Source organism: Pelophylax lessonae, assembly GCF_965119305.1.
Source record: "Pelophylax lessonae genome assembly, chromosome: 3".
Classification (NCBI taxonomy): domain Eukaryota; kingdom Metazoa; phylum Chordata; class Amphibia; order Anura; family Ranidae; genus Pelophylax; species Pelophylax lessonae.
In genome coordinates, this window is record NC_138770.1 from 46779796 (window position 1) to 46845532 (window position 65737).

At 43.6% G+C, this 65737-nt stretch overlaps 1 protein-coding gene across 1 annotated transcript; it reads right to left on the reverse strand.

The window, feature by feature from the left end:
* Positions 1–19053: 19053 nt before the first annotated feature.
* On the reverse strand, positions 19054–52747 carry LOC309550067 (extracellular calcium-sensing receptor-like; the record flags this gene model as incomplete). Its single annotated transcript, XM_082250533.1, has 6 exons — positions 19054–19967; positions 33893–34016; positions 36602–36826; positions 42708–43541; positions 45000–45291; positions 52731–52747. 6 exons carry the CDS (start codon positions 52745–52747, stop codon positions 19054–19056), a joined length of 2406 nt encoding a protein of 801 aa, XP_082106659.1.
* Between the last annotated feature and the right edge of the window lie 12990 nt (positions 52748–65737).

A 65737-nucleotide genomic window follows, 5' to 3' on the forward strand; every position in this document is an offset into this window, starting at 1 on the left:
GACAACTTTGCAAATCTTTCTTTTGTGAGCTGCTAAGCTGCTGATCTGGTTGTGTGTGAACAGCCTGACAACTCCTAACACATCCATTTTAGGTAGGCTTTGCTTAAATCAGGGTGTACACCGATGTAGCTTATTCCTATGTCTATGTAATCTTACAGTTTATGTTGTTAAGACAAAATACTTTACCAATAAGCCACCCTTCGGGCATTTGTCCACTTTCAAACACCTCGTACAGAGTACTTGTTCTTAACATACTGGAATCATGGCACGACCCTGGGTGACCAGTGTTGACACTCATGATGCGCTGTTTGGCGTCACACACTAATTGGACGTTCACGGAGTGGTACTGCTTGCGGTTCCGGTATTCACTTTCGTGGCTCCTTGGGGGCCTAATGGCTATGTGGGTGCCATCGATTGCCCCTAGGATTTGCGGCATGTGTGCCCGCCGGTAGAAACCCAACTTGACTTCATTCCACTCATTTTCATTCTGTGGCCAGTGGATAAAATTGGGCACTATATCCACTATGGCATTAATGACCAACATGAACACCCTTGAAACTGTGGGCTGGCTAATGCCCATGATACTTCCCGAAGTGGCTTGGAAGCTGCCACGCCCTAAAATATACAAAGTGGCCAGCAATCTGGCCATGCCGGGCACCGCATGGCCGCGCTGTGTGTCCGGGTCAATTTTCTCTGCTATGAGCTGGTAGAGGTGTAGAATAGTTCCTCGCTCGAGCCGGAACTTCCTCCTGACATCAGAATCCCGCAGCTTGTCCAAATAGATCCTTGGAGCAAAAATGCGTGGCTGGCGAGGTAAGGGCACACGGACTGGAGGTGCTGCTGCTGGAGGTGCTGCTGCTGCTGCTGCAGCTTCCCCACCTTCTGCTGCCTCCTGTGCCAGGGCCTCCTCAAACAAGGCACCGATAAATGCCAGCATTGCACCATCTAATGCGTCTGGGATATCGTCCTCCATTTTGAACGCGCAAATTCGCGAATGCGCAGATATATATAGAAACGGCCGCTAATTATCACACCTGTGAGCCAGCTATAAAAGGAGCACATGGCCAATATGGCTGCTGGATGTTATAGATCGATGTTTCTTATGTGCTAGCAAGACCCTGTGACCTACAACCTACATTATCTGGAGGTAAGACAATTGTATCTCTCTCTCCCAAAAAAAAGGAAGGAGAGAATTTGTACTTATCTTGGGTGTGCTTAAGTTGTCTATGGTGAATCCCCTCCAACCCACAATAGCAATATATATAGAAACGGCCGCTAATTATCACACCTGTGAGCCAGCTATAAAAGGAGCACATGGCCAATATGGCTGCTGGATGTTATAGATCGATGTTTCTTATGTGCTAGCAAGACCCTGTGACCCACAACCTACATTATCTGGAGGTAAGACAATTGTATCTCTCTCTCCCAAAAAAAAAGGAAGGAGAGAATTTGTACTTATCTTGGGTGTGCTTAAGTTGTCTATGGTGAATCCCCTCCAACCCACAATAGCTTGGGAACCCCTCAAGTGTCTTTTAATCATTGGCAGTTGGCCCCATGTGCATGTGGTTTGGACATGTGTTTTCTCATGTTTGTTAAAGGTGTGCAGTCTAGATTTGGCATCTAAACCTGCCCCCTTACCTTCCCAGCTTCCAAAGACACCATTTTTGCTTTCCTGATAACTGTAATTTATTATGTGCACGTATGTAGGTCATGCGATTTCTCATGTATGTTTAATGTTTGCAGCCTCCTTTTGCCTATAAAGGATTACACCACCCCCCTTCCACCAAGTCTGTTTGTGCCATTAGGTAAGTGTTTGGAGGGCCTTGTGTGATTTGTACCCATATGCGTTTTCTTATGTGTTTTTTTTTTCCATTTCTTTGCAGCCTCTTCTGCTCTTTGCCACCACCACCACCACCACCACTGTGTTTGTGCCATTAGGTAAGTGTTTGGAGGGCCTCGTGTGATTTGTACCCATATGCGTTTTCTTATTTTTTGTTTTACATTTCTTTGCAACCTCTTCTGCTTTTTTTGCCACCACCACCACCACCACCACTGTGTTTGTGCCATTAGGTAAGTGTTTGGAGGGCCTCGTGTGATTTGTACCCATATGCGTTTTCTTATGTGTTTTTTTTTTCCATTTCTTTGCAGCCTCTTCTGCTCTTTGCCACCACCACCACCACCACCACTGTGTTTGTGCCATTAGGTAAGTGTTTGGAGGGCCTCGTGTGATTTGTACCCATATGCGTTTTCTTATGTGTTTTTTTTTTCCATTTCTTTGCAGCCTCTTCTGCTCTTTGCCACCACCACCACCACCACTGTGTTTGTGCCATTAGGTAAGTGTTTGGAGGGCCTCGTGTGATTTGTACCCATATGCGTTTTCTTATGTGTTTTTTTTTTTCCATTTCTTTGCAGCCTCTTCTGCTCTTTGCCACCACCACCACCACCACCACCACTGTGTTTGTGCCATTAGGTAAGTGTTTGGAGGGCCTCGTGTGATTTGTACCCATATGCGTTTTCTTATGTGTTTTTTTTTTCCATTTCTTTGCAGCCTCTTCTGCTCTTTGCCACCACCACCACCACCACCACCACTGTGTTTGTGCCATTAGGTAAGTGTTTGGAGGGCCTCGTGTGATTTGTACCCATATGCGTTTTCTTATTTTTTGTTTTACATTTCTTTGCAACCTCTTCTGCTTTTTTTGCCACCACCACCACCACCACCACCGTGTTTGTGCCATTAGGTAAGTGTTTGGAGGGCCTCGTGTGATTTGTACCCATATGCGTTTTCTTATGTGTTTTTTTTTTCCTTTTCTTTGCAGCCTCTTCTGCTCTTTGCCCACTACTACCACCACCACCACCACCAAGTCTGTTTGTGCCATTAGGTAAGTGTGTTCTGTAACTGTTCACTAATTATACTGTATATGAAGAGCAATCTGCAAATCCTGTTTTTTCTGTTTTCTCTTTTGTCATTTCAGATTTAGGAGTTTGGGGCTCTTTGCTGCTGCTGGACAGCCAGATTCTCTGCCCACCTCGTGCTCCCATGGCCCCACCCACTGGAAGGATGAGAAGGGGCAGGGTGGCCAGGGTGGCCAGGGTGGCCAGGGTGGCCAGGGGGGGCAGGGGGGGCAGGGGGGGCAGGGTGGGCAGATCGTCTGGCTCTGGTGTGAGGGAGGCTCCAGCTGTATCCATGAGGGAGTCCACCATCCCCATCCCGGAGGAGGAAGCCGGGGGAGGTGGTAACACACCAAGTGGACAAGCTGGCTCTTCTGACAGTAGTCCTGGAGCGGGTCCGTCCACCAGAGTCAGCTTGTCCACATTATCCCGGCTTCCCCGTTTCAACCACAATCAGTGCTGTGCCCTGGTCCACGCCTATATGGCCAGATATCAGGCGATACATGGGACCAGGGCCGCGTCTTACTCAGTAACAGAGAAGAACAGATTGTGGGATGAAATCCGGGATGCTGTAAATGCACTGGGTGAAGCACCTCGCCACCGTGACAGTGTGCGGAAGAAGGTCAACGACATCTGTGGGTCCGTTCGGAAGAAGTTAATTGCATGGGCTGCGGAGGGTCTTTATGACCGACAAGGTCGGCTGGATGAACGTGCACGAAGTTCTCTCTGGGATTATCAATTACCTTTCTTGAACATCATAGGACCTGATACCATCTTTACCAGAGAGGACTTAGATTCGGATGCTTTGCACCGAGGTAGGATATTATCTTGGATGTCAATTGTGTGAGTTGTTTGGAAAAGATTAACTACTATCCTATGTGTGACATTAATAGAATGTGATACTTGCCCTTCCAATTGTCCTTTTTTTGTTTTCCCCAACCTGCAATTTGTTCATCTGTAGCACGGATCTCAGCCCCTCCACAGCCCATGCAGCTTGGCGAACCAGACGGACTCACAGGTGTTGACATCAGTGCTGACCCTCCTCCTGGTAGGTCCAATATCATACTGTGCCAAACAATGTAGATGTTTTTTTTTTTCCAAGATAGCTCATATTGCTATGTCCTTTACAGAAGATCCGCAGCAGGGAACACACCCAGTGCAGCTAGGCCTGGAGGAAGGTGTTGGTATGTCTAGTCAAATAATGTTTTTTGGAATCTTATTAACCCCATTAACACACATGTTTTTTCTTATGAAAGAGTGTTGCCTTTTAGATGTTTACCCTGCAAAACACAGTTGACAGCATTAATGGGTGCCGTCATTAGTAGGCAGACCAAGCCTTCTTAACCTTTGGGAGGGTTTAGCAAGTGTCCTATGAGCCCAGGAAAGCACTTTTGAATGTTTGGCCTCAATGCTTCATTCATGAAGCTAGGAGGGCAATCTGGCCATAATCATTACTGACTAAGGTTATGTACTAAACATGTTTTTTTTTTTTTGTTTTTAAAAGAACATCAGGCCCCTCTTGACGTTGCAGCTGGAGTTGGATCAGGAGCTGGCGACGATTCTGCATCCAGTGCTGTGGTATGTGATATAAGGGAACAAGGTGCACATGTAACATTTCAATGGTAGCATTGATTTTGGACTAGATGTGGCTTACATTGTGTGTGTTAAATTAGTGCTATGACATTCTGACGATGCACCAGCACAACAAGAGTTCTATCTTGAACATCAGGGAATTATGTTATAATTTGGTGTGCCACTAATGTTCCAAAAACATCCAGGATCTTTAAAGTTCGGCCCGTCTTTGATTTTCCAGGTCCAAATTCATGGGTATCGTTTGTTTGGGTTGTCCTCTAGCCGATTGATGGCAAGATTTTAGACAACATACGTAGATGTATAAAGTCATTGGTGTAGTAACAGATTTACCAAAAGCATAAACAACCTACCACACCAGGGTTAATTGGGAACACCTTCATGTTGAATCTTTTTTGCCTTTGTCATATTAGTCCTACCAATATAATATGTACCCATTATCAGAAGTGTTGCTAGCTTGGATAATCTTACAATGAACAAGTACTCATTAGAAGCACATCAAACTTTTCAACGTTCTGCTTGGGGTGTTAAGTTGTCAAACTAATCTGAAATATTTAGTCATGATGTTTGATAATGATTTGGTCTATTTCTTCTGCTTTCAGGTAGCCTTAGATGCAGAGGGATTGTCACCTACCCAACTTCGTCCATCTATGCTGGATGTAGCCGAGAGGCTGCTTGATGAGTATCAGGTCCAAAATGAGTTAAGGAGGCGTACTCAGCAATCTACTGAGGCAGTACGTCTGCTCGGGCTCATACAGGAATCTGTAGCAACAATGGTACAGGTTCACCAGGATATGTTACAGGTTCAACAGGATATGCGTAACAGCTTGGTAAGTTTAGCAGACCAGCATCAACGGGATCGGCAAAGTGTTGACACTCAGGTGCTGGCCACACGCCAATGCCTGTTTGGATCTGAAGATGCCCCATTGGCAGAGCCCTCCCAAACATCTCACTCACCTGCCACTGCAGGTTGTGGTAGTGGGAGGGTAATGCCAGTGTTGGCCACTTGTCAGGCAGCTGGGGATGGGACAATTCCTCCTGTAGCCACTCCTAGCACTTCACACTCCGTTCGGACTCCCACACCCCTCAATGAGCAATCCTCCTGCACAACCTCAATGCGCACTGGTTCCACAGTACCCCTTCCACCTGACTACATTCCCTCCACACCTTTATCACTTCACTCCTCCCCAGGCCGTTCTTCTTTTTTGTCACCAATGCGACATGTCGTTTGCCCCCGCACCGTGGACCACAACAACCAATCAACCACCACTCCCCACACATCTTCACAACCCTTGCACCACCAGCAGCATCAAATAGCCTTGGAGCAGCAACGATCCCATCTCATGGTAATGGCACACGTTACCCAAATTCTTAGGCTGAGCACAGAGCAGATGGGACTATTGGCACAAGATCTTCAGTCTGGGACATTTCCAGGGTTCAACACCCTGCATCAGCAGCAGCCTCAGACACAAGATCTGATCCTAATGGGCCACTTTACCAGAACTCTAAGGCTAACCCCAGAGCAGATGGGACTATTGGCCCACCATTTGATGGCAGGAACCTTTCCATTGCTCACCACACTGCTTCAGTCACCACCACCACCACCAACTTAATTTCTTTTTATTTTATTTTTTTGGTTTAGTTTTGTTAATGATTGTTACATTGGCCAATTTGTGGGGCCATTTTTTTTTTAAATTTGAGGGTGGCACAATATGATTTATTATAGTGCTTTTTTTGGGGATGAAATAAAATTTTATGCAAAATGATTAGTTTGTGTTTGCTCTTTGGTTTTTTAGGAGTGTTGGTGGCCAAGTAATGGCCCTGGTTAATGTAGGCATTTATACACACGTGCTTCTCGATCTCCAAACATATGATTTCATGTAAATTTAGATAACTCAATGTTCACATAACGACCCAAGAAAAGGTCTCCCTTCAAATGTAGCTTCAAAACAAGTCTCAAGGCTAACATAAACCAAAGCCAACATACTAACAATTACAGACCACACCACTCAACTAAACAAATACAACACAAAAGACATTCGATGTGTACACCAAAAAGAAAACTTGGGTAATAAAATAAATGTTTTAATAACACATGTGGGTGTCTACCAACTGTAGCGTACAAAAAATATATTACAATATATAATAGAATGAACTAAATTGCCAATGTAACATTTGTGTTGCAAAGAGCAACATACTTAAATTTAATTTAGATAAACATTTTAAACATTTTTTATGTTTTGACATCATTTTTTTGAAGGTTTTCACAAAAACAATTCTTTTTTGTAAACATTTGTGGTTTTGTCGGTTGCCATAAAAACAACAAGGCTTTTTTGTAAACATTTGTGGTTTTGTCGTTTGCCATAAAAACAACAAGGCTTTTTTGTAAACATTTGTGGTTTTGTCGTTTGCCATAAAAACAACAAGGCTTTTTTGTAAACATTTGTGGTTTTGTCGGTTGCCATAAAAACAACAAGGCTTTTTTGTAAACATTTGTGGTTTTGTCGGTTGCCATAAAAACAACAAGGCTTTTTTGTAAACATTTGTGGTTTTGTCGTTTGCCATAAAAACAACAAGGCTTTTTTGTAAACATTTGTGGTTTTGTCGGTTGCCATAAAAACAACAAGGCTTTTTTGTAAACATTTGTGGTTTTGTCGGTTGCCATAAAAACAACAAGGCTTTTTTGTAAACATTTGTGGTTTTGTCGTTTGCCATAAAAACAACAAGGCTTTTTTGTAAACATTTGTGGTTTTGTCGGTTGCCATAAAAACAACAAGGCTTTTTTGTAAACATTTGTGGTTTTGTCGGTTGCCATAAAAACAACAAGGCTTTTTTGTAAACATTTGTGGTTTTGTCGGTTGCCATAAAAACAACAAGGCTTTTTTGTAAACATTTGTGGTTTTGTCGGTTGCCATAAAAACAACAAGGCTTTTTTGTAAACATTTGTGGTTTTGTCGTTTGCCATAAAAACAACAAGGCTTTTTTGTAAACATTTGTGGTTTTGTCGGTTGCCATAAAAACAACAAGGCTTTTTTGTAAACATTTGTGGTTTTGTCGGTTGCCATAAAAACAACAAGGCTTTTTTGTAAACATTTGTGGTTTTGTCGGTTGCCATAAAAACAACAAGGCTTTTTTGTAAACATTTGTGTTTTTTTTGTTTGCCAAAAACAAGGCTTTTTTAATTTTTATATTTTTTTGGTCCCAAAAACGAGGGTTTTTTTATTTTTTTTTTTTTTTGGTCCCAAAAAAAAGGGTTTTTAATTTTTTTATTTTTTTGTTTCCCAAAAACGAGGGTTTTTTTATTTTTTTTATTTTTTTTGGTCCCAAAAACGAGGGTTTTTTTATTATTTTTTTTTTTTGGTCCCAAAAAAAAGGGTTTTTTTATTATTTTTTTTTTTTGTTTCCCAAAAACGAGGGTTTTTTTATTTTTTTTTTTTTTTTGGTCCCAAAAACGAGGTTTTTTTTATTTTTTTATTTTTTTTGGTCCCAAAAACGAGGGTTTTTTTATTTTTTTATTTTTTTTGGTCCCAAAAAAAAGGGTTTTTTTATTTTTTTTTTTGTTTCCCAAAAAAAAGGGTTTTTTTATTTTTTTATTTTTTTTGGTCCCAAAAAAAAGGGTTTTTAATTTTTTTATTTTTTTGTTATATTTTTTTTTAGAATGTCGAAATGTGACAGTTAAAAAACATTGTAAAATTAACCAAACAAATTAACAAATAAAAACTATAATCTTTTTAAGGGTGACACATTTCTGACAAATGGCTCCTGAGGGGCTGGATCGGCCCCATAAGTGTCTTCCAAAAATAATATTCGGTCTATGCACCATGTTACGTATTCCAAAAGGACCTCATAGGTGAGGTGGGTGTGTCCTGGGTAGAAAAAGGCATGACAATTAGTTTTATGCAAAATGATCCAAACAACGATTGTAATTAATGTGCCTCAACAAATATGCTTAGGAGTCTATTGGTTGGCTTTTATCAACACTCTGAAGCAAATATGCTAAATTGCTGGTGTAAACCTTAAACTCAAACTTTCACAGCAAATTGTTCAAAAGGTTACATAAGATGGCTTGGAATGTTAGTAGCAGTTCCACCAAAGCTAAGTAAAAGGCTTTTCTTCATGTCAACACAAGCAATCATTTAGAAGAATGTAAGGTGTTTTGGGTTCAATTGGTCAACACGATACATGTGCACACATTTATCTCTATCACCATTGGAGTTTGTGTAGCGTTCTCTCTCCCTCTTACTGTCTATAGATTGAACCTGACACATAGTAGAGACTTACCCTTTGGAATTCGGAGGGCCAGTTGTGGACGGAGCAGATGTGTCTGCTCCCCTGATCTCCTTTCCGCCATCCCAGCTGTGTTAAGAGAGAAGAAAAAGTTTATCAACAAATGGACTCACGCTAACTGTAGGTTAGGCAGTCATGAAAACGCTCTAACACCCACTCATTACCCCTCCACATTTCCCTGAAAGTTTTATTTAGACTTTGATATGGTGGTGATGCAGATTTGTACAGTGCAAGCGTCATTCTACTGGGTGAAGCTTGTAGCGTTAAGGATACGTACTCCCTGCTTTTGTGCTGATTGTGTTTTTCGGATGTTTTTGGTGCCTCAGCCCTGCCTGTTCTAAGTGTTGGAAACATATCATTTTGGGAGGGCTGTGGAAAACTAATCAGGTTAGACTTACACTCTCTAGGTTTTTGGGGACAAGATAAATAACAATCCTCCTTTTTACATGGCCCCTGTACACACCTCTAGGCACCTCCCTCCTGTTGGTTGACCCCACAGCAGGCAGCTTGCTATGGAGGCACATGAGATGAAGCCAAGCACCCTGTGCCTGTTCAGGCACTAGGCTGTGAGCCAGCCTTGCCCCCCTCCCTTCCGATGGTCTCAATGATTAGGAGTGACAGCATCAGGAGGCAATATTGGCATGCTGTCACCTCAGTTAAGGAGGAGGGGGAGTCTGTTCCAGACAAGTATTAGTGCAAAAATGTGGACAGTAAAAAATGGTCCCAGTAAGTCTTAGGGGGAATATGCACACCTATCACTTGGAATACTAATGCATAGAATGCATTCACATAAAGAACCTGCTGCCTTTAGAGGAACTTGAAGCCTGAGCGGGGACATACACAGTTAGCATTTCTCCACTTACTAAGTAGACACATTACTGGAAAAGCACACAACTTACCATCATCAGTTTTTTTTTGGGCCCCCGAAGTTGATGGCGTGGCTGGCTCGGGAGAAACTGCACAAAAAGAACACAAATTGTGAACTGGAATGTGGTACATTACCGAGGAAGAGTATTTATGAAAGATTGACAAACACACATTTTCAGTGTTGACTAAATCAGGACATGATTAAATTACAATGTCCACAAAAAATTTACAAGTACAAAGCACACCATTTCCAATGTAGAGAAACTAACACCAATTTAGAATAGGGTGGCTTGAGATAACTTACAAAAGATAACATGTCCTGTAAAGCTGCCCAAAACCACCTTTCAAACATTAAGGTTAAGCAAGAGTGTTTCATGACCAACCTTCCTGTCACATATAGCAAAACTACACTTGCTTAGACTCCAACTTAGATTATCCTAGATACACATCATCCTAGCACACACAATTCATGTGAGAATCTAATTTTAGGTACTTACAGACTAGTTCAGGGGAGCCTGGAGTGGGGGAGGATGAGGGAGACCCTACATGGGGGGATGGTGTCCCTTCATGGGGGGATGGCGTCGTATCTCCTAGAAACACAAAGACACAAATACAATCCTTGAACCAAAGCTATTTGATAAAGGCACACAGAAAGTAGTTGGGAAACATTGAAGGTAGTAGTTACTTTGGACTGGGTAAGCAGCAGCCCCTCTTCCCCAGTCCTCCACAACTAACATCCTCAATGTCAGCTGCTACATAACCCCAATGGCAAAATATAGATATTACAGCCCTTAGATTTCCCAGGACACATTGAACACACAAACACATGTAGAATACTTACTTCCCATTTGAGGAGAGCCCAGGTCCTCATCCGGTTCAGACGAATTGGCCTCTTCTTGGGCAACAATGTGTTCCTGGCCCGGATCCAGGCGACTTGGCCCTGCCTGAGGCTCCTCTCTTGCTGAAGTTACATCAACCACAAAAGAAAACAAAACAAACAATCATTCCTCCAAGTTCGACCTAATACACAACACACCAGCACATCCACATTACTTACAGGGGGCCTGAGAAGGCTGAGCCTCCACATCCTGATCACTGGTTTCTAAAATAAAAGAAAAACATTATATATTATTTATGGACACAAATAGGCAGTAACCTCTCATCATGCTAGCACCATACTCAATGCCCCTACAATTCAGAACATAGAAGTGCACTTACACCAATGAGATGCATTGACCATGTTTTAAAACAGGAGGGCACCATGCAAATTAAGCGGGCGCCTAAGGCCTCGCACCTACAGGGGCCTTGCGGCCAGTGGCGGAGCACCAACATTTCAAAGGGCGCAGTCAGGGAAATCTCCCAAGTAAAAGATTGCTTTCAATCCTCGGATCAAAAAGTTGCAGCAGTGTGCTGCAGTCCCTTCACTGCGTCTGCCAGGTGTCTGTTGTCCGCTGACACTTACTCCTCCTTCTCTGCCTGGGGATTGGCCGTCTGATCATGTTATCCTAAGATGTGGAGGAATCGGTAGGTGTGTACCTGCACCAGTAGGAAGTGACTGGCCGGTCAACTCACTCTGCTATCATCATTTGTTGCTCTGGGAGGAGAGCTCCGCCCTGGACCCGGAACATACAGGTAACCAGGCCCAGACTTGATATTTTGCAGGCTGGTCATAGATTTGTTGTGTCCACTATGCAAAGGGGTTGAGTTGCCCAAGGGAAGTTGGAAGAGTCTGAAAATGGTTGGTGGAGGAGGAGGAGAAGAAGGCCCTGGGTGGCTGGGGGACAAGGAGAGGGCCCCTGGGTGTTTTCTAGAGGAGGAAAGATCCACAATGACGCCAGAGTCAATTGCCAAGGAAGAGAGTGGAGCTGAGCAAGTCCTGCCTATCTGACCTGAAAGCCAAACATGGTGTAGATGGAGCCCTTTGCCCTACACAATGACAGCACCGGAGGTGGAAGGTGAGTGGTAGCGGGTCTTTGACATTATAGAGCATATGGACTCTGTCCATTATTGGTAGTTTTGTTTGGAGTTGTCCTTTAGATGTTTAACTGTGTTGTTTTTGACCCGAGCTGTGAGGGACTGAGGTATGACAGCCCACTATGCTGAGACTTATAGTGCCCTAGAATGTTGAGGACTGAGGAATCCTTAGTCCCTAACAGAGGGCACTACAAGTCTTAGCATAGCAGGCAGTATTTCCTCATTCCCCTACAGAGAGGATTACAAGTCCAAGCAGGTAGCCTTCTGCAGTGGGACTTGTTGTGCCCTTGACTGTGGTGTACTGAGGAAGGGAAGTGTAAGAGGGTCTCTGTAAGCTCAGATGTATGGGGGAGCTTTGGGGAACACAGAGTTCCCTTTTACACCAGAGTCCCCAGCTTCCCCCCTCAAATAATGGTTCCCAAACTCTCCTTATATCAGAGTCTTCACACTTCCCTCTTACAGTGTAGTAAGTCTGGAGACTCCGATGTAAAGGGGGCTCTGTAAAATGTGATTAGAGATTAGAAATTTCTAACATTTTTATTTTCTACTTACGATCCACAATTTTCAGCTGCTCAAATGGCTCGCTGTCTCTGAAGGAATATTGGAGTGTGGCCGTCCTCCTCCTCCCCTTCTTCACCAAAAGCACAAGAGGGTGCCGGCCGTCCGCTTTGGCTAGAAGCAGAAGAAAAAAAAGAAACATAAAAAATACGAATGTACATAGTAGTAGTAAAGGTTGTGAAGAGACGCTTGATGGAGGTAGGAAAGGTAGGAGCGAGAGGGAGGGGGGGGGGGGGGTGTTGGTATTAGTGTTGTTGCATAGCTAAACACATGTCCACCTACCCAAAAAATTGTAACCTATCTGGTCACATGTAATGTATATTTTTACTTACCGGAGATTTGCTCCACAGCCTTTAGCAGGAGCCTGGGTGAGCGCCTTTTGGCATCACTCCAGGCCCGCTGCAGATCCACTATATCAGGCAGGAACTGAAATCTCCGCTGCAGCCTCATCCGGAGACGACACATCATCTTGTGCTTTTGGTGAAGATGCGTATAAACTTTATCATACCCCCAGAGGAGGAGGAGCTGTGGAAAGAGCAGTGTATGTTTGAGTCCAAGTATGTCCAAAATAGTACAGTCTTCAAATAACATGCTAGGTCGTCTTTGAGATATTGTAGAACAAAGAATTCCATTTCTGGTGATACATATACATCGATGTCCAAATCTACCTCCATGACATAGGTTGCCCCACACTGGTGATTTCCTCTACATGATATAGCCATTTTCTCAATTGGCCTTTCATGACACACCCAGGGCCGCCATCAGGGGGGGACAGGCAGTCACTGTATTTACAACCTTATTGCTGTCCATTTAGCAGGGTGCAAGTAACTTTACACACATGTAGCATAGGTATCAACTTTTGTCACCATGTTAAAAGGACAGCAGTATGGGTAGCATTACAGTGACTGTTATTAGTCCAGGCTCACTAAACTAGCCAATGCTTGGAAAAGCAAGCCATGCAGATTGCTTTTCAGGTCCCTTTTAACACGAGCTGTCTGATTGGGTGTGGCTGTTAATTTTTAACGCAGACCTGATAAGCCCCTCAATTCTCCTTTATGGAGTGTTATATGTAAATGGGATTGCTTCATTTGAGATGCAGATTTAAACTGTGTATGGCCAGGCTGAAGGTACCCAAGTTGATTGGTCGATCACCTGGAGGACAACGTACAACCAGTCTGTCAGATTTTACACACACTTATCGCTAGCATCTCTTGTAGCCACTAGCAATAATCACTGTGTTTTCCTGGCAGGGGCAGCACCAGGAGAACACAATGGCTCCGCAGGAGGGTTTCCCCTGTCTGTGTTGATGGTGGAATCAAGGCAAAATGTTTTTCCTGCAAGCCACGGGACAAACAAAGATATTTTTTTAATTAATCCATGATTTTGCCAAAATGGAAAAAAAAAGATGTTTGCTTTGTATATTCTTAAGTTTGCTACATAACTAGAACATGTAACAGTGTTATATCATTGCAGGAGATTTCCCTTCACTTCCTGTCTTGGTGTCACCAGGACAGGAAGTGAGGGAATCTCCCGTGGGGATATAGCCAGCAATTCTTTCCTTTTATATATACTATGGACATTATAAGGCAACAATTGCAAGCTATTTCCCCACAGTGATATTCCCCTCACTTCCTGTCTTGGTGACACTAAGACAGGAAGTGAGGGAAAATCTCATGCAATGATATCACCCTACTAGAAATTGTAGTTCCGTCTAAAAAGTATACATAAAGTAAGCACTTGGTTTCCAAAGTGGCAAAATTATGGAGGAGTTAAAACCCCATAGTGTGATCGGGGAATCTGACGGTGTGTTCCTACACTCCTCAATGTGTCTGTTCATTAAGCTGTGCTGAATTATCCTTGATTCACAATTCCTGCAAGAGTTGCACATGGTATGTGGGAGATGCAAATTTAAGGTGGCATAATTATCCACACAATCACACATAATCCTTTTTAAAGGTCCCCAGCAGAATTTGATGGCATAGTGGTTCACAGCAGTGCCATCAGATTCCAGTTAGATCTGTAAATTAACAAAGCAATGTGATCTGGGGGTGTATTTAACTTGCAATGGACACCCCCATTCATTATCATATGGCAGTGTGAGATGGGTGTGTTGGGAATGTGATCCATTGAGACAAGTGATTATACACTCATGTGTTTCTTTTAGAGGTGATTTGTTCAAGGCAATCCTTTGAAGACATGACCATTCCAGATTTTTGTGATCACTGATTCCATCTCAGGTGAACCAATTAGCTGCTGTGTGCAGATCCAGCTTATGATGGTAAGAGTGTCAGACAAGACAAACGGTGCCGAGCTTGCAGTGTGTATGGATGTATGTAAGGCAATAATTTTTGGCATTATGCATTTAGGGAATATAATGTTTCTAATCTTGCATATATGAAAAGGGTCAATACATTTGTCTTTATCGAGACAGATTCCAAAGCGTCAGAGCAATCTGTCACAGATAATTGTGTTTCATTTTGTGTAAAAGTTGAAACGAATCAAATCTATCTATATACAGGCATAGCCCACTTTAAGTACACAATGGGACCAGGGCATGTATGTAAACTGAAAATGTACTTAAAGTGAAGCAATCCCTTTTTTCTTTTCTCGATGCATGAAAATACACCAGCTCCATTGTAAATTTTGGCCACATTGACATAGCCTTACTCCCAAACCATGTGGGAGCATGTTAAGGGGAGCCAGGACTATGACATGATAGATTACCTAGGCAAGCTGGCCAGCCACAAAATGGATATGGTGTAGTCCTGGGTACCTGGGTACCCTGTCGTTGCTCCCTAAGTTTGTTATCCCTGTCACTTATGGTTTGTGAGCAGTGTCATGGCAAGCTGAACAAGCTGTGTCCTTACTCACGATTGTATATAAAGTGAGTGTACTTAAAGCAGGGTATGCCTATCTATATCTATATAGAAAGTTCAGAGATGTGAACCTGTTCCCTATTATATACACTAATATATGGTATATAACATATTCTATAATGTATCTAATGTATATATATTGTATATAATATATACATAGTATATATATTGTCTAATATATATATTTTGTATAATATATATTTTTTATATACACATACATATATATATATATATATATATATATATATATATATATATATATACATATACATATACATACATATATATATATATATATATATATATATATATATATATATATATATATATATATATATATATATATATAGGGAACAGGTTCACATCTAGGAAGTTTCTATAACAGGAAGCTTCTAGATCACGTCTAATAGGCAGAAAGTGCATGCGCAGATCAGCAGACCAAAAGTTTCTTGCACACCCGCTAGATAAGCGACCCACCCAGCCACCATCCCCCATCCCCCATCCCGCACCCTGCACATTCACACCCCCTCCTTACCTTACACACAAATGCCACTATTTCAGCAGTAAACAGTGCAGGAGCCATGATGCACACTTACGACAGGGCCTGGACAATTTCCGGAAACGTTTGCACGCACCAAAAGTTTCGTTTCCGGTTTCATGTATAAATGTGAGAACGCGGTTTTGTATATTCGCGAATTCGCGAATAGTGAACATACACAACCATTAAGCAGATTTAACTTAGAAAAAGAAATACAAATACATACATTTGTGGACACCAGAAAACTTTATTTAGACACATGAAGACATTTTAAAAAAAAATTGGAAACATGCTGTTTATTACATTTGTATTTTTCAAACCAAAACAACCTTTGTACAACATTTAGACCATATACATCGACAAAGAGCCCATAATCAACAGATGCATGTGCAGATTGACAGAATTATGTTAACAGCAATAAATACTTACAGAGAGTCAACACACAACACAGCCAAATCTCACCTCCATAAATAACAAAGGGCCAAAAATGTTACCCATAAAGCATGTGACACACAAATATATTGGACCTCTTCGTAGGTCAAATCTTTCCTGATGTCTGAGTGAGCTATATATAATCCAAGCAAACACACACCCAGAATGGTAACGCCCAGTCCAAAAATTAACTGTGTGTGTTTTGGAGCATGCTCAGTTGCCAAAACAAGGGAAATAGAAATGAGGAATAGAAATGTATGTAGGTGTGTATAGTATATGTGAATTGAAAAAATTCTCTATTCAAGTTTGCTAGTCATTATTTAGAATGTTTAGATACAGGAATACATACATATATATACAATTACGTGAGAGAGAGAGAAATATATATTTAGGTAAACAATTGAAACACACCTTTTGGGATTTGGGAAGTGAGATTGTGACAATTGACCAGATATGTAAGCCAACAATCTGACTCATCACTCATGAACATCCCTAAATTTGGCGTGGCAATTATATCAGGCGTTCTTATGTGCATTTTGGCTGGTGTTTTCACAGGCGTTTTGACATGCATTTTTTGGGCAGGCATTGTTATATGAAATCACCTACAAAAGCCCCAAAAACAGACCACAAACACGTACATGTGAACGTAGCCCGTTTGGGGGCGTTTGAGGGGGATTTGTCCAGCTCAAGGATCAGCTCCCAAAACAGGCAAAAAATCCAATCCTATTCAGTTCAATGGCCCCTGTTCCCATGTGAGCATTTTGACAGCATGAGGAAAACACCCAACGCTCACTGAGAAATAGCACAATGATTAGGGAGTCTGCCTTCCTGCTGTAGGTTTGTAAGTTCGAATCCGGAAGGTGCCCTCTGTATGGGCAACACTTGGATATCTCCAATCCTCCAAATGTTGACATCATTAATTTTGTTCATGTTTGAAAAAGGCATGTGTATCAGCAAACTTTTAATCTAAAGACATGAACAAAATACAAAAGATGCCACATAAAGTCAATATGTAGCAATATTGTGAGCTAAAGCTCTATTTGTTTGTTGGGCATACTTTGCTAATTAGCCAAGTATAAGGGATATATATATATATACCTTCAGTTAAATGTGTAGTAAAATGGTAACACTTGGCCATACCCATATGGAAGAAAAGGTAGTATTTGCAATATATTTCTAAAAACATTCTTTGGAAACACATAAAATATTGTCAAAATTGTGACATTTCCTTGATATGTGTGAAATGCTAATAATCTTTCTTTGAAATATGTTTTACATCTATTTTTTTTCTATCTGACGACCAATTCCCCAATGTAATATTTTGTGGGTTTTTTCAGAGAATGTGGAGGTTCTATATAAACACTGTAGATTTGACTGCTATGATTTCGGAGTTAGCAGGAAAGGTGTATGGAATGTGATGGTGTTTACTAAAGGATCCCTTGTTGGAAGTGTGCATGTTTTTCCAATTCCGCCGGTTTTTGCCATTTTCTATGGGCGAGACAGCGGATTTGCAAGCGGTATTCAAAAAAAAATTGACCCAAAATCGCGCTGGCGAAATTTTTTGAGCCTATTTGGCGTTGCGCATGCGCACATTCGCGCGTTCGCAGCTCGCGGCTGGAGGAGCTGTTTAACCTTTCCACACTTTCGCAGATATCTCTCTTTCTAAGTCAGTTTTTGAGATTTTTTAAACGCAAGTCATCTCCAAATTGACTTCCACACCTTCCACAGTGATTTGGGATTTTTGGGGGTACAGGGGAAAATTTGGCTAAACTTTAGTCGAGCTTTTAGCTGGCGTGGTTTTAAGTCGCGCTCTGACCATATTGCATCTTAATAAATCTCACACTAGGCGCTATTTTCCGCCCGCCGTTCTTTGAATGCCAATTTCAGACTTAAATAATCGCCGGTTCGCAAAATCACGCCGAAACGCCAATTCGCCGTACTATGAATCAGGCCCTATGTCTCTGAATACTGGACCCACATGCTGACATAAATACCAGGGAAATAAGGCATGTGTGCTCATTTGCATCATACTCCCATCTTGCTTTCCGCACACTCCTGCTTCTCCTAACTTCTGGGAATATCTGCCTTAATCTTGGCCTCCACTATCTACCACCCCACACCTGACACTCTCCATGCTCTGGCAGCAGCTGCAATCCACTTATCCTATTTTTAATTCCCCTTCTTCCTGGAACCAATCCCTCTTCTTGTGAGCCTTCTGGAATGCCTGCATTGTCTGTAACAAGCACTATCCATAACCTTTTTATTTCCAACTCCGTTAACCGACTTGCTGTTACTGATATCTTGCTTCAAGAATCTGACTCCACCTCTCCTGATGTCCTCTGCCATGGACTGTCCCCCACCATGGACTGTCCTCCATTCCTCCGGTGGACTCACTCACCCAGACCTAGTGGACAAAAAGAAGTTGGAGTTCAAATCCGTCTAGCCCCATTGATCCCTTTGGAAAGCTCTTCCTTTACTTCCCTCTTAATCCGCTCATTGTATCCCCCCCACCCCCCCACAGTTTCTATGAGAATTGGCCTCCTGCTACTTTCTCCTCTCTGAAGTACCCACTGTTCTTTTTGGTGACATCCCTGCCAATGTTAACACCATGAAAACATCCTAAATGTTTAACTTACCCTTATGTTTTGACCTAACTGCCTTTGAAACTAGTTTCTGGAAGTTTGCTGCCAGAAACTACAATCATTCCATGAAGCATTAATCATTGTGTGTAAACTCTTCTCTGCCTGTAGCACTCCACTTCACAAACCACAGAGTCTCTGTTCCTGTTCTCTACTTATGACAAACTAACAGGCCTTCCCGTATCATGCAGCTTTGTGCGCTAGCACATGCAAGAGAGGCAAAGTGGACACATCTGAGAAATGTGCTAATGTAAATTTAAAATTAAATAAAATCCCCACATGCTTGTTATATTTGTTCTTAGATTTTATTTTTAACAATTTCGTCAAACAGTGATTTGGGTCTTGAAAAAGGTGATACACTGACCAAAAGACTTGCAATGTTTCTTATTATCTAGGTCAAGTTTTACTTAAACAAATTTCTCCTTTTTTTACTGCTTGATAAGAAATCCCGATTGTTCCTCTCTGGTCTCACCAGAATAATATAACATTTGGGCAGAAATATACAGCTTAGCAGTCCTGCACTGGAGGCTAAGATCGCAAATATTTGAACAGCCACTGTGTATTTGCCACTGGTGCTCAGATAAGCCGGGATGAAGGCGATCCAGACACAACAGAAGACCAGCATGCTGAAGGTGATCAGTTTGGCCTCATTAAAGCTTCCTGGAAGATCTCTTGCTAGAAAGGCCACTAGAAAACTTGCCATAGCCAAAAATCCCATGAACCCCAGAGTCATGTAGAAAAATACCTTCTGTCCTTCATTACACTCAAATGTTATCTTATAGCTCTTGGTGTTCAGCATGGGAAAAGGAGGAGATTTGTATAGCCAAAATGAACAAATGCTAATCTGCAAAACAGAACAGATCCCAACAACACTACGAGGGATGGTGGGACCTAGCCATTTCCTCAAAGGACTGTTCAGTCTGGTGGCTTTAAATGCAAGGATCACCATTATAGTCTTAGCCAAGACTGAGGAAATACTTATGGAGAAGACCACACTGAAAAAGGTTTGTCTCAGGAGACAACTAAACGTGGACGGTTGACCAATGAAGACCAGGCTGCAGAGGAAGCAGAAAATGAGAGACACCAACAGGATGTAGCTTAGTTCCCTATTGGTGGCTTTGATAATAGGTGTTTCTTGATATTGAATGAAGATAATTAGGATGCAGAGTGTGAGGATTGACAACATGACAACTGTTGTCACCAGCATGATTCCCAGTGGCTCATCGTATGATAGGAACTCCAAAACCTTCGGGACACACCTGTCCCTCTCCTCATTGGACCACTGTTCGGAAGGACATATGATACACTTATCCGCATCTAAATAAGAATATGAAAATGTTATATCAGTGATCAGAATAAATCATGTCTTTGGTTGCTGTATTTTATAAAGATAATAAGTAATAATCTTACCAGTGTGTGTTATTGCTCTATGACACCTGTTTTAAAAGTATAATAGTTACAATAATATTCAAGTACGTGGAAAGTTTTGCACAAGATTTTTGAGTGTGTCTGTGGGAATTTGTGCCCATTCAGCAAAAATAGTATTTGTGAGGTCAGCTATTGAGTTAATCCAAAAGGTACTGAATAGAAAAAGATGCTTTTTGTGGTCATGGTATAGTCACACTCACCCGCTCCCTGCTCCAACGCCAGGTCTCTGCTCCAGTGCACATCCACTGGCTTCTGGATCTCGCTGGTGCCAAAACTGATCAGATCCTGGCCACTTCCTTAATGGGCTGGAAAGTACATTGCTTGACATTTTAGCAACATATTGCTGCTAGCTGCCAAGCACCCTATGGATCCAAGCATACTCAGCAATCCTGTAATCCTATTGTCTTCTGCCTTGCTGCACCATTGTCCTCCCTCAGTGCCTTCACCTTCACATTCCTTGCTCCTCTATACTCTTCTGTGTCTCCAGTGCTCATGTGCTCCAGACACTGTGTCTCCTGTGCACTCCTATACCCCCTTTGCATCTTCAGTCTCCAGTGAACTCTGTGGACCCTGTCCAGTGAGCTGAGCGCATCCTATGTCTCCAGGGACACAGTGCAACCTAAGTCTCCTGTGACCGCTGTCCATCTGGTATCTGCAGTAATCCATGTGCATGCTGTGTCTCCTGTGATCCCAGTGAAAAATGTGTCTACAGTGACCCATGTGCATCTTGTGTCTCCTGTGATTCCACAGTAGTCAGTGTATTCAGATCTTCTGCTACCTGCACGGGTATGTCTGAAGGCTTCAACCTGACAGCTATTCTGCAGCGATGACCATCACCCCTTGTTCCTCTGCCTTTTTAGAAATCACACCATTGCTATACATGCAGGCTACATAAGGGGTCCATCTCATGCCTCCTCAGTATCCAATGTCACTTTGTGACCACTTTGTATACAATATCCTCCTGTGACCCTGTTGTGCCCTAGTGCCTCTGCTACACCCACATTTTTACATAGCCCCTAGTGCACTCTGCTGATTCCTGGACCGTCTCTCAGTGGAAATGGACCCCTATGCATGACAAATATCAGGAGTTAGTCACATTCAACTAGATTTGTCCTGTAATATAGAAAATGTTTGGGGGGGGGCGTGACCGGAAGCCGAGCCAACAGGACGCTCTCACAGAGAGCTCCGTCTACTTTCTCAAAAAATCCACTGGCATCCTCCGCTTAGACCCCCAAATATCATACCCACTAGGCTGCCACTGCTCCTCCGCGATCCCCTGTGCAGACCGATCTGCCTATTTTTGATCTAGGTGGCCGGGAACCGGAGCTCCGAGATCGAGGCCTACACCCCTGCTGAAGCCGCGGACTTTCCTAGCGGTCGCTGCGGTCCGACGTCCGGCGTGGCGGCTACACAGGCCCAAATAGACTGACTGCCTCCCTCTCACAGGCACCCGCTACTTGCCAGAGCCCACAGGACCCGCCATCCGCCATCCAATGACTCTATTAGGCAACAGGAAGACACCCGAAGTGGCGGCCTAGCAGCCTAGCAGCCCTGGAAGCAGCGATCTTTCCTGCAGATCCCATCCACCCACCAGACGCTGGGTAAGCTCTCAGCACCTCACACTGCTTACCCATAGTGAACCCTGAAGGGCGTGGATTGAGGCTCGATGGTTATGGCTGCCTAACTCCATAGCTCCCAGCCAGCCCAGGGGATTAAGCACTACAATCAGCACTGCTCGTCCTCAAATCCGATAATGACAGGCAAGGGGAAATCGTCCACCCACTCCTCACCTTCCCGCTCTCGGTCCCCCCCGCGACCCGGCGATGCAATCGTGTAAAAGCATCCCGGATCTGTTCCGCCAACAGCAATCACGCGAGGCCCCAGCTTCAACTCGGGCCTATTCCGATGTCACGAAGGGAACCGCTACTGCTGCACCTCCTGCAAATCTAACTAACTCTCTCCCCACTACCCAATCTGCTACCAATGCCTGCTCCAATTTTGGGATCCCTGAATCACATATGATTATGGACCAGAATCCCCTAACAATAACTCCTACAACGCCGCTCAACTTCACTCACCTGAGAGCCATAGCAGATGAAATAAAAGCCTCTCTGGCCTTGGCTGTGACAGACATAAAAAGAGACATCCAGAACATCACAGTCAGAATTGACTCTATTGAGGAGAGATCTGAACTACAGTCTGAAGCGATCACTGCGCTTAACACCACATCCAATGCCCACTCCTCCCAACTGAGAGAATTACAGCGACACATGGAGGATCTGGACAACAGGGGACGTCGTCATAACCTTCGGGTAAAAGGTCTTCCTGAAACAGTGGAACCAAGCCAAATCACAAATGCAACGACACAGATTTTCAACGACATCCTAGGCAGACCACCAGAAGTCCCGATTGAATTTGAACGCCTACATAGGGCCCTGAGACCTAGGTCGAGAGACACTGATCCACCCAGGGACATAGTGTGCTGTCTGGTGAATTTTAGACTTAAGGAAGATATACTTAGATGGGCCAGAGACCGCCATACACTCCTATTCCAGGGCTCCGAAATCAAAATCTATCAAGATTTATCCCCAATCACATTACAAAGGAGAAGAGACCTTCGCCCCCTACTGGAATCACTCCGCAACAAAAATATCCAATACCGTTGGAAATTCCCGTTTTGCCTGCAGGCATCCTCTAATGGCCGAACTGCAACACTACGCTTCCCGGAAGATCTGCCGTCCTTCTGCACTATCCTAGATCTCCCGCGCATCGACCTTCCTGACTGGTACAGACCTCCGCAACCCCCATCCGTTCGGAGGGCAACGTCTATGGACACTATTCCGGAGAGAGATGATATCCACCAGAGACGCCAAAGATCATCCTCCCCAAGACGTGAACTCTTCTCTCAATCTCAACCCCACAGGAACAGCAATGGAAGCCCAACAGCATCTCCAGTCCATAGAAAACCTCGTCATGAAGAACCAATCTAAAACACACAGATACCGCCTCCGGAGAATCCTTTCCAAGAGACTTTCTTTCTCCTTGTTTTTCTCCCCCCCCCCTTCTTTTTTTTTCTCTTTCTCTACCACATTAACCCTTTTTTTACAGGTACAACATTCTCAACTTAAAGACTCCTTCAGCCACAAAATCATTACCTTCATCTATGCATAAGTAAGAAGTCTCATCTCTGCAAAACTACCGCACACCCACAGACTTCACCACGTTCCGAACTTGAAGGTTCACTTGCTCTTCTAAAGACCTGCCTCTACCTTCCACTTAGGGACTGGTAACGTATTATTTGGTTTCACACACTCATCTAAAGTTTCCGGACCACCCACTCCCTCTTATGTTTGATTCATCCCGTGATGCCCCCTCCACAGACATCCTTCTCCCCACCTCAAGTTACGGACTCTGTCCATCTTGAGATACGGACCTAAAGTCCCCCCCCCTCCCCCCCCTATTTGCATTCCCAAATTAAAAGGCTAATACAACTCCACCTCATCCTACACCCTGATCAACCTACTCTTCATTTCAATGAACCATGTCAAAGATCGCCGTTGTGATCACTGTTTGAATACCTAGTTTTGAAAATGACAACATTGAGTATCTTATACCTACTGTTAGTTTTGTTACCAGCATCTTCTATCGTTATCCCTGACCTTGTTGATATTGGACTTGAATATAGTGGGAATCGGTGTTCCGGACCCCTCACAGTTCCACTGCTACACAATTACCCCAAAATCCAGATAATCTAAACTTAAGCCTAAAAACTTCCTTTCCCTCCCTATCCTACTCGTAACATATACCACCTACTTTAAGGCATCCTTTACCTACACCTCCCCAAGAAGAGAGAGCTGGGAAGGGAGAGATGAGGAGGAAGGGGAAAGGAAAGGAAAAAAGGAAGAGAAAATGAAGGAAAAAAAAAAATAAAATAAAGGAAGTCTGCTAGACCCTTGTTATCCTTTAATTAATCTAAAAGGAGGTTCCGGAACACTGATTCTTCATGCATGTTATGGTTCTCATTTGAGGCACCACTCTCCCCTGATTCCACTCCCCTTCCCTTCTGTATTACTGTACACATGCCTCGAAATATGTTATAACAGATATATATATTTATGTAATTATTTCATTTCCCCTGTACAAGTAATCATACACTCTATTTAACCTTCTCCGTTAATGATCCCTCTCTGCTTCACATGTACTCCCATAGTCTTTATACCCCCCCCCCCCCACCTGAAGACCCCCCCCCCCCCTTTTTCCTCTAGCTAACTTCTCTGGGCTGACCTTGGGCTACACTCAGAAGTCCCTGTACACTCCTCCGATCCTCCTTCTTGCTAATATATTTTCCAATTCTGGTAAAATGAGCCTTCTTCCATATACATCCCCTCATCCCCCCTTGTTCGTGCCCCTGCAACCTGTCATATCCCATAAGCAAATTAATTTAACCAGACGAGCCATACACCAAACCTTATCACTCCCCCCCTGGGCTGGCATGGGACCCCTTGGGATCCATTTCCAACCCGAGCGTCATTTACACCTCCAAGAGACAGGAATTGATTTTTCCTCTTCCCTGTCGACCTCTTTCGAACTGTAACTACTCAACTAGGGTGGGTTATACTCCACCTCCCTAGTCTCGTTCACTCATTCCCCTTATCTAACCTCAACTTGCCCTTCCCCCCCACCCACTACCCCTCAAACTCTGATCGGTCCCTGTTCTACCGTCTACATTCAAACTCAAACCAAACCCCTTTCGGGTACAAGAGAATCCCATCCGATATCCACCCCTAAACCAACGCTATCTACTTCTGATATTCAACATGACTTCCATTCCTACCACTCATAATTCCGTCCCACTTAAAATAGTGTCTCTGAATGTCAAAGGCCTGAATATTCCGCAAAAGCGTTCACAAGTCCTTGACCTTATGAGAAAACTTAAAGCCGACATTGTCTACCTCCAAGAGACACACTTCCGCTCCCAAGACACTCCTAAATTTTCAAACCATCTATACAACACTGTTTATCTATCTACAAACCCCCTAGGCAAAACTAAAGGGGTGGCCATACTGATCTCCAAAAAGCTAGATTGAACGCTCCATGACTCAGTGATTGACCCGGAAGGTAGATTTATTTTTCTCAAGGGCCAAATAGACAATAAACCTTTTACACTGGCCAACATATACAGCCCCAACACGGCCTAGATCTCCTTTTTCAGGAAAATTGCACACACCCTATCGGGCTTCCAAAAAGGTATCACGATTTTAGGAGGCGACTTCAATGTCGCTCTATATCCACTACTAGACACTTCCACAGGCTCATCCTCTATGCCCTATAGAGCCCTGAAACAGATCAGAAAACAGCTTCATGATCTCTTACTTCATGACTCCTGGTGCACTACCCACCCATCCACAAAAGATTATACTTTTTTCTCCTCCCCCCACAACAGATATTCCAGACTCGACTATATTTTTCTTTCCCAAAAAGATCTCCCCTACATCAAAAAAGCCACAATCGAACCCTTAATCTTATCTGATCACCATCCAGTATCGCTGACACTCTCTCTCCCACCCCATACCTACCACTCCAAATTCTGGAGACTAGATGCTTCGCTGCTGACTCTTGATTCAGACGTTCAACACATCCGCTCGGCGATTTCTGACTTCTTTACGTTGAATGACAACGCAGATACCTCTCCCATTACTATCTGGGAAGCACATAAGTGCGTTATAAGAGGAGTACTACTAGCGCTTAAAGCCTCTAAGAAAAAAGCACACCAAACCAAAACCAATTCACTCATTCAGACAATTAAAACCCTGGAGGCCACACATAAGCGTACACAAGCCGAAGACACCTACAATGACCTTATCAAAAATAGACAACTTCTCCTAGACGAACTGAATCTTAAAGTCAGACGCAAATTCATCTTGCAACAGAAACTATTTTATGAACATGGCAACAAAAGCGGCCAGTATCTAGCAAGAGCTCTCCAAGCCAAAAAAGCGTCGCTCTCTGTTCGCAATATCAAAAATGGCCAAGGTCATGTATCCGCTAGTTCCCCAGATATCGCTGCCCAATTTCAACATTAATATTCCAAACTATACAATCTTAACCCTTCCCCTGCTGAGACTGACAAACCCACCCTGATCCGTGATTTCCTCCTTAAGCATTGCCCGGCCCCCTTCACTCCTGAAACAGCCCAAGATCTAGAAAAACCCATATCCCAGGATGAACTTAATATAGCAGTCAAACAACTTAAAGTTGGCAAAAGTCCTGGGCCAGACAGCTTTACCGCCCCATATTACAGGACCTATCTAGACATTCTCTCCGGACCCATGATAAAGACCTTTAACTCACTGTCATCTCCACCTCTCCCTCCAAACAGATTGTTAGAAGCCCATATTACTGTCATACACAAAGAAGGAAAGGATCCCACCTCAGTGACAAATTATAGACCCATTTCTTTATTGAATGTTGATATCAAAGTGTTTGCTAAAATCCTAGCTAACAGACTTCTCCCTATCATCCCAAGCCTAATCAATAAAAACCAGGTGGGTTTCGTTCCAGGTCGTGAGGCCCGCGATAATGCGATAAAAGCAATAAATGCACACAATTGGATGTCCACTTCCAATCTTGAAGGATTTATGCTGTCTTTAGATGCTGAAAAGGCGTTTGACAGGCTTGACTGGACCTACAGTGGGTACGGAAAGTATTCAGACCCCCTTAAATTTTTCACTCTTTGTTATATTGCAGCCATTTGCTAAAATCATTTAAGTTCATTCTTCTTCCTCATGAATGTACACACAGCTTCCCATATTGACGGAAAAACACAGAATTGTTGACATTGTTGCAGATTTATTAAAAAAGAAAAACTGAAATATCACATGGTCCTAAGTATTCAGACCCTTTGCTGTGACACTCATATATTTAACTCAGGTGCTTTCCATTTCTTCTGATCATCCTTGAGATGATTCTAAACCTTTATTTGAGTCCAGCTGTGTTTGATTATACTGATTGGACTTGATTAGGAAAGCCACACACCTGTCTATATAAGACCTTCCAGATCACAATGCATGTCAGAGCAAATGAGAATCATGAGGTCAAAGGAACTGCCTGAAGAGCTCAGAGACAGAATTGTGGCAAGGCACAGATCTGGCCAAGGTTACAAAAAGATTTCTGCTGCACTTAAGGTTCCTAAGAGCACAGTGGCCTCCATAATCCTCAAATGGAAGACGTTTGGGATTGCCAGAACCCTTCCTAGAGCTGGCCGTCCGGCCAAACTGAGCTATCGGGGGAGAAGAGCCTTGGTGAGAGAGGTAAAGAAGAACCCAAAGATCACTGTGGCTGAGCTCCAGAGATGCAGTCAGGAGATGGGAGAAAGTTGTAGAAAGTCAACCATCACTGCAGCCCTCCACCAGTCGGGGCTTTATGGCAGAGTGGACTGACGGAAGCCTCTCCTCAGTGTAAGACACATGAAAGCCCGCATGGAGTTTGCTAAAAAACACCTGAAGGACTCCAAGATGGTGAGAAATAAGATTCTCTGGTCTGATGAGACCAAAATAGAACTTTTTGGCCTTAATTCTAAGCGGTATGTGTGGAGAAAACCAGGCACTGCTCATCACCTGTCCAATACAGTCCCAACAGTGAAGCATGGTGGTGGCAGCATCATGCTGTGGGGGTGTTTTTCAGCTGCAGGGACAGGACGACTGGTTGCAATCGAGGTAAAGATGAATGCGGCCAAGTACAGGGATATCCTGGACAAAAACCTTCTCCAGAGTGCTCTGGACCTCAGACTGGGCCGAAGGTTTACCTTCCAACAAGTCAATGACCCTAAGCACACAGCTAAAATAATGAAGGAGTGGCTTCACAACAACTCCGTGACTGTTCTTGAATGGCCCAGCCAGAGCCCTGACTTAAACCCAATTGAGCATCTCTGGAGAGACCTAAAAATGGCTGTCCACCAACGTTTACCATCCAACCTGACAGAACTGGAAAGGATCTGCAAGGAGGAATGGCAGGGGATCCCCAAATCCAGGTGTGAAAGACTTGTTGCATCTTTCCCAAAAAGACTCCTGGCTGTATTAGATCAAAAGGGGGCTTCTACTAAATACTGAGCAAAGGGTCTGAATACTTAGGACAATGTGATATTTCAGTTTTTCTTTTTTAATAAATCTGCAACAATGTCAACAATTCTGTGTTTTTCTGTCAGTATGGGGTGCTATGTGTACATTCATGAGGAAGAAGAATGAACTTAAATGATTTTAGCAAATGGCTGCAATATAACAAAGAGTGAAAAATTTAAGGGGGTCTGAATACTTTCCGTACCCACTGTATATGACTGATGTTCTAAAACACTTAGGCTTTCCAGATAGATTATTACGCTTTATCATGTCTCTATACTCCACCCCTTCTGCGAAAGTCAAGGTCAACGGACACCTGTCAGACGCCTTTTCCATCGGAAACGGCACCAGACTGGGCTGCCCTCTATCCCCTATTTTATTTATACTCACTCTAGAACCCTTCTTGCGCTCCTTAGACACCAACCAAAATATCCATGGTATTACAATTGGCTCCAAAATATACAAAATAGCTGCTTTCGCAGATGACATTCTACTTTTCCTTGGCCAACCACTACTATCCATCCCTACATTACTACACAAATTTAAACTATTTCAAAGCATATCGAATTTTAAGATAAATTTCTCAAAGTCCCATGCGCTGAACATTTCCTTACCCTCGAAGATAGTAGCACAATGTAAGCATAACTTCCCCTTCCAATGGCAACAAGAGTCCATAAAATACTTGGGCATACACCTACCAACCAACTTAAAAGACCTATTTGCCAAAAACTTCCTCCCTGTATTAAAAACCATTAAAGAAGACATTAGCAACTGGTCCAAACCCCACTTCTCTTGGTTCGGTAGAGCAGCTATCATTAAAATGAATGTCCTTCCCCGCCTCCTATACCTACTACAGACAATCCCCATTAAATTACCATCCACCTTTTTCCAAGCCTTCAAATCCACATGCATTAAATTTCTTTGGCACCAATCCAGACCAAGACTCTTATTTGACCTATTGTCTAAACCGAAACTTATGGGTGGTATCGGTCTCCCAGATCTGAAAGAATATTATTGGGCTTGCCACTTGACAAGAATTCTGGACTGGTCCTTACATAGGGAGAATAAAGATTGGATCTCTCTGGAAAATTCGATCGCCGGCATCCCCATTCAATCATTACCTTGGCTAACACCACAAAATATTCCTCCCTGTCTTAAATCTCACACTTTGATAGCTGCCACCCTATCCACCTTCAGAGACATATGCTCAAACTCTCTGATTTCCTCCACTCCGGGCCCCCTCACACCACTGAAACTCAATCCAGACTTTCCTCCGGGAATGTCTCCATCTTTCCTATCAAATACCTGGTGACATGACACAATTCAAGCATACCATTTCTACAGAAACGGTTCCCTTCTAGATAGATCCCAACTTCCATCTAAATCTGACTCACCCCCTATACCCCAATGGATTTATTTCCAAATTCGACACTTCCTAAACTCCCAGAACCGCTCTAGTGACCTAGCCAGATCTCTAACTCCGTTCGAAACTCTATGCTCGAGCAACACCCACCAACGACATATGATCTCCACAACCTATAATATGCTCTTCGCAGACTCGGAGATAATCACGGCCAAAACTATACATGCTTGGGAATCAGACCTGAACATTCAACTCACTAAACGCGATTGGGAAAATATATGCTATATCACACATAAAAGCTCCCTCAACGTCTCAATGCAGGAATCTTGCTACAAACTCCTGACCAGGTGGTACAGGACCCCAGTGATCTTACACAAATTCTACCCTGACTCATCCCCGACTTGCTGGAGATGCCACGAACATCAAGGAACGCTTTTTCATCTTTTCTGGACTTGTCCCAGAATCCAACCTTTCTGGTCAAAAATCCATGAAATCATAATGACACATCGAAATGTTTCACTACACTACGCACCGGCGCAATTTCTGCTACAACACACCACAACCCCTCCACGTCGCTTCTGCAAATCTATAACACCATTTCTGATCAATGCCGCAAATGCATGCATCCCTTTACATCGGAAGTCTCAATCCCCACCCTCAATAAAGGAGTGGATCCAAAGAATAGATAAAATTGCAAAATTTGAACAACTCATAGCAATTGCACGCGACTCGACTGATAAGTACGCACACATTTGGGCTACATGGTCCGCTTTTATCCGCTTTCATCCTCTACCTATAACGCACTTATGTCGCATAATAACACCAACGTTTCTCCTCCCAATAACGACTTGTGACATTGGACCATCGTGAAACATATCCCTTAATCTTTCTTTATCCGATACACATTGAAAAGTGGATGACTCGTCCGAATTTTATTTTTCCAACTATATGATGCTCCCACCCCTAAACAAGGGCGGAAAGTGGGAGTTCATCGTGCCTTCTTCCTCTCTCATTGGACGAGAACCCCGCATATCTCCCTTTATAGTACTCATTCTACCCGACCCCCTTAACATCAGACCAAGTGTGGACGGCCCGGAACAGGGACTGAGTCAGACTCCCCCTCTAACCCTCTTCTACCCCCCCCCCTTTCCTCCCTCTCAACCACATTTGAACAGAGGGTTGATCTGGCTCCCATCAGGGTACCACCTTAACCCTTACACATATGCCCAGTCATACAATAACTTACCCCTAGATAAACACATAATCAACATAGTTGACCCATCTCTCACTTAGACAACTCCTTTTCTATACCCCCCAGATCTCAGCTATGGAATAAACCACAAGGAGATCTCACACTTATAGCTGGTTCTATACCAACCCTTTATGACCCCTGTACCTTCCACTCACAACCATTAACCAATTTTTATTTAGCTCTCTAATTATGGCATGTTTCAGATAAATCCTTTCTCACGATGTACATGACTTATCGTTATTTGTCAAATACCTTTCTTCTTGACAATATGTTTTGGTTGACATGTTATCCAATCTTGGTTATGAGGTTATTGTATTCTCCTTGTTCAATGCAATACTTTATGTTCACCAAATGCCTTTCCAGTCTTGCTGTATGACTTGTTCAATTTCACTTAATAAAAATATTTTGAAAAAAAAAAAAAAAAGAAAATGTTTTACTACTCACCCAAGTGTCTTTCTCAGATTAAAAGCGTTTTGGGAACATACTTCACATGAGCAGGACTGCCATTAAAATTTTTGTTGGGCTCCCCACAGTCTGACATCTGTCTGACAACCTCCCTGCCCCCCCAGAGATGATCCTAAATAATGCAGGTTCAGGCTGTACTAACATCCCCCCCCCACCTCCAGCTTTGGGGATCAGTTGCAGGCTGATTCTGTAATAATAAAATCTCAGCGTTGGTGTTCAGTGTATGTACTAACTTCAGCACACACTCCCACGCTGTTGCCCCTCTCCTTGTCGGCTGGCACTATTCAGTACTTTACCATAGGGTGGAGATCACCCCACCTGGCAGTTCTGGCTTCTTTCTATTTGCTCTCTGCTTTTCAGCATCTGGCACTCTGCAATTTAGCTTTAGGGCACTTGATGTAGACCGCCCCTCCCGAGGAACGCCATTTGGATTCAGGCAGTTCCTGCTAGGCCTGGGCCCCCCTGTGATCCAAACTACTACCTGTACCCCCTATCAGAGTCCCTTCACATAAGTAATGAAGCCATGTAAGTAACACACTTAATACGGTCAAATATTTCAAGAAAGATGGTAATCTACCATGGTAATGGCCAACACATGACTGGAGGTCTGTTTGTTCTGGTTGCTAACTCTTATTCTCTGACTTCGCTTGACTTCTGTTTGTCTTTACCCTCACTCCAAACTTTAGCCCTTTCAGATTTTGGCTTTGACATTTCATCCTACTAGCTTACTATTGTTGACTCCCCAACTAGATTGCTGGGTATGCTTTTGTCCCTTGGACCCAAATAAGCTTGGCTGTTTCGACTATTGGTTGTCCTTTGACCAGCACATGCTTCCCCATTTTTGCATTGTCCTGCTTAATACTGCTCAGACTTTGTAAGTTCTTGGTGGTTTCCGAATGTTGGATTGCGCATAAAAAACATATGCAAAAGGTGATTGATACAGGTGAAGGACAGTGTTATTGGGTATCAACAAAAACATTTATCAAGGTAGAGCTGTGATTTTTCTTTTAAATTTGTTTTGCCATTTTCATTAGTCTACTTCACTGTTAATTGATTTTCTTGTCTGGAGGAAAAGAGATTTACCCTCCAAATGCGGAAAGGCTTCTTCAAAGTAAGAGCTGTGAAAATGTGGAATAGACTCCCTCAAGAGCTGTTCTGTCCAGCTTAGTAGATTGTTTTAAAAAAGGCCTGGATTCTTTCATAAATGCACAAAATATAATTGGGTACTAATATTTATGGGTAAAGTTGATCAAGGGAATATCCAGTTGCCTCTTGAGGGTTTAGGAAGAAAGTTTTTCCTCCACTAGAGAAAATTGGATCATGCTTTGCTGGGGTTTTTTTTTTTTTTTTTTGCCTTCCTCTTGATCAACTGCGGGTTAATGACAGTGTATATGGAATTTTCTATTTGTGTGTGTTTTTTTTTTTTTTTTTTCTTTTTTGGGTTGAATTGAATGGACTTATGTTTTTTTTTTTTTTCAACCAGATTAAGCATGTTGTAATGAGCTATGTAAAAAAAAACAATTACTATGTTAAGAAAATAGTCCTAAAATAGGACTATCTACAGTGCTTGCTTAAAATAAATAAACATAAAATGTACAAATAATATACATGAATTTGTGCAAAAATTGCAATATAAGTGCAAAGTGCGCAAAATTAGTGCCAATCCAGTAAATATTCCATATAACTGCAAAACCATAAATAAATAAATAAATAAAGTTCATCTCATATGCAAAAAAAAATTATATATAAAATCCAAAATTCCATGATTGTTCCTTTTCCCAGGAACTGTGCAAGTGCTCAATAATAATAAATCCAAATGGTGACTGATAAAGTGCAGGTGCTGAGTGCCTTCTTCCCGTGAAGCAATTTATGAAATGGGTGACTTACCAAATATAGTGGGTCTCATATACCTTACAATATTGAGACCAATCACGCTTGTTGGCAGGTCCCCTTTAAGATCCTCCTGGTTTTTACCGATAGTAGTTTTCCTCCTCACTATTCCGTAGGCAGCTCATGATATTGTTGTTAGGAAAAGATATAAAAAGAAACTCCAGATGGTGTAATATTGTTTGAAAAAAGGGGTTTTTTATTCTCAAAGGGTACCTCAAAGATACCCTTTGAGAACGTCACCGGATGTGACGAAACGCGTCAGGACGTGGACCGCACAACGTGACATCCATTTGGAACGCAAGTTGGACTTACCTCCGCTCGCCACTCTGCATGGTTATATCGTCTTGTCACAGTATTTCCGCAATACGATCCTCATCGGATCTTGCTGGATAGAGCCATTTTTGTACATTTTATGGGAATAAAAACCCAACAACAATTTCACACTACTGCAGCTGCTGCATTTACGGTTTGTCACTAATTTAAAGATATATATATATATATATTTTGAAACATTTAAATACACTAATTCCTAGGCGTGGGGAGTACGCTTTTTTAAGTGGTACTTTTCTACAAATGACTATGTTAACCCTTATAAACAAACCCCATATTCCTTTCAGTCCTTCCCAGAACTTTCTCCCAGGTGGACAGGTCTGAAACAATGTCCAGATGAGATATTAAAACCAATTAACTAGCCAACACCAATTTCAAAGGATCCGCTGCTTCACTATACCTGTGTGATTGGTCATCTCTCCTTCAGAGCAGGGGATACAGTCATAACAGCAGATGGGTCTTCCTTGCAGAGGGGCTTTCCTGTGACCTGGTCGACAGCTGTTACTGCAAACAGAGATCGGCACCTGCCAAGGAGACAAAATCATCATGACGAGACATGAAGGCAGCAGAAAAATGGAGCTAGCCTTTCATAAGATATACATTATTTTCATTAGAACTTAAAGGGACAAGAGTTTACTCATATCAGTTCCCAGAGCTTTTTTTCTCACAAAATAGGTGCAGAACTCCCCCTTTTTGAGTCTCCCCTTTTCTCCTCCTTTACCTACCTCTGAGCACCATTCCTTGGTTCCATCCCCTACCCACCTGCCAGTACTGCCCTTTTAGACAATAACCAAGTATCATTTTGTGGTGATTTGTATGGAATGAAGTAATGATTACAAGAAAAGCAGAAAAAGCAGTAAAATAGATCCCCAGCATCAATAGACTCTCCATCAGCCAGCAACAATTAGACCCCTCCCTTAACAGTAGATTTCACCTCAACTGACCCCCAGCAATATTAGACCCACCCCCAGCAACAGTATGCCCCCCAAAAGGCCAAATTAGACCTCTATAGCAACAATAGACCCCTCCCTTAACAGTATATTTCACCTCAACTGACCCCCCAGCAATATTAGACCCACCCCCAGCAACAGTAGGCCACCAAAAGGCAAAATTAGACCTCTTCAGCAACAATAGACCCCCTGCAAAAATAGATCCCCAATAACTAGAATAGATTCCCCAGCAGTGAGTGTCAATAGAACCTGCAGAATACCTAGCACCCCTTGCCATTACATACAGCCAGTCCTGGAGGTGCCGGAACTGCGTCCCCCCACGTTCCCGCTGAAAAAAAGCCCTGTCAGTTATAACTACTTTAGGCTAGTGTCTCCCCGAAACAAGAGCAGCCTAGTGTGGCCAACAGAGAATGGAAGTGTATTACTGACAAGGAAAACAACAGCAGTCATGCAAGGGTTTCCACTTGATTGTTTTCTTTCTGGAGAATCTTAATTTGGGGCTGTCATGTCCTGCCTGAAAATATGGGATTGGTACCCGATCTGGCCAAAAAGGCCAGGCGATTGTCACCTGTCTATGGTCACCATTGGTCAATAGAAACCTTGATGGCAGCTACCTACTGAAAACCATTAGCTCTAGGATTATGCCAAGAACAGTTTGAAACACATCAGTGTTGACTATGCTGTTTTTGTTCTTGGATTTTCAGTAAATGTTCCTCCAAACCAAACTGGTCAAACCTTGTATTTATAGAGCTGGTTTAGTCAAGTATGAGCAGAAGTACTAATTGTTGAGACCCCTAATTGTCTAGTGCATGGGTATCCAACCTTTTGGCTTCTCTGGGCCACAAGGAGTGTAGAGAAATTTTCTCGGGCTGCATATAAAATAGATACTATAGTTAAGGTATATAAGTAATATGCCGCCGCTCCCTTCCCATGCCGCCACCCCCCCCCGCACTAATTTAACACAACTAGAGGATGATCAAATGAAATGGAATCAGTATACAGAGGTTTACTTCTTCTGAGAGATAATAAAGGAACACTCTAACCACCATGACCACTTCAGTGACTTGAAGTGGTCATGGTGGTAGGAGTCAGAAACACTGCACATGGTTGCCCCCCCCCCCTCCGAGGCAGCCTCTGCCTACAGTTGGAAGCTGCTGTGGCCGTGCCCCCGACCCAACTTCCTTCCTCCCCAGCAGAAAAAAAAAAAATTGTCAGGGGGCAGTGGGCCGCATTGCCTGTGGTTCTGGGCCGCATGCGGCCCTCGGGCCGCAGGTTGGACATGTCTGGTCTAGTGTATAACCTGTACAGCGCACGAATGCGCATACGTGCCACCCACCTAATTCTCATCTACCCCCGGGACGGGGTGATGGTGAATAAACCAAAACATCTAAGTCACTCAAAATCGTGAAAAATTGTGCTCAAGTCAAAAGCTAAAAATAATGTGAAGAAGAAGGGGAACATGCCCCTATTAAACACATATCAACAGTACCAATAGCAAATACATATATGAAATAGTGAGTAAAATTATCCCCTAGGTATCTTTACCGAAAAAAAAAAAAAACCCGGAAGACCCCACCCCCCCAAAAGGAGAAGGGTATACCAAAGATAAAGGAGGGGAGAGAGAGGAGTCTAAATGGAATTTCTCTATGCTGTTGCCATTCCAATGAAATGCACCCATGGCAACCATCGGGTTCTGGTCTCTTCTTCTGTATTTTTCAAGGAGGATGTAAGTTCCTCCATCTTGTGTATCTCTTTTACTTTAGAGTACCATAGCGCCAAGGTGGGCGACTGGGCAAGGTGGGCGACTGGGTCAAGGTGGGCGACTGGGTCAAGGTGGGCGACTGGGTCAAGGTGGGCGACTAAGTATTGGAGGGGAATTTTTTTTTTCTTCTCTCCCCCTCCTGTTTTTCCTTTTTGTATTATCGGTTTGTTTTGTATGTATACAAAAATTGAATAAAAATTGTCAAATTAAAAAAAAGTAAGAGCAGAAAAGAGACTTTCCCAGAATGTCACTGTAGTGGAGTGCCCATTTACTCACAATGCACAGATGCAGGCTCAGGTGCCTTTAGCCATGAAAAATTCAACAGCTCTTACAAATGCCAAGGCCTCATTCGAAGCCACCATAAATCTAACAAAATGACAGAATCAGCATCAATTACCTGTGAAAAGTGATCATTCCATATTATGGCACTGAAGTTCACACTGATCTTCTCACCCGGTTTGGATTCAGGGTAAATTATCCCTACTTTCACCAGGTTGAAGCTGTCATTGAGGATCTGCATATTCAAGACGTCTGAGGAAGCAGGAAGGTCCCCCTTGGAATTAAACATCATCATCTCCCCGGACTTTGCATGGAAACTGGTTTTCTTTAGGTAACGGAACACCTGTGTTATTTTTTGGAATACCAAAAATATCTTTGAAGTTTATTTGTAGCCACATTGAAAGCCCAACTCAGGGCAGTTAAAAAATCTTAAAATTGTGCCCCTTTTTTAGCAGCTGAGGAAGCTTCTAATGTTCATTTTGTTGAGAGCATGATTTAACATAGAGTAAAATTTTCTTTAATCTATGGCCCTGAAGACTCTTTCCCCATTATTTCCGGCTGTGACAACCAGTCAATCAAAACCTTTCATCTTGCTGGTCTATGATCCTGCATTGTAAGTGATGACATAGAAGTGCCCACCAAATTTCCTGTACTGGACGGGACCAGGCCACTGGCTACCATGGGACTATGGATTAAGGTAATTAAGTATATGTAAAGGTGAAGTTGACAGATAAAGCAACTTAAAGCGGAGTTCCGGGCAAAAAATCTATATTTTTTTTGTGCCCGTCCGCTAGTTCGACATCACCTGAAAAGGAATTGGATAGTTAGGTTTTTTTTTTTTTGTTTACTCACCTTGTAATTGAAGATCGTAAATACTCACCTCAGTGTACTTCCTCCCTCAGCGCCGCGGCTCCACTGTCACTTCCTGTCTCGCGGTGATTCCTGGGAGCTGAACGTCATCGCTCCCAGGAATCAATGCGAGGGCACCGGCCCCGAGGTCAGTTCTGGGCGACGCCGTATTCCCCTGCTAAACAGCTTCTGGGCATGCCCAGAAGCTGTGTAGGAATGTGGCGCCGCACCGGAAGTGACGAGAGGGGCCGGTGCAGGCGCATTCTGGGAGAAGAAGACGCGGAAGAAGACACCGAAGAGGACCGCGCCGGCTTCAGCTGCCCACAAGAGAGATGGAAACGCTGTGGAAGAAATTTTATAAGTAAGTATTTCTTCTAAAAGGTAAGTGCGAACTGGGACAGATCAGAGGCTAGCCATTGTGGAATGTACTAGCCCTGACTGTCCCGGGGGTATGTTTGTTAAAAAATGACTTCTGTGCCCGGAACTCCGCTTTAAAAACCAGCTTAATTTGAAATGCTTTCAAAGGCCCTAAGACTGGGTTCACTCTGGACTACAGGGCAGCCCGCTGCAGGAGGTCTGGTGCGTCCCGTTCACTGTTTTCGGTTCGAATTCAGCCCAAGTTTTTGGCTGAATTAAGACCTGAAATGGACCAGAAGACGTACACAAATTTCCTGCAAACCAATCCGCAGCTGTCCCGAGCTGTAAACCGGCTCCATTGAGAGCCATTCACAATCTCCTGACATACTAATTGGATGCGGGGAAATTCTCAGATCTTACTCTCCTCATAGGCTAAGAGACAGCAGCAGGATCCATTGCTGCATAGGCTCCCACTGCTGTCAATCACAGCTAGTGAGGAGGGAGTGGAGGGTGGGGCCGAGCCATGCTCTGTGTCTCTTATGGACACACCTAGCCAGGTCAGGAGTGAGCATGAACGAGTGACCCCATAGCAAGCAGCTTACTATGGGGGCACCAGGCAGGGGGAAGGGCAAGGAGCCCCGGCGGAGGACCTGAGGAGAGGAGGATTGGGGCTGCTCTATACAAAACCATTACACAGAGCAGGTAAGTATAACATTTTCGTTATTTAAAATAAAAAATATCTTTTCCAATCACTTTACATCGATATCCCTATTCCTCGTAGATATTAACAGTGATCGAAGGTTCGCTTTATGAGCTAGGGTAGGATCTCGTTATTTAATCAGATCTTTTGTAGAATTTATAAGAAAGCTATGATCAAACAAAAGAGATGTAAATCCTAATATTGCCGTTGGTGACACATGCCATACTGCAAGGAAAAGTCTTCATATGGCTTACTGAAATTATAGGCTTATGGTATATCTTAAACCAGGAGTCTCAAACTTGTGGCCCTCCACCTGTTGCAGAACTACAATTCCCATGAGGCATTGCAAGGCTGACAGTTACAAGCATGACTCCCATAGGCAGAGGCATGATGGGACTTGAAGTTCCGCAATAGCTGGAGGGCCGCCAGTTTGAGACCCCTGCCTTAAACAGTATGCCAAGTTATGGAACATAGTACCAAAGGATATGTAGCATGCCACTGCATTCCACAGTATGGCATTGTAGAGCACAATGTCCCTTTTTAAACAGAATAGTCAGATCTCCCTTAACCGATTTCCGCCTGACACCCGCGATCGTTCCCCCCGAGAGAGAAAAGCGGTCGGCTGTTGTAAACACAGTTGACCATTCTTCTCTCTGGAATGATCACAGAGCACCTGTGATCCTTCTATATAGGAACACAGGTCTCTATGATCATTTCACAAGCCCCGCCCCCCCATTAGAAACACTCCCCAAGGCTCACATTTAACCCTTTGATCGCCCACAGTGTTAATAGATACCAAACATGTCATGCTTTTAAATTGCGCACGCCCGTGCAACGGCAACAAATGACATAAATTTTACTATTCATAGGCGATGCTGTAAAAGCCTTTACAGGTTACCAGTTTAAATTTACATGGGCGGTCTGGTCCTAGAATTACTGCCCCCGATCTGATGTTCGCAGTGATACCTCACATGTGCGGGGCGATCGCTGTTTACGTGAGTGTGGGGCCGACACATGCATTCGGCTTTGGGGGGAAGGTGGAACTTTATTTTTTTTATTTTTTTTTATTTATTTAATTATTTATTATTATTTCATTATTTATTTATTTATTTTTTACACTGTCACTTTAATTTTCTATTTTTTATTTTATCACTTTTATTGCTGTCAGAAGGAATGTAGACATCCATTGTGAGAGCGATAGACATCTGACAGGTACTCTTTATGGAGACATCTGGGGTCTATGAGAGACTGGGAAACCACTGTGTGCCTGACTGCCGTGTGCCCCATTGGGAATAGAACCTAGGAAAAAAGCAGCAGGACCAGCTTGGGGGTCTGTGCTACACGTGGAATAATGTTTTGGCAAATGTGAGGCTCCTCAGGTTGCTGTCCAGCTGTAATGCAGAAATCCCGTCTTGGTAGTGTAACGGAGCTCCAAGCCTAGGCATCTCCGCTGTATAATCCTTGGAGCTGAGGAAGAGCTACAATATCCATGGCAAAATCCCCCCCAGTAACTGGACGACACACAGTTCTGGGAGTCAAACTAGAATGCCTTGTTTATTGAAAAACACAAGAGATCTACACTCTGCCAAAACCCCTCCCTCTTTGAGTCATTCCACACAAACACACATCCCATAATATGCTTACAAGGCAGACAGGAACAATAGAACAATGGAATGCAGGTATTCACAATAACAGACCCCACCCCACTAGCAGGCGTCTATGAAACACCTCTGCCATATTCTAGCAATCTGCAATATATCTTTATATATTTACTCAGGGACACTGTTCAATAATATTATGGTCACTCTTTCAACACAAACCACACTCTCAGTGTCTATTCCGCTACAGTAGCTTAGACACTAAAGGCTAATATCTTATCCACACTATATGTCTGCTCACTGATTCTCAACAATATACAACTGGAGGGTCTTTATTGAAAGATGTCTAATACATAGAGTGTGTGCTACTTCTAAATACTCAATAGTTAGTCAGCCAGGTACCTTCGTCCTAAAATTGGACACAAAAGAAAACAAGCAAACTGGAGGCACAGAGGACTTTCATGGTACCATATGAACATAATGAGACAATTTTGTAAAAAATGTACAAAAGTTTATTATATGTGTAGCACCCTCCTAGGTAGGTGCCAGGGAGAGAGTATAGTTTTAAGCTCTATCTGCCTACCAGAGGAGCTGCAGGTAAATCTATATTGTTCTCTGCCTATCAGAGAGTAGGATCTGTTAGTTAAGTCTGCTCATTGTGCTCAGAGTGCAACTCATTATGTCTAGAGAGTGTTTCACACTGGTCCAATAGAGAGCCATGTTGGACAGTGGGAGGAAACCTAATGAATGGGTGCATAGGCTTTTGATACAGTCCTGACCATTGGCAGAGGGAAAGTTGCCTCCGTGCATGTCGGGATAATGTATAAAAGCCAGGAGCGCATGTGCTCAAGGTCTTTTGTTGGGAAGTGGACTCTTGGAGGGAGGGGGCAGCTGCCTCCTCCTCTGTAGAGGTGCCATGTGGCCTCAGGGGGTCATCCTGAGGGACGGTAGAGTAGCAGTGAGGAGCTGAACCCAGAGGTCCAGGGAAGCTGACTGAGAGGGGAGACACTGGAGGATCTGTCTTTGCAGTACAATGAGAACAGAAACTCGTGTCAAGGGGCCTGACCTGAGGGGGGTCACTCCTGTTCCTAGGATTTTCAGTGGACGAGTGTCAGCGGGAAGAGGATGCTAGTGAGAGTGTCCCGAAGACAGATTATCGTCCAGATTATTTGTCTTGTTAGAGAGCAAAGAGAACAAGAGACTTAACCCCATCCACTTTAGTAGCAGTGTGGATTAACAGCCTGGACGTTCCATATTTTCAAGCAGCACTCTGAAGATAGAAGTATTCAAACAATGTGAATAGTTCAATTGGAGTATCCCACTATTCCCTTCTCCTATCCCAAATTACCAATAAACAACAAAACAAACAACACCCCTAGACTGTTCATTCATGTGTCGAGCCATTGGGAACAAGGAGAGATTCAGAGACTTGTTCTAGCAAATATGTGTTGGTAACCATGGGAGCCCGCAAAGACAATATTCAGCAGTACCTACGGGGGCAGTGCTACATATACACATAATAAAAGAGCGCCCCCTAGGGGGTAGCACAATAAACAATATAATTGTGTCAGAAAATAACCCACTAAATAGTGGGTCACAACTCTATACCATACAGCACTTGCTCTTATGGAATGAATATTCACTGCGGTATCTCCCCTAATTATCTTGTCTTTGAACACTGATCTCCTTACCTGTCTATCTTTGAATACTGCCTTCCGTCCACTTTATGAGATTTTAGGTGCGTATGATTTATTTATGCATTACATGGGAGATATACAGCAAGTTGATCTTGTTGTGGCCTGACTTATTGCGTTTTTTACACCTTCTACCAGCTCTATTCCCAATATCAAGTCTGTGTCCCATACTCGCCCGGGAGACCGCCAACTGGCGTTGACGTATTTTCCATCCGGGTAACCACTGGTGAGTTTGGCATCTGTTCCCTTAAGGGGTTTAGGTGATGGTACATAATGGGCCAAGACCTGGGTCTAGAATAGTCTGCCCTTTAGGCTTAAGATTGTTATATGGGTCCACTTCGATGGTTACCATTATATTTTGTGATTAATGCTTTTTTTTTTTTATATGTTGATGGTTTGGTAAATTTTTTGTGCACTTATATTTTGCTACAGATCATACAGTCCTCTTCAGTCAAGCTCCTGATGAAGTGGTATATCCGCAGAACATGTAGAGCATGATTGGTTCTTTTCTGAAAGGGCCCCCGTAATTAGGGGAGATACCGCAGTGGATACCCAATCCATAAAAGCAAGTGCTGTATGGTATAGAGTTGTGACCCACTATTTAGTGGACTATTTTCTGACACAATTGTATTGTTTTTTGTGCTACCCCCTAGGGGGCACTCTTTTATTATGTGAATATAATAAACTTTTAGACATTTTTTACAACATTGTCTCATTATGTTCATATGGTACCATAAAAGTCCTCTGTGCCTCCAGTTTGCTCGTTTTCCTTTACGGAAAGATGTTCTTACATATCATCTTCTTTGAGAGCGGGCTTTGGAAAATGTTGACCAAAAATTGGCTGCATGAGAGCCTTCTGTAGGTCCACATTTGTTAATCTATACATGCAACTGGCACAGTTATGACTTTCTGTGCACTGTATGGGTTATATTAGTGTTGTCTTTCTCTTATTTTTTTACAGTGCTTTTTTAGAATCCAAATGTTTAATAATGTGCTACAATCTGAACCAGGCAGTCAGCAACTCACCTTCCAGTGTTGAGCGTCATTAATATTTCCACATGTCCCATTATAAAATCCATTTGATCTGGCAGGACAGCCAAGGAGTGAATGCAGAGCATGTACATAGGCATACACAGCCAGGTAGGTATGATAAGTGTAGCTGAGATCATTCATTTCAAACAACTGGGCAACCTTACTACCCAGTTCTTCTTCCCCGGTGCAGGTCACATCTACCTTTATATCGGGAGTATTGGACCTCTCACTATTTCCATTAGTCAATTGGCAGCTGAAAGCTTTCTCCCAGAATGGCCTTATAAATGGGTAACTTGAGTTGCCAGTTGGGTGAAGGCTCAGAAGGAATTCCTCAAACCCTGGCAGGGTACCAGTACTTGGAATCAATCCAATTGTCCCATTTAGAACCTTCCAGGTTTTCTTAGAGAAATCTCCAGGTGAAAGTCCAAAGTAATCTGAAGCAAGAAAATTCTTCCCTGTAGCCTCTTGATCAAACAAAGCTTCTAGCAGGGCTTTAATATGGATGTCCGGGCTGTGCATAAGAATTACATTGACAGAGCTTTTTTTAATTATGTCTACCAATCTCCTGATCTGTTTGTCTGAATAACTGAGATGGATCTTCTCCAGAAAGGCAATACAGCCTCCGTTGCTTTTTACCCTCGCTTCCATAATCTGTCCACCCTGATGCCCAATATCATCATCCGCCACCAAAATGCCTACCCATGTCCAACCAAACTTCCCAGCGAGGTCAGCAAGAGCCATTGGCTGAAGTAAGTTGGGTACCGTGCGGAAAAATGATGGGAACAGTATTTTATTGCTAAGAGTTGAAAATGTAGACCCATAACTTATCTGTAAAGAGAATGACATTTATTTTAGCAGGGTGGGGAAGGATTGGAATTTAAGATAGTGTTTTTATTGCTGTTCATGCCTTACTTTCTCGGTGACAAGCATACCTCCCCATTTTTTATCCTGTTTTACAGGGATTAAAGTTAAGGAAGATTTCCCAAATAGGGTCATAGACAGAAACACTGTGCCATATTTTTAATTTTGCAGATGGATGGTGAAATGTATGTCAAGGGGGAAGTCGGTGTCCCTGCTAGATGGCACATCATTCAATTATAGTTTAGGTCACGTAAAGAATGATGTGGTTCCACAGGAAGACTACAGAGTAGCTCTCTCTGTAAATTTGTATGTAATTGAAATGAGTAGAAAAGCATAATCACTGTGCGACAATAGTTGGCAGGACATGTACATACATGTGTAATGAGCAGAAATGGCTGCCCCATGCCAGTTACCAAAATATCATTACAGACTCTACCTATAATAATGTTTTTCTTGTGTGTTTTTATCAGAAATTGGAAAGTAATAATATGATACAAATACATATGGGCATATTCAGATCAATATCTAAAAAAAAAACCTTTATATAATCTATCTAATCTATCTATCTAATCTATCTATATAATCTATGAATAATTCATTAAATAGCTTTAAAGCTGAAATCCAGTCATATAGAAAAGACCACCACTCAATCCAGGCATGTAGTCCCTGAAACGAATATAATTAACTTCTCCATACAGTAAATGTCTGAACCTGTCCTTATAATAGCCTCCTTAGGCCCCAAGCACTCTAGGGTTGAGACGGGGAAAAAAAGGACGAAGGAGAGATCACAAATGTCAAACATCCAACAAAGCCAAACGGTGTCTATAGTATAAGCAGCCCCAAGCCAAATTCTGTCCAGGCCATGACGTTTTTCGCCCCTAGGGGCGAAACACGTCGGACACATGGCAGAGTTTGGCCTGAGACTGCTTATACTATAGACACCATTGGGCTCCTTGCTGTATGTTTACTCATTGAGCTGAGACAAGACAGACAAGGAGCCTGGAGTGACATCCTTAACTTTTAGCTTTGGTTTGGGGGGAGAAAGAGGAGATTCAATACAGGCATTGTGCAGTGATATCATTTTTAATGTTGGTAACTTGCTGATAAAAAAATATAGGAGTGATGACCTCATCAGTGAGGGTTGCTCCTTCACTATCCAATCAGCGTGCAGTGGGGAGGTTGGTGACCAAATTGTATTTACTAACATCATCAGAGAAATATGGAAGTCAACGACCTAGCTGTGCTTTCTAGTTAGGATGGCTGGTTCAAAAGTCTGGCTGAACTGAATTACAACTGCTTTGGCAGGTAAAACAGTCAACTATATATTTTATCTGCAAATTTAGCTGTTTGTCAGGAAATCAGCTTAAAGCATAGTGTGCTAGTATAAATACACCCATATACAACATCTATAATTTTTATATATACCTGTGGGAACTGGAAGACGCCAGTTATCTGGGCAATAGGAATGGATAAAAAAGAATAATTGTCACCTACAATCCCGACCATGACTGAATGTGTATGACAACCATATCCAGGAAAGGGGTTTCCAAGTCCTGACAGCAGGGACAAAACTCCACCAACAGCCCGGAGCTCGGACATACAGGAGTCCAGCACATTGAAGCCAAGAGTGATATTAGGCAGGAGGTCTGGAGAATTGTTAATTTCATCTACTGCAAACATGAGGCCAAGAACATCCCGATAATATCTAATGTGGAACCTACACAAGATGAGAGAACATTGAGAGATCAGGGATATATTGGAATATGCTAGTGTCACCTACCTGGTTGGAAGCCAAAATGATGAGAGGTCTTCCCTTACAGCTCTGGTCCAAACACACCTGGAAATGGTGACAGGGAGTGAAATGGCACAACATGGAATGGGTGCTCAAGAGTCTAGTCCACAGATGACCACTCTAGTTTGGATCCAGGGCAGGGATGTACTTTTGTAGACTGCTAAGGGGACCACTGAAGAACCAGGTGAAGAAGCCTCAGAGGAAAAATTTTGAACAAGCAGCTGACAGAGGCACTAGAACCCATGATAAAGATTGAGGCTGCCTGCGGTAGAAAACCCAGAAAGCAGATATCAGGCGGCAGAAAAAATGGTCAGGAGGCAGGCCTAGATCAGCAACAGATAGACAGCAGTATTGTGTTTTGGAGGCAAGCCGATGTCAGCATCGGATAGAAAGAAGAGCTAAGTTGAGAACCAACCTGGGTCACAACAGGCAATCAAATTGGATAAGAATGAAGATCGTCCAGCAACCTCTTGTTTCAGCAATCTTCTTTAAATAGGCCATCAGGAGCCAAGTCTTGGCATTCTTGCTCAAAAACAAGCTAAGATCCTTATTCTGCATCTTGGCACTTGTGCATATTTTCTGGTGGAGCCACCCTGACAGCTAGCTGTACGCATGGAGATTGTTCTTCTCCCCTTTACCCCCTTGGGCTGCTATTAAAAATCATGGGAGACCTTACTAGACCTTAACTCTACTTCCCAGAACCCCCAACAGCCCCATTAGCCTCCTTTATGCCTAAGGTCTCGTTTACACTTGCGGTAACCCTCTGTAGCACCCTACAGGTAGGTGCTAGGCAAATGTATAGTGGGCCTTGTCTGCCTAACAGCAGGGCTGTGATTTATTCAGTTAGGGTGTCAGGGCTTCCAGATGTGCCTCCTGAAGGGAGAAGTATCCCCACTGGCTCCTGTGAGAGGCTTCTCATAGGGCAGTGTGGGAAGCCCAATCAGGGGACACATCCTAGCTTGTAACTACCTCAGAAGGCAGATTATGCTGCAAAGGATTCTGGGAGTGGGTATAAGTTTGGGGGGAAGTGCGTTGCACGGTGTCTTTGGTGGGAGCAGAGTCCCAGGATGGAGAGTGCGGCTGTCTCTCCTCCTGTCTGAGGAAGGCGGATGTCTCGGGGTGTCCCCTGAGAATCCAGAGAGTGCTGAGTTGAGCTGATGGGATCTGGCGTGCCGAGAACCTGCGGCGAGCAAGAGGGTTCCAGTCCCACACAGGTCGTGAGTACTGAGGATTGCCCATGGGGATCTGCCAGAGTTAAAGGGGACCACTCCGGAAGAGGTTCTGGGATCCAGTGCCAGCTAGCTGAAAGGGGGTACCTAGGTTGAGGGCCCTGAAGTTACAAAGGGGGGTGCATAGACAGTGAACCCCGAATAGTTCAAGGTTAAAGGTCAAAGGGGGCACCTGCTATTGGGCCCTGAATTGTGCAGAGTGTGACAGTTGGGATTTACAGCTTTACAGAATTCTACAACATACTACCTCAAGCCAGAGCAAGGCGGGAGGGAAGTATTCAGTGACTTGTTGCAGTATAACAGTGTTGGTGGTTCTACAATTTCACAGTCCTGGATTTTCTGGACTATAAGTCGAGGATTCAGCACTTTTATTAAGCTAGAGTGTATTCTCAGAGTTAGTGAGCGTTGGCTGGCTCTGGCTGGCGTCAAGGAAGCGCCAACAGGCATTTTTCAGGAACAAAGTCCCAAGTGTACATAGTTGAAGCCTAAAGGAGTATCTCACTCATTCCCTTCTCCCATCCCCTTTATCTACAATAAAACAACAAAACCAAAGGTGCCGGAGTTGTCCATGTCTCAGTCTCTACACCCAGGGCCGCAGCTCACATGGGCTGGAAAGGTAACCGGTAACAATGGCAGACCCACATCCGGCCACAGGCCTAGAAAACCTGCTACACCTCTGAAGAGTGATCTGTGGTGGGTCTCTTTCCAGAACAAATTTGACAGACGGTGGGGAGGCATTATGTTGGGCCACAACCTTGTGCATGGCATGCATCATAATTGCAGAGCAGCCACGATCACTGTCCAGCAAATGTGATGGGAAAATCAGTTTTGCCATGCATGTTCATCCCACTTACAGCTGCCTTTGCAGCTTCAGGGGGTGGTAGAGGGACGAAAAAAAAAAAAAAACTGTGGATCAACTTCCTTTTTTTATAACCCCCAACCCAAATGGGACAGTAGAAGCTGGCAGTTGAACTGTGCCACCCCTCCCGTTCTTTTACCTGAAGAAGGAGATGCAGCCACTCAGGAATGTATACAGGCTTCACAGCCATAACAAAAATTAAATGACATGTTGCATTTGGCAGGTAGTACCATGGGCCTTTTAACTGAAGCCAGTGAAGCAGGAGCATTTTTTTCCCACTGACACTCATGCAGCTCCATTTTTTCCTCTTGGCAACATCCCCGAACCAGGGGCATTTTTCCTGCCAGTGCAATACGAATGCTGGGACATTTTTTCCTTTCAGTGACACCAACAACACAAGGACATGTTTTCCTTGCAGTAATACCACCAACACAATTATTTTTTTCCTTCCAGTGATACCACCAACAAGAGCATATTTTCTTTTCAGTGGCACCACCAATGCAGGGACCTATTTCAGCAGTACTGATTGTCAAAATGACAAATTCTACTTGTGGCCTGGCCAAGTGGACCCATTCAGCCAGTGATTCCTCTGGGGGTAGCACTACATACTATTAGCTATTTAACTATTAAGATAACAATGCGTGAACAACCATCACCTTCAGCAGGGGGTGATAAAAAATTAGTAAAGAACGAGCTATGAAATGGGATGGACTAAAGCCATAGAGATGGCCATAAGAGTTTCCGATAATGATTTAAAAAATACAATCAATACTTAATTATCTTATGAGTCAAATAGAACTATCATTTAAGGCAAGGATATTAAGGGAGAAGTGTAGTAAAAAGCCTTATCTATTAAGCTGCCAAAATGTTCACTTACGACATTTTAGCCATCTTAGAGTAAGGTATTTATATTGTAGTGTCCTGCCCAGTATGCAGAGCACGTGGCAACGTGTCCGAGTTTGCATACATTAGAAGAAGCAAACAACCTCACAAACATCACTTTGACTGTCTCCAGAACTTACCCTGTACAAGAAACCGGCTTTGGCCTCTCCTGGAAAGTTGGTTGTTGGAAAACTATTCCAGAATGAACCACAAAAACTCCACCAAGCAGAATATCACCGGGTTGTGAGAAAGTATCCATTGGCCAACCCTGGAGACTGCAGCCAGGGCTAGACTGACCCTCACCCAACCACGAGAGGAGGAGAAGGACCTGCAGGAGTCTACTCATGATTTCCCACTTAGATGATCCTAGTGATCCTCTGGAAATGGGCCCTTCCAGATGAAGTCTGGCCAAGCGGTCCTACTGGAAGATAACAGATTTGGGGGTTAGGCTGTTATAGAACAGACTCGGAATTTAGAGTACTACACAACAGATTTAGAGGTTAGAGTATTATATGGTCTGAGTTGGCGTTTGTCACACTCATTTTAGAAGAAAAATAGCAATCTATCAGTATAGAGTAAAAGTTAGCAAATCTGGCTATGGCTTATTAAGTCTTAATTATATTCACCAATATGCATTCGGCATTTACAGTAGACTAAGGAGTGACACGGTCTTCCTACTACTTTTAGAGCTCTGTAATTACAACTGAGGACATATCTGCAACTATAACAACTGCTGATTGGCTGCTGCAAGGGGCGAGCAAACTCAAAACAGGCTTGTAACATACCCATAGAATACCATGGAGGGGCCTCTTTTTTATTGTTTAATATTCTTTTTTACTATCTCCATAAAATCTTAAAGTAAACATTGAGAGCACCCATGACACTCTTGTCACAGACAAAGTAAGCCTCCCCCTATGGGTGTTTTATAGAGGGTGCCCAGCAAGAGCTATTGGCTTCTTGACTGACCTTATCTAATTGAAAGTATTTCCTGAACAATATAGAGCAAGGGCTCCCCTGTGTGTGCAATCTGAGCTTCAGTGAGTGAACTGTACAAACAACACGTTTTTTTTGTTGTTGTTGTTAAATCAGCAATTCAGAAACCACATACCCTATATTGTCAAAAGTATTGGGACACCTGCCTCAGGTTGAGGTCAGTGAAGTTCCTCCACCCCAAACTCGCTCATCCATGTGTTTACAGACCTTGCTTTGTGCACGGGTGCGCAGTCATTTAGGAACAGGAAGGGGCCATCCCCAAACTGTTCCCACAAAATTGGGAGCATAAAATTGTCCAAAATGTCTTGGTATGATGACGCTTCGCCAAGCCCAACCCCTAAAAAACAACCCCACACCATAATCCCCCCTCCACTAAGCAAGGTCCATAAAGACATGTCTGAGCGAGTTTGGGGTGGAGGAATTTGATTGGCCTGCACAGAGTCCTTACCTCAACCCAATAGAACACCTTTGGGATGAATTAGAGTGAAGACTGTGAGCCAGGGCTTCACCTGACCTCACAAATTTGCTTCTGGAAGAATGGTCAAACCTTCCCATAGAGACACTCCTAAACCTTGTGGACAGCCTTCCCAGAAGAGTTGAAGCTGTTATAGCTGCAAAGGGTGGGACAACTCAATATTGAACCCTACAGACTAAGACTGAGATGCCATTAAAGTTCATGTGCGTGTAAAGTCAGTTGTCCCAGTACTTTGACAATATAGTGTATAATAAAATGGCAAGTAAATTTTAGCCATGGATCATCGTATTCAGAGTGTCCACCATTGTTGATTCTATCCAGTCTCTGATGGGTCTCAGAATGTCTACTGGCTCAAGTCTTTTAATTGGATACTATATTATGATGTCATACAATATGGCGCTCTTTGTTACTTTATTAATAGTTGTTAAATAGTAGCACGGGGTGCACCACTACTTTTTCTACTGTTTCAAAGAATGGGAACTTTTCCAATTTTTTATTGTAAAGGGAGCCTAGCCTCGAAAAAAAGTTCAGTTCAGCTGCTCTGAATCTGTCTGGTGGGATCTATTGATGGAAGATCAGAATATTTGACTGCTTTTGTCATTGCAAACATGGAATCATATCAAGTGCACAACTAAGGATCATGGGGGCCCATAGCAAAATTTTAAAGAGCCCCTTCAGATACCTCTCACTTTAGCAGCTGGCAGTATCAACTGTGACAGCACATGTCATTGCTCTTCACATAACATATGCCTCAATCAAGGCAAAGTGGTAGGCAAGCTGTCGCTATACACTGTGGCAGCGCCAGGCCCTGAAGCCCCCAGCATAGGCCACATCCCAACTCCTAACCACCCATAGGTAACCTACAGGAACAGCAGACAATTCCCTATGGTGCTCACCACCAGATGCCACCTACTCATCCGCCACAACTAGGCATGTATTCTGGTCATTGTCTGGGGAGTAGTCAAATGCTCTGGGCCAAGCTCCATGACGTCTTGACCTCCTATGGGATCCCGGATGATGCCCAACATGCATCCAGCAGCTGGACCAACTCACCCCCAACCGCCACAGGCAGGAATGCCCCCATAGCAGGTGGAATGATGGGAGCGCGACCGCCAATGGCTCCGAATGGCATAGGGGTATTTTTGACAAATTTTAGCCAACTCAGCAGAATTTTCAGCTCTGTACATTGTTTAGGTGCTCTTACTCATCTTGGCACAAGGGATACATAGTGACAAAGGCAGTAAGGTATCTATTTAGTGAAGATCTTGAAAACATATTGGACTTATAGTTTCAATACATTTTGCACCATAAAGTTGCAAAGAAGGGATAAAAAAGTGGAATGGGATTTTTTATTTATTTAAATAAAGTCTGCTTCTTTTATACTCCCTATTTGGTTTTGCTCCTCTAGAAATAATGGAGTGAATTAAATTATTATTTAAAAAATATGAAAATCTTTTGGGTATTCTTTTTGACACATTTCAGCCAATTTAGCAGAACCACTGGCCCTGTGCCAGGTTCTGTCTGACATCGTGACACAGGGATGATATAACAACACTGACACTGGAAAATCTGTTTGGTAAAAATTAAAACCAATGTTTTAGTTCATTGCCTTTTTAATTATTTTTCAGTTTATTAAAATTCAAACCAAAAAATTGCCAAAATGTTAAAAAGGTAACTTGTTGATTTTTTTTTTAAATGGAGTCATCATCTTGTGTCAATCTCCCTCTATAGTTTTGCTCCTCTGTAAATAATGAATATGGAGTGAATTAAATTATTATTATTTTTTTAATCAAAATCTTTGAGATTTTTTTTTTTTTTCACAAATTTTGGCCAGGTCAGTAGAATTTCCTGCCCGCTCTGATTTGTTGAGGTGCTGTCAGTCATCCTTGCACTAGGATGACATATAGTGACACAGACAGTAGGCAATCTATTTAGTAAAAATTAGAATAAAATATTGGAATTTTGCTTAAGTACACTTTGCCATGCCTTGTCCATTTTTTTTTTCAGTTTATTAAAATCCAGAATCTAAAAAGGAATTACATGTTTTATTTTATTTTATTTAAATTAAATCATCTTGTGTCATTCTCCCTCTTCAGTTCTGCTCCTCTAGAAGTAATAGATATAAATTTAACTACAAAAAATATATAAAACAATCTTTGGGGCTTTTTTTTTACAAAGTTCAGCCAATTCAATAGATTTCTTGGCTCTTTACTGAAGTGTTGTGATTTTTTAAGATGTGTTCAGTCATATTGGGAGTCTAATTAGTAATGGATGTTTGCATCAATATACTTTGCAACTTAAAGTTGCAAAAAAAAAAAAAAAAAAAAATTAAAAAAGTAAATTGGGTATTTTGTTTTCTTTTAAAGGAAGCCATCTTGTGTCAATATCCCTCTCCAGCTTTGCTCCTCTAGGAATAATGGAGTAAAATAAATTAATAAAAAAGATTATGACATATCTTCAGGTTGTTTGACAAATTTCAGGCAAAAAATCCTTGGCCCTCTGCTCTGATTTACTGAGATGCTGTTAGTTATCACAGGGATGATATAATGAAATTGACAGTAAGGAATACATTTAATAAAAATTAGAACAAATAATAGAATTTTGCTTCTATACATTTGCCCTGTCTTGTCCATTTTCTTCAGTTTATGAAAATTCAAAACCAAAACGTTGCTAAATATTAAAAAGGTAAATTGGTGATTTTTTTTAAAAAGAAATAAAGTCATCTTGTGTCAATCTCCCTCTCCAATTTTGCTGCTCTGTAAATAATTGATATGGAGTGAATTAAATTGTTGTTTAAAAAAATAATTCTAGGAGGGGCGTGGTCGCCGCGTAGCCGCATGGACGCTTGAGCCTGCAGCTCCGACAGCCCGGAGAGAACATCCATCATCATCGGCACCCTGACTCAGTATTCCAAGCCGCCACTTACCTCCGGTGAACCCGCATTGCCTCCTGCCTTTGCTGCCATGGCGAGGAAAAAGAAAGACGGAGGCCAACCGAGGCAATTGCAGCATTTCTTCATGGTCCAGGACAAGCATAGGGGACAAGATGGCGCCGGCAGTAACTCCCCGGCCTCTTCCAACGGGACGCCCGGCTCGCAGCACGACTCTTCACCTCCAGCTCTCCAAAAGGCTGGACATCCCCGCTCTCCTTCCGCATCGACCCCGCTGTCCAGGAGCCCCGCGAAGAGCAGGCCCAGGATCTCTGAAGGCACAGCATCTGCGGAGGTAAGCCCGGGAGAATCCTCGTCCCTGAACTCCACTAGGGAACTCATCACTAACTTTGACACATTCCCTGTCAGCGATCGCCCGGTCTCAGAGGCCAGACTGAAGGACATGATGATGTCCTTCCGTGCATCTATGCACGCGGACCTCATGGAATGTGTGGGATCTTTTAAGGGAGAAGTTAAGGCCCTGGGGGGACGGATGGACAAGGTGGAATCTAAGATGGGGGAGTTTGCGGCCTCCCATAATGAACTCATCGATGCCCATTACACCCATGAGGAGGAACTGGATAGACTTAAGAGCAAAATAGCAGACATGGAGGACCGCTCGCGACGTAACAACGTCAAAATTCGGGGGGTGCCTGAATCGGTCCAAATGGGTGATCTAGAGCAATACGCCCGTGACCTGATACATGCGGTCCTCCCTTCTATCCCCTCCACGGAGCTGGTGATCGATCGAATCCATCGCCTCCCTAAGCCGTCTCACCTCTCGGCTGACATCCCAAGGGACGTAATCATGAGAGTGCATTTCTTTCATGTAAAGGACCGGTTAATGGCGGAGTTCAGGAAGATGTCTCCCATACCAGAGAAGTATGCCCGGATCCAGCTCTTCGCTGATCTGTCTCAGCACACTTTACAAAAGAGAAGAAACCTCCAACCTCTTACCAAAGCGCTTAGAAACCACGCCATCACATACAAATGGGGGTTCCCGGTCAAGCTTACTGTAACCTATAATAACAAGTCATTTGTTGTTACATCATTGCAGGAAGGCCTGGATCTTCTACGTACATGGGGCATCCTCCCAAATCAGGACTCAGCCCACTCTGCACCCTCTACCCAGGTTTCCCCTGTTCAAGCGGACTGGCAAACAGTTTCCTACGGAAAAAAGGGTAAAAAAGCTCCCTCGAGCTCGCCACCCATTAGCAACCCGCACTAATTCTCTCCGAGCGTCTGGCTACTCAGACCACTGGTGCTTTCAACCCCTCCACCAAGATGTGCAGCACGACTGCTCTCGAGCTTATGCTCTCCTTTTTATTGACTGTGTTTTTGTTTCTTACCCGTGTTTTTGTTTCCTTAACCTTTCCTGATACCTTCCTTGGTCAGCTCACCCTCTGGATGCCCAGGACCTGGGCTCACCGCCTTGATCCTTCATGTGCCACTGGACACCTGCCTTCTACGCCCCATGGTTGCCTTCGGAAAAGCTCCCTGGAGGTGCATCGTGACACAGGTACCTTTATCAGTCCTTTAAACCATACACATGCCTGTTAAGTTTACCACTTTTAATGTTAGAGGGCTTGACCACCCGGCCAAACGGGCATCTATGTGGAAAGAGGCATTGAAGCTTCATAGTGATGTCTTATGCATCCAAGAGACACATCTACAGACTACGTCTGCACCGGCAATAGAGCACAGACAATTCCCGCATGTCTTTCAAGCCCCGGCCTCTCGGAAACGCAAGGGTGTCCTTATCGCCATCAGGGACTCGGTAGCTTTTTCCTTGGTGGACACTATCACTGATCCGAATGGTCGCTACTTGATAGTGATTTGTGAAATCAACAACACACCATTCACGGTGTTAAATGCTTATTCCCCTAACAAACACCAGATTAAATTCTGGAGGAAAATATTCCACCTAATGACTAAGCATGGGAGGGGCTTCCCTGTGGTGTGTGGAGATTTTAATATCACCTCTGACCCTCAAATAGACACCACCTCCTCTCCCCGCCGCTCTCCACCTGCTTTGCAGCCCCTGCTCCACTCAGTGGATATGTATGACACCTGGAGGTGCTTCCACCCGGGAGAGCGGGACTACTCCTTCCACTCCCAACGACATAACTCATACTCCCGCATAGACATGATACTGGTGGACAAGCGGTTACTGCAACTTGTGCAAGCCTCGGACATACATACCATTACGTGGTCTGACCACGCACCGGTCTCTGTGGAGCTATCTGAGTCAGGATCCCCTGGTCCTGCTTTTTTGTGGAGAGCGAACAGTCAAGTCCTGGAATCCTCTCAACATGCTCCCTACATTGCACAGTGCTTGCGGGACTACTTTTCGACCAATGCAGGTTCCGTATCGGACCCCACGGTAGTCTGGTGCACGCATAAAGCCTTTATCCGGGGAATCCTTATTCAGCTATGTGCTAGACTTAAGAGGCAGAGGAGCCAGCAGCTCGACCAACTGCTTAAGGAAATTAAGAGGTTAGAACCCCTGAACAAATCTTCCCCATCACAGGCGTTGGCTTCTCGGCTCACACGTCTGAGATCAGATCTTAGGCTACTCCTAGTGGAACAACAGGACAAGCTTTTCAGGGCTCTGAGGTCTTCCTATTACTCCAATGGCAATAAGGCAGGCAAATTACTAGCTCAGAAACTTAAGGCGAGGCGGATCAAAAACAAAATTGCATACTTATTAGACCCTGTTACTAACTCCAAAATTATGAACCCTCAGGCCATTGCCGAATCCTTTGCTAAATATTATAGCTCTCTTTACAACCTTAAAGAAGATCCCTCCACTCCTCAACCCACCGACCAATCCATTTCTGAATTCTTGTCCTCCATAAACCTTCCGCAGCTCACTGCTGCCCAGCTGCGGGACCTTAACGCCCCCATATCCCCTCAGGAACTAGTTAAAGCCATCCGTACATTGCCCAGTGGGAAGTCTCCAGGCCCTGACGGCCTACCAAACCTCTACTACAAACAATTTGCTGATGTCTTAAGCCCACACCTGGCCTCAGTGTTCGGGTCGGCTGTCTCCTCTGCCTCCATGCCTGTTGAGATGCTACAAGCGTATGTAGTGACACTGCCTAAGCCTGGGAAGGACCCCACATCTCCTCCCAATTTTAGGCCTATATCTTTATTGAATACGGATGTTAAGCTGTATGCCAAGGTGCTAGCGCTACGATTGCACCCCATTCTGCCTGCCTTGATACAAGAGGACCAAGCTGGCTTTGTGAGGGGCCGGCAGACCTCGGATGCAACAAGGAGAGTGATTGGTGTGATTGACAGGGCTGGGTCCGGTCGGGTGCCTTCTCTGCTGCTATCTTTGGATGCGGAGAAGGCATTTGACCGGGTCCATTGGGTCTACATGGAGCAGGTGCTGCGGAGGTTTGGTTTCGGAGGCCCTATTATATCGGCAATAATGGCATTGTATTCCAATCCCTCCGCCAGGGTGTACACCTCCAATATGCTTTCCCAACCCTTTCCCATTTCGAACGGCACGAGGCAGGGCTGCCCACTATCCCCATCGATTTTTAACCTGCTCATAGAGCCACTTGCAGAAGCTGTGAGGTCCTCGGGGGCCGTCAGAGGATTTCAAATAGGTTCACGCCATCACGTGGTCAATCTCTTTGCAGATGACGTTATCATCTTCTTGACGGACCCTGTTCGATCCCTGAGGGCCACGCACGAGATCCTCCAACGCTTTAGCCTTGTGTCTTACTACAAGGTCAATTTCTCTAAGTCCCTGATTTTACCAATGTTCGTCCCCCCAAACTTGTGTTCTAAACTGCGTGAACTATACCCCTATACATGGAAAACGCATAGCATTCCGTATTTAGGTATCAACCTGACCCCTAGGGTATCCCAGTTGGCTACTGCTAACCTACCACCCTTGATTGCTAAGATATCTGCTGAAAGTCACCGAATTTCTAAAAATGAACTGACCTGGTCGGGCCGCCTTGCCTCGTTCAAAATGATCCTCTTACCCCAAATTCTTTATATTTTCAGATCACTGATTATACCCATTCCGCGTAAATATGTTGTGCAGCTTCAGGCCGCTTTGAAGGGATTGGTGTGGAAGGACAAACGACCGAGGAGCACCCACAATCTGTTGGTCAGGCACTGGTCCGCGGGGGGAATGGGTATGGTGGACATTGCCGATTATCTGTTGGCCTCCCAGTTGGCCCAGCTGCGGTCCTGGGTGTCCTCGAAACACGGGACCGCCTGGAGCACAATGGAGGCGGAATTCTGTACCCCCTTGTCCCTGCGATCGGTGCTTCTGGCGGACAGGTGGAGACCTTTCCCTTTACGCGGCCTGCCGTTGGCAATCCAGGCCTCCCTCCTGGCGTGGAGGAAATTTGCCTCACTTCCATTTGGGCCCTCATCGATGGTGAGGGTCCCCGTTCCACTCAAGGTATTAGAACTAGTGATACCACACGTCTCTCTTGGAAGCTGGACGGGACGAGGTATGTCAACCGTAGATGACCTGTTGCTCAAAGACTCCCTCAAACCTTTCCCCCAACTGCAACGTGAGTTTGGGCTTCCTGGCCATGAATACTATTTATATATTAGAGTTGCACACCTGCTCCGCACACTGTCGTCTCCGCATATATATCTGCCCTCCTCTGGCTGGTTGTATCTCATAGGGACCTCGCGCTCTGCTAAGGGGACCTCTTTGTTTTATAACTGCTTTCAGCAAAAATTGGACTTTTGCAAGACTCCCCCCTTGGAGAAGTGGGAGGCAGACTTGGAGGAAAAATTTACGGATGACCAATGGCGTACTGCCCTCCGATCCATCAGGTCTGCCTCCTCCTGTACCAACCATTGGGAGCTCTCCCAAAAAATAAACTTGAGATGGTACCTTACCCCCTATCGCCTCTCTAAGTTCGTTCCGGAATACTCGCCTTTGTGCTGGAGGGGGTGCGGAGAGACAGCCAACATCAAACATGTATTTTGGTCGTGTAAAAATCTAACTAGTTTCTGGAACAAATTGTTTACAGTTATCTCGGCCGTCACGGGAGTGCTCACCCGCCCCTCTCCAGCACTGGCAATCCTAAACTTGGGTATTGACCGCTTCCCCAAAGACTGTTGGAGCGTGGTTACACATATCCTCTTGGCTGCTAGGGGCACCATAGCCCGACAGTGGAGGGCAGATGAGACGCCCAAGGTGTCTGCGGTACTGGAACTGGTAAAGACCAATCAGGCTTATGAGGGGGTGTTTGCCCGCAAGGCGGGCAGAGGACAGGAATTTGATACACAATGGTCCCTTTGGCATTCCTGGTTATCTGTTAACTGAGATCCATATTGTACTTATGTAACGGTTCAATTCTTAGAGTACCTACGCTGTAATGAGTATTTACAACTTCCTATGAGCTGACCTCCCCCCCCCCCCCCCCCTCCCATCCTTCCCTTACCTCCCCCCCCCCCTTTGTTCTCCCCTCCCCACATGTTATATTGCATTCTTGTTCTCTTCCAGATTTGACCATAGGTGCTCTGACTCGAGTAGTGCTGTTGTTTTACTGAATATGTTAATATCCTAAACTCCCCTCAGGGTGGACACATACCCCTCCTAGCTGTCTCCCTCTTCTCTCTTCTTTCCTTGCTCCTTACTCCCTTATAACCCTCCCAATCCCTCATATCCTCCCTCTCTCGCCCTGATTCCCCCCCCTTCTCCCCCATCCTCCTCTCTTCTCCCCTCCTCCCCTTCCTCACTATATCCCCCCTCCCCCCCCCCTTCCCTCCGTCCCCCCCCCTCCACTCTCCCCTCCCCTGTGGCTTGGCCGCTATCCCCATCTCTTTCCCCTCTCCTCCTCCTCCCCCCCCTCTTCCTCTTCCACCTCCTCCCTCCTTCTCGCTCTCCTTCCTGATTCTCTACTTCTCCCCTTCCCCCCTCTCTTCATTTTCTCCGTCTTCCCTCTCCTTTTTCCTTCTTCTACTTTCTCCCCCCCCCCCCTCCCAAAAAGAGCAACACCCTGATAAGATAAGATTTTCATGTCCCGCTCCTACGCACTGCTGTTATCAATGGTATTAATGATGTTTTATCTCATTGCCTGCACCACTGTTGGGTCTGGACTGTTCGAGCGACACCCTGAATGCAATTGCAAACGTATTTGTTATCTACTGTTTTATACTGGTTTGTATTTCCTTGCTGTATTGTGAAAATTCTTTCAATAAAAACTAATGAAAAAAAAAAAAAAAAAAAAATAATTCTAAAAAATCTTTAAAGTTTTTTGACAAATTGCAGCCAAGTCAGCAGAATTCCTAGCTTTAAATGATGAGATTGCTGCCGGTCATCTTGGCACAGGGATGATATAGTGAATAGAAGAATCTATTTAGTAAAAACTATAACAAACAATGGAATACACTTTGCTCTGTTTTGTACATTTTTTTCAGCTGTCAAAAGCCAAAAACAAAAAACAGCTAAAAAGTTAAATTGGGATTTTTTAAAAATTTTAATTGAATTGTATTTATTTTAATAAAGTCACCTTGTGTCATTCTCCCTCTCCAAGTTTTCTCCTCTGGGAATAATAGATATGAAGTGTGTTATATTACTTTGTATCAGTTGGTCCCGCTACCTTGCTACTGCTTGTCATTGTTCCTTTTATACGAAAGTATAAAATATGAAGTGAATAAAATTATATAAAATATGAAGTATAAGATATGAAGTGAATAAAATTGTTGTTTAAAAAAAAATATATATATATATATGAAAAATCTTTGAAGATTTTTGACTAATTTCAGTTATTCTGGCAAAGGGATGATATAGGGACACAGACAGTAGGGGGTCTATTTATTTTAAAATTCAAACAAATAATGGAATTTTGCTTTAATACACTTTTCACAAAAAAAAAAAAAAAGGTTAAAAATCATTGATTTAAGCTTAAATACACTTTGTAACTTAAAGTTGCAAAAAAAAAAGGGTAAAAAAGTAAATTGAAAATTGTTTTTATGTATTGATATGCAGTCATATTGTGTCCATCTCCCTATTTAATGTTATTTCTTTAAGAATAATGGATATGGGTTGCAATAAATTACTGTTAAAAAAAAGGAAAAGAAAAAATAAATAAATAAATAAATCTTTAAAAACTCTCAAAATCATTTAGCCTAGAGCCGCGACCTAATTTCTTACATTACACTTTGGTGCACTTACCAATAAAAGATTACTTTGTTGTAGATAAGTAATAGCCAGAGGAATGACGTCATCAGAAGTATAGGGCTATAGGCAACTAATTTCAATTTTTTGTTTTAAATAACTTTTTTTTATAAAAGAACATTTTATACCATGTGATCATAGCATGACCCTCAATCCATTGTGTTATGATGATGGACAATTAACCATTTGTATCATTATTTTTCCAAAAGTTCAATTCAAGCCCTTAAAATGTAAAAATAAAGATATTTAAGTTATATATGAGATATATATAATGTTACTCAATCTGTACGGCGAGTTCCCTCATAGTGAACGCTCCCTCCTATAAATAGAAAAGCTGTACAGATAATTATGTGAGCTGGCTGTGGGGAGCAGGTGAGGAGTTGGCACTCCGCTGACACCAAACTGACATAATTACTGGTTCCATTTCCTCTCTGGAGATCTTCCAGGGGCGGGAGATCATGGCACTTTCCTCCAAATGAAATATTTGTTGTGCAAAACAAAAATTGTGATGATTACATGAATTGCAGGAAATTATTACAGGTTCTGAGAATTGTGACTCCGAACCTAAAGAGTTCAGGATTTAGGAAATTGCTGGCTTAAATGTCCCAGGTTTGTCCTGGTAATTATATAGGGTGGTAAGGAGAAGACCCTTGAGGGATGTTGATGATGGACCTTTAGCTTGAGCAGATCTCCCTAGTGCGGGTGCATAAGTATCAGCTGCTGATGCAATTCACTAACAAATCTTATCACACCACCATCACTCACATTGTACTTATATTTCAGCACTTTAGAGGATTCCTCAAATTTTCAACCTTGTCCCTAATTTTGGATAGCTGAATTTAAAGGCTGTGTATTGTGGTTTTGTACAGATTGTTATTTTTATTTAATTTTTTAATTATACTCTTTTTATTAGAGAATTATTGTATATAAAATGTTTTAATTTCCTTTGAAGCCCGAAGGAGGATCTGTAGGCTCCTTTTCACATGTTTTACAGCTTATCTTTTACTATTAATAGGCAGTTGTTTGCAGAGCTAAATAGTTCAAGTTCGATTTACACACACAACGACAACTGCTGCTACAAGACTATCCTCACCTTTGTCTTATCACAATGGTCCTCTGCTTCCTCTCACACCCTACGGATGAGCTTAAATTTGGGCTTGAGTTTGACCTGAAGTTTTTTGGCATGGCAGGACCAATGAGCTGTGAGCCGGTGTCCTGCCGAAAACTCCAACCTGCCGAAATCTCCAACCACGTTATTTCCGGTGACTGTACACTGGGAATAATTGGAGATTAAGAGCACTTGGTGTTTTAACACAACACCGGCAGCCTATACACCCCAGTACATGGTATAATTAGTGCAGATTCTTACACCGCCCGCTAGTTACCAAAAACATGGCCGCCTCAGAGGCGGCGACAACTACCGGGCGGAGTAAAAATCTGCAGTAATTATACCATGTACTCGGGTGTATAGGCTGCCGGTGTTGTGTGAAAACACCAAGTGCTCGAAATCTCCAATTATTCCCAGTATACACTCACAGGAAATAACGTGGTTGGAGATTTCGGCAGGTTGGAGTTTTCGGCAGTATACCTGAGATCTTCCATCCTTAAGCCGACATACACAAAGGGGGAGAATACTTTTGACACCATAGACACACACACATGGAAAGGTCAGAGCAGTGGTTCCAAGGTTTCCAAGAGAGACTTTGTGTACGCAAGGAGATAACCAATGCTATGCTCTCTCTTTAGAAAATCCCTATAGTATCACTTAAACCAACTACTGCTGCTACAAGACTATCCTCACCTTTGTCTTATCACAATTGTCCTCTGCTTCCTCTTACACCCTACGGATGAGCTTAAATTTGGGCTTGAGGTTGACCTGAAGTTAATTGTCATGGCAGGGCCAATGAGCTGTGAGCAGGAGATCTTCTATCCTGCAGCCGACATACACAAAGGGGTGGAGATACTCATGACACCATAGACTTAAAATGGGCATGTGGTCATAATAGGTTGATGTATTTGACATACCATGGCCATGTAGCCATTTTAGGTCAATGTCATTGACCTACTATGGACGTGTGACTGTATCAGACAAATGTCATTCACTTAAGATGGCCGTGTGCAGCTGACATAAACAATGGGGCAGGGAAAAGCAAGACATCATGAACCTAAAATGGGCACATGACAATAATAGGTCAATGTCATTGACCTACAATGGCCATGTAGCCAGACTATGTCAATGTCAATGACTTACTGTGGCCATGTAGCCATATTAGGTCAATGTCAATGACCTACTATAGCCATGTGGCTATATTAGGTCAATGTCATTGACCTAAAATGGCCATGTGGCCATCTTAGGATATTGATATCCCGAGTATCCCCATCCCTTTGTATACATGACACTGAAGCGCAGGGAACATCTCAACCAGCAATAACAGCTAACTTTCAGGTTCAGGCCAAACCCAAGCTCATCCCTAATGGTCACACCCTGGACCTGATCTTCATGATTCCTCACTGATATCTTCTAACTCTTCTTTCTAACTCTCTGATCATAACCTGCTATTATCTCCCCTCCTTTCCTTTAAAACTGTTCTAAAATCAATCTTTTCACCCTCCTCTCGGCTGCCTCTTCTTGACATGTTCATTTTCACTGACTCTGAGACAGCAGCTGCTCCCTACACAATCACTGTTTTACAGTGCCATGTTTTACAGTCTCTATTTTATTGTTAACAGGTAGTTGTTTCCAGAGCCTAATAACTCAAGCTGGATTTACACACACAGTAGTGGATAAGTCAGAGCAATGGTTCCATGGTTTTCAAGAGGGACATTGTGTATGAAAGGAGATAACCAATGCTGTGCTCTATCTCATAAAAAAAAAAAACCTTCTAGTACTATTGAAACCAACAACTGCTGCTACCAGACCATCTTCACAATTGTCTTATCACAATGGTCCTCTGCTTCCTCTCACACCCTAGTGATGAGCTTGTATTTGGGCTTGAGTTTGGCCTGAAGGTAATTATCATGGCTGGCTCAATGAGCTGTGAGCCGGAGATTCTATATGCTGCAGCTGACAGAACATAACGGGGTGGAGATACCCATAACATTATGTATCTAAAATGGGCACATGGCCATATTAGGTAAATTCCATTGACCTACCATGTCCTTGTAGCCATATTAGGTTAATTTAATTGACCTACAATGGCCATGTATCCATAGTAGGTCAAGTTTTTTGACTTATTATGGCCATGTGGTGTATTAGACCGATATCATTGACCTAAGATGTCCATGTGCAGCTGACATACACAAATGTGAGGAGATACTCATGACATCATTGACCTAAAATGGGCACATGGCCATAATAGTTCAATGTCATTGACCTACCATGGCCATGTAGCCATAGTAGGTCAATGTTTTGGGCTATATTAGGTCAATGCCATTGCCCTAAGATGAAAAAAAATAAAGAGATTTCCAGTCACAACTTACCAACCAGCCAGCGACCAACCAACCGAATTGACCTGTCTAACAGTATGCGTTAAAAACAGGGGTTTGGTCCCTTATCCCCACTTCTTTATGCTCTGGCGGCGGAACCTCTGGCAATCGCCATTAGGGACCATCCTGATATCCGTGGCTTCCGTAGAGGCTCCCTTACGGAAAAGATCAGCATGTACGCTGATGATACCCTGCTCTACCTGGAGGACCCGGATAACTCCCTGCTGTCAGCTCTTTCCCTTATAGAACGCTTCGGGGGCTTCTCAGGACTCCAGTTCAATTGGGATAAATCGCAAATACTCCCTATCGACAACGCTCCTTCCCCGGTAATCCCTGCAAATCCAGTCCTTAAATGTGTCCCCCCGGTTTAAATATTTGGGGGTTCAGGTGACGAAGAGCCCGCGGGATTATGTTGCGGACAACATCCAACCCCTGTTCCCTCTGATAAAATCTAAAATTCAGGTGTGGTCCAAATTACCTCTGGGTATTATGGGTCGAGTGAACCTGATTAAAATGGTCCTCCTCCCTAAAGTGTTATATGTCGTGTGGCACTCCCCAGTTTATTTAGCCCTGAAACATTTCAAACAACTGGAGTCGCTTCTCAAGGCCTTTGTCTGGGGATCGAGCAGGCATAAGATTTCTTGGAGGAAACTCAAAAATCTGACAGATCTGGGGGGTCTGGCGCTCCCGGATTTCAACCTTTACTATCTGGCATCGCAGCTCTCCCAGATGTTCCACATTGACAAGACCGATAGGGAATGGTTCCTAACCTTGTTGTGTCCGGCGTGGACTTATCACTCCCAAGACCCACTGACTGCCATACTTCGAGGTACTAGGGGAGCGATGGAGCGACTGGACCCTGCGTCCTTGCTCTTTCATTACAGCCGGGTTTGGGAGGTGGTGATGCACAGACTTCAGGGCCCTTCCCTCCATGACTTCACCCCTCTGTGGCATAATAGGTCACTTCAGGAGTTCTGCTCGCTACCTGACTCCTCTTTGTGGAGCAGGCGGGGTGTGTTCCTGCTGAAACATATAATGACGGGGGGAACCCTGAGGTCTTTCACTGACATGCGGGAAAGGTTCTCCCTCCCTGCCCATATGTATTACAGGTATTTACAACTGACCCATGCGTTCCGCACCCAGTTTTCGGGGGCTCCACCGAGCCTGGAACATGTGTTGCTACTTGAACTGATTAAATGTCAGGAACCTTCTCACTTAATTTCCTTTTTTTACGCCGAGCTCCACAAGCCCTCATCCACCGCGATAGCTTATGGTCTAAAGGATCGCTGGACCCGGGACGTGGGGCCTATAGAGGATGAGGAATGGGGAGAGGTGCTGGAGACCTGTCAGCAGGTGTCACCGAAATTGTCCGATAGACTTACCCAAACGTTTATTGTCCATCAGGCTTACCTCACACCTATCAAACTGTCCAGGTACCAATCTGATCCGAACCCTGACTGTCCACTTTGCCAAGCGGATGCTGGCACCTTTATCCACTTACTCTGGAGCTGTCCTCGGCTCGGGGGGTACTGGCAACAGGTGGTAGTCTTTCTTCACGACAAGATGGGTTCTCCCATACAACTGGACCCCAAGCAGTGTCTCCTTGGTATTTATCCGGATGGGGAGATGAATAAGTTTGAGACTATTTTTCTGCAGGAGACGCTGTTTGTGGCCAGGAAATTAATAGCAAGGAAGTGGATGCGTAGTGATCCTCCAACCTTTGGAGCATGGCTACGGGAGGTTAACTCTATTGTCCCCTTTCATAAACTACTTTACAAGCATAGGGGGAGCCCCGCCAAGTTCGATAAGATCTGGGACAGGTGGGTGAGCTGTCCAGACACAAATGTATAGGATTGCTCAGATAACTGCCCTTGCCACATTGGGTTTTGATTCCACACGTTATTCTACATTTGTGCCAATATGTACCGCCTAGCATTAACGGACTGTGCCTTGCATACCCGCTGCATATGCTTCCCACATGTCACGACATTTGATGGATGTGAATTACCTATATTGTTGTACTTGCTTTGTAATAATTACTGTTAGCCGTACTGTTTTTTTTTTTTTTATTTATTATTCTATTTGTACTGCACTTGATTTTCAATAAACTCTCTGTTTGGAAAAAAAAAAAAAAACAGGGGTTTGGTGGCACACATTTGCAAATACATGCGTAAGCTGCAGGCCCCGACAAGGCACCCTGTGGTCTGCAGTCCCTAACTCTACAATTTAAAGAGTCTCTACAATGAGAGCACATGCATTTAATGGGATAGATGGAGGACAGGTGACTAGTGCATGTGCTCTCATTGTAGAGACTCTTTAAATTGTAGAGTTAGGGACTGCAGATCACAGG